Here is a 72,089-nt window from a genome sequence, read left to right on the forward strand (position 1 = left end):
CCTTCCCTGTGCCCCTTGGAAAGCGATGAGGAACGCCTACTCCTTTCTGCTCTGACCCTCTGGGAGGCACTTTGGAGAGATTTTAATTTTCATTCCTAGGAAGCTCAATTGCTAATGCCTTTTTGAATACATATGAGAGAATTACATTACTTCTTTAATATGTCTGTTATTAATAAATGCGTGGTTAGAGCAAGTATAGCAGACAATTGCTTTATTTTGCTAACATCATGTTAGCTTGGTTATTATCATACACACTTATTTTCTTAAAATGATATTAGCTCTTCATAAGGTTTTGTTATTCTTTTCCTGGTGATGTTCAACTTATCCATTGAAGCCCAGGCGCACCCTCACCATCTCTCAGAAATCTCCCCAAGTTTGCTATTCAGGACCAGTTGGCTTCTCTCTGCTCTATAGCACTTTGTTTGGAGCACTACATAGGACTGATATCTATAATGACTTATAATGACTATTCGTTTATATGACTTTTCTCCTAGGAAACTAGGCTGTGAGCCCACTGAACATGGACAGGCTATCTTCAGTCATATAGCCTCAAGATTGCCATGGTAGTCACCCCTGACGATATCCTCATTTCACTAGAATTGATTATATAATCATGTTCTACAACTAGTGAACTGCTGATGTTATCAACAGTGACCACCATACTCAAACCTTGTCCTTTCTTTCAGAGGCTGGCTCAAAAAACCACCAATTCAATCCTTGATTTTTTATTTAAGGTCTTGCACTTACAGGAAAATGAAAAAATTCCAGCTTAAGCAAATGAATGTGGGACCAAGTGTCCAAGAAATAGTTTATATTAACAGCCTGGAAAAGCTGGGCTGGCAAGTCACACCAAGCGCAGTTTTTGGAATGTGCTCCTGCTTCTAAAAGAGAAACTCTAAGCGTGCATGGGTGGTCCTTTCCACATGTAACAACTTAGACTTTAAGATATCATGCAACATTTGGAGCCCTCTTTTAAAAGGACTGTAAAATGAATGCTTGGCCCATACACTTTACGGGCCACTTGGGCAAGAGCCAATTGTCAGCCATAAATGGGTCCTGTTATTCCAGTGCATACCAAGGGTCAACTGTCCCCCTAAGAACCACTCCAGTCCCTGCTAATGATTTCCCACTGAGCTGGTGGTAGGGATAGCTTTCTTTGGGCAGCTCCATCTTCCTACTTCTCAAGAAGGCCTGTGTTCAGGAAGTCGTTGCTTGTCCCTGAAACGTTTGCAGTGGAATGCAATTATGTTCAGCTTGCTTGGCAGTAATTTGATTTTGGCAAGACGAGGGTTTCCATGCAGTTTCATTACTAGTATTAGCGCTATTACTACCATTATAAGCATAGTAATAATAAGAATTACAATTATCAGATTTTTATCACAACTAGGAATAAGATGTTCTTATCATTTGTGGCTTATGAAGAGGGAAACTGAAGTTTAGAGATGTTAAACACTTTACCAGATGTCGTAGAGCTAGCAAGAGTGAGGGCTAATGTTTGGATCAAAGCTATGTACTGTAAACATTACAGCCCTGCCAGCTACATCACACTCCTCCAAGACATGGCGTCTCAGACACAGTCTGAGGGGCCTAGTGCTGCAAAGGTGTGAGTTCTAAGCATCAGGTACTAAAACACCACATTCTGCCCCGTTGTCCCCATCTGTGTAATCTGCACCCACCCAATACACGATACTGTTGGCCGTAAGACAAACCAGACAAGGAAGTACTCAACAAACACACTGTTGGAAAACAAGCTTTCTAACAGGGTGAGAGAATGTCCTCTTTGTAGACAAAGGGTGAAATCATTTGACAGATAATCTGGTAACTTACTGCATTTTTCTATGGCTCTGGTTTATTATATACATTCAGATTTATAGGTACCATGATAGTACCATCCACTGTTTCTAGATTTCTGTAGCAATGATTAGTAGAATATAAAAATAGAGAGACAACACCATGGGCAGTGAAATGAAGTACATCTATGCATAAAAATTTCTTCTAGAAATTGAGCAGATGGGTCTAGATTGAAAAAGGTAGAACCCTGACTCGCAATTTTGCTCTTCTAAAAGAGGACATCAAGGAAGGACCCCTAATATCTCTCATCTCAGAGAAGTAAGTGTTGGCTAGAAAGAAGAGGGGCTGAAAATCTACTTTGTGAGGATTCCTTCCAGAACAAATGGCATTCCTAAGCAGAAATCCAGAAAGCAAAGCTTCCTCCTTTTCAATGAGCAATTTGGGACATATGAACTCAATATATAGTTTGTGGTTGTTCTGTGACTCTTTACGAGATTCAGATCTGGTAGAATAATTAGCGATTGTATTATAAGCACAGAGTGGAGAGATCGCAACATACCATGCATGGTGTTGGAGATTTAAGACATGTGGAAATCCCACTCCTTCTTTCCCTGGAGGGTGTGGGAGGCAGATGAGTTTCAGGGATGCACCATGGGGTAGGATTACCCAAATTGGTGGAAAGGGCAGCTATAAAAACTTAGATAAGTTTGAGGAAACCTAAGAATAATAGAGTATGTGTAGCATGATGGAAGAAACTGCACACGACTGAGAAAAACTCTTCATTTGGCTGGACTCATGGCCAAAATGATGTGGAAGAGACAGTGTAGCTCTAACAGACGGAATTGCCTGGATAAGTAGTCAGCGGTGATGTTTCCAGCTTCCCATAGCCACTATGCAGGAGACAGGGGTCCAGAAGCTCCTGCAATTCCTGGGGAGGGACTGTGTGGAACGGATGGAACTCAAGGACGAGCAGAGTCCTGGAATTAGAAAGAGAAGGATGCCAAGGGATGATGCCAATCTCTATCATTCAACAGAGATAATAACAGGGTTTGAGGTCACTGATATTGAATGTTATTGGAGGCTTGAAGCCCAGGTGGCACTGGTTGCAAAACCAGGGATTTGACAAGGATAGAGGCCAACGTAAACATTGTTCAGACTCTAGTGTGTGGGCACTGAGCCCTCCTCCTCCCAGGGCCACAAGGACACATAGCCACACTCTCACAAAAACCCAAGCATCACGTAGTGGGGAATGGAGGAAATAGGAAAAAGCCAACATTTGCCCCAAATAGACAATTTTGAAAAAGAAGAAATTTAGATGTGGCTAAATGGCAGATATAAGTAACCCTCTCCAACATCCTCCATACTCACCAGGGCAGGGAGTTATGAGAGAGACTAGATTAGAACAGTTATTGAATATAATATAAAATTTCTTTGAAATTTGTGTATGGTTGTATGGGGAAATTTAAGAGAAAAGTCACTAAGCCTGTGAAAGATGCCTGACATCAAAAAATGCACCCCTCCCCAAACTGCCTCTCCAATTGCGGAAAAAGAAATAAATTTCTGAGTCATATTCTCACCAAGATCTGAAAAGATGTTGAATCTACATAACCAGTACCAGTATTCCTGAAGGAGTAATAATCTATATATTTTTAAAATTTGTATGGAAATGAGAAGGATAATCCACTGCCATCACCTCCACAATCACAGAGAACTTACTGAGTCTGAGAGAGAATTAACTTGAGAAATTTATCCAGAAATCAAAGGGATATAAATATATGAAAATTAGAGTAAAGATGAGAGAGTTTTGAGGGAGACAGTGCCTGCCGGTGTGGATGATATGGACTTGCCACTAACCACATCTTTCATTCCACCATGATTATTTCTGTGCAGAGCATGTAATTCAGTGTTAATTGACCAGGGAGATCAGGATTTCTGTTCAGTAACTGTGGGAAATGAGGAGCCTGCATGTGAATGAGGAAGTATATAACTTGAAGGCTGCTGGAAGCCCTCTTGATACCATGCAAGAAGCCAGCCTGGAGATGCAGACAACACAAGGAGGACTCTAGAGCCAAGGAAATTGACAGAAACACTGTCAGGGACTCCTCGTTTCTTGCCTGAAGGATGAACTCCCTCTGGATTTTCAGAAACTTTTTTCTGAAATTTTTATAATTTTCTGTTATATTCAATTGACAAAGAGATGGAAGAAGGATCCAGAAGATTGATTATATATTTAACAGGAAACCCATAAAGAGAAAACAAAACAAATGCAGTTGAAGTGATGATAAAAGAAACAATCAAGGACAACTTAGCTGAACTACAGAAACCTGAGTCCAAAAAAGTTCACTAAGCACCAGCAAAACTAATTCAAATAATCCTGTACCTGAGCATTTCCTTAGGATATATATATTTTTTTAATTTCAAGGATAAAAAAATCCCAAAAGCATCCAAGAAAAACAAAAGAAGCAGCAGAAAGAGAAGGAAAGGGGAGAGAAAGGAAGTGGGAACAGGAGGAGAAGAAGGAGGAGAGAATAAAGAAAAGGCAGAAGAAAATACTAATGGAACAAAAAGCTAGGCTGGCATCAAACTTGGAAATTCTGACAAAAGACATTTGAAAAGAGTCTAGTTTTAAGGGGAAAGATCGTGGTAAAAGAATTAGAAGAATCTATGCCTAGACATGGTGGTCTAGTGGTTAAGATTCGGCATTCTCACTGCCATGGACCAGGTTCATTTCCCGGTCAGGAAACCACACCTCCCTTCTGTCGGTGGTCATACTGTGGCAGCTGCATGTTGCCGTGCTGCTGAAAGCTATGCCACGTGGATTTCAAATACCAGCAGGGTCACCCACGGTGGACAGGTTTCAGCGGAGCTTCCAGACTAGACAGACTGGAAGAAGGACATGGGCACCCACTTCTGAGAAATTGGCCATGAAAATCCTATGAGTAGCAGTGGAGCAGTGTCTGATATAGTGCCAGAAGGTGAGAGGATGGTGCAAAAAGACCAGGCTGGGTTCAGCTCTGCTGTACACAGGGTTACCAGGAGCCAAAATTCACTTGGTGGCACTAATAACAACAAATGCCTAGACGAATTGTCTAATTGTGCAAGAAACTTACATTTTCACTTATGAAAAGTCCCTCAAAATCATGAAAATAATCAAAGCAGAACACACCAGCTGACTGGGAAATGAATCCTTATACTGGAATTTCCGTAGGAACTTCACAATAAGCATTAGTGGAAAAGGATGAAACTCACTTGTTTAACTACAGCTCAGTCTAAATAATTCTTTTTGAAAGTGTATGAAATAATGATTAATTGTGTAAAATAGTAACATTTGAACAGTAATCGCAATCTGGATATAAAGTTCCAACATAGAAAAAAATTGAAAAGAAGAAGAGTTCTGAAACAAATAATCTAGATACTTCATACAGTATTTCAGAGCATAGAAAAATAACTTGGGAAGGGAAGGTGAAAGCATTGCAAATGGTGGCTAGTAACAAAATCTTACAAAGATATCACAAACAGAGAAAATCAACTAGCCAATCTTGTTTTTGAATCCATATGCAATGCTCTAAATGGAATACTAGGAATAGAATCCAGCAGATATTTCAAAGAATAATACATACTATGAAAGTTGTACAAGAGATCATGTCACATGTTAATCAAATCCCGCTTCCTTTTCCACTTGTACACACAGCTACACTGCACTTCCCAGCCTCCCTTGTATCTTAGATGGAACCATGTGACTAGTTCTCACCAATAGAATATGAGTGTGATAAGGAGTGTTACCAACTACAGCAGTGGGTGCCCCATCCTCCATGCTCTCTTTCTTCCCTGTCCAATGGCCAGAGTCAGGGGATCCAGAAAGGACTCTGGGCCCCTGGAAGATGGTGGCACCAATAAAGGAAGAGGCTGGGCTCCTGAGTGAAGCAGAGCCCCTCACCAACCAGCACGGGAGAGCAGAAATAAGACTTTATTGCATTAAGCCACTGAGAATTTGCAGTTTTTGTTACAGAAAATAGTCTACACTAATAAAAGTATTTATCCCAATATTTTAAGGAAGACAATACGGGGGGAAAAGAATATAGTACATCATAGCAGGAAATTAAACAGGAAGAAAAAAACCATGTAATTATTGCAGTAGATGTGAAGAAAGCATTTGATAAGATTTAATATCCATTATTGATTTAACACTATTTTTAAAAATTTAGAGAAACTGAATAAATGGAGACATTCATTAAATTGGTAGCAAATACTCACTTGAGAGCAATATTCAAATCAATTATATAACACAGTGGTATAATTTCAGAGATAGGTCACTTAAAGACAAAATAATAATGGCTAAAAAAGAGTTCTAGCCATTACAAATGACAAGAAGCTTAAAGGTTATGATCTTTGGAAAGAAGGAGACAAATACATCATTCACATATGCTGAAAACCTATAATAATTAGCTGCTGTATTTGAGTTAATAATAAAATTCTGCCTGGTGGCTAAATACAAAACGGATACACAAAATTCCTGAGGTTTTTTAATGCATCAGAAATGATCAATGAGAAAAATCCTGTAATGAAGATCCACCTTAAAATAGAAAAGGAAAAGAATAAAGAAAAGAGAAGGAATTTGGGATGAATATAGAGAGGCAAGTGTAGGATCAATATTTGAACATGTTAAAACGATTCGGTGACACAGAAAAAATACAGACTATACTGAGAAACATGACATGCTAAATTCTAGTTAAGAAAACACAATCGTACTTAATTTCCAAATCTCCTCAAAGAATATCTATAGTATTGCATCTTGAAGTTTTTCTCTGAATATATAGCTGATTCTTCTAACGCTTTTTATATTTTTTGCAAATTTTTCCTTATGGAAGATGTATTTTTTATTAGAAAAATTATACTGGATAATAAAGAAGAGTTTAGAAAGATAACTAATTCCAAGTAGATATAAAGGCTTTGGGGAAAATATCATTTCTGACCTGGCTAAGTTAAGGGCTACTGTTCTGATTCTACCCCATGTCCAAGCAATAGTGCCCCAGTGTCCTCTGAAACCTCTAGGTGTGAGAGGCATTTCCCTTGTGGCTCTGGCCCCTTGACTCTGCTGTTGATATGCAGGCTTCCTGGGTTTTTTACTCCTTTTCCCTGACCAAAGGGGCATCAGTGTTCTGTTCTCTAAGAGCTCTTTGAATTCTGAAATAATCTTAATTCTATGTGCATGAGCTTGTCACACCCAATCCTACTGCATCAGTCTCTGTTTTTCATTAGGAAGCAGAGGGGTTACAAGAAGAGAACAAATGAGCAGCCATGGAACAGTCTCTACTCCCGCCCAGATCTCAGGACGGTTTCACACTTGGCAGCAGAAAAATTCTGACTGTACACTTTGGCCAAATTTAGAGTATTTTTACTCTAAATACCCCAAATTTCTTTCAGAGGAGTGTTCCAAGATGAATTATTTTGATTTCTGGGAAAAATCTTGCACAGTTCTAAGCACACTTACCTTGCCATCAACATCAGCATGTGTTCCCTTCATCCTGGCCCTGGATCCCCAAAATAAGCAATGATTTCATTACGAATTGAACTGAATAGCTTCACGGCATAGATTCTCTAGATCCTCAGCTGCTCTTAGCCATGTGGATTCCCCGGATCACTTTAATGCTCTACTGAGACTTGGTGATCCAAAAAGCAACTGGATTATGCACCCAGAATAAACTCCATGGTGACTTAGTACTATATTTTAATTAAATTTTACTTAAATATATGTTTTGCCGTGCTAATATACTTGAACGTTCCTTTCATAGAATTAGAGTCATTTTAGGGATGCAGAGGGAATACAATTTCTGGCCCACTCTCCTCATTTTCCAAATGAGTTGACTGTGGCTTGGAAGGTTAAGTGACTTTCCCAGAGTCACATGAATGGCAAGCGTGACTCTGTGACATCAAGGGGTCTGTCCTTTTCATGAGGAGGGGGCTTTGTACATTGTGGACAACGGGAAGATCATGGCCTCCACAGTCGTGAGGTTACCAGAGACCCAGGCCTGAAGCAGCTTGTATATTTCTCCATCTTTTCTTGGCTCGAATGTAACTGTTGCCTTTTTGCTCCCACTTTCCCATAGATGTGACCTTTCCAGGAGGGTGTGGTTTCCCTGGCATGTTACCAGTGTCTTGGGCCTTGGTTTCAGTTCCTCTCCTCCCTTTTGGCCTGGTATTTGCTTTAGTCTCTAATCTCTGTTCAGCATGGCTTGGACTCCTCCTCTCCATAGCTCCAGGCTTAGAGCCTGGGCTCTAGATCGCTGTTAAATTTTGGTGCTGAGATTAGACCCGGGCCTCCTAATTTTCAGAGCACAGTTGTCTGCTTACACCACACTCTTGTCTTCGATAAAACTAGTTATAGACTTGAACCTCTGGGTTGAGGCTATCCAAAGGCTGGTGCTTTGTGAGTTAGAAATAATTTAAAAAATAGTCATGCCTAATTGTTAATCTAGGGTTTTCTCTCCTCTTGTAGCTGAAATTACAACTAAAATATAGTGCAGATAATTAGGGCAGGTCACCCTGGTTTCACAAAGAGGAAGACTGACAGTCCTTAGCAAAGCAGCTCCCCAGAGAAGGGTGGAAATTCTGCAATATCTGGTGCTTCCACCTCCAGGGCTGGAAGATGGGCATGGAGTCGTGCTCGATTATCTTGCCGTCACAAGTAGGGTGTGGTTAGGACCAGGACAACAACATCATCACATCAAAAACAGAAATGCACCCAGGGGCAGGTCTCCAGTTGGTGGGGTTGAGGGGTGCTCAAAGACGCCCCTGCCAACCCTACTTTACACACACATAGGAATGGGACCTGTGTGAAGACTTGGGAAGACCACCTCAGCAGGGAGCATCCAGCTGAGCAGAACTAGAAGGGGAGTTGGAGACCATTTAGACCACCTGACTCATCTCATGAACCTGGAAAGCTTGCCCACTGCTCACAGACACATTTCAGCGCCCTGTTGGAACTTGCAACTTTGCACATAAGCTGTCCTGGCTCTGCTCCCAACTGGCTGTACAATCTACCTGACCCAGTCTTCTCGCTGGTCTCGGTGCTTTTCAATTCTCGTGCTTCTGCCTGAAATAACAATATTAGGGCCTCCAGAGCCCTTTATTAAAATGCAAACACCACTGGAAGGGTTATAATTTACAAAGGCATTGGCTGGAATCTTACCTTGGAGCTAGTTAAGAGCCTAAGAGTGGTGTAAAAAGCATGGTGTGGGGAGAGGGTGCTGATGGAAAGCCCGGAAGATAAACCTGGCAACTTCTCAGTGTCTTGGACGAGAATGTTGACACCAGGCTGATCACATTTGCAGACGTGTCAAAGTAGGGAGAGGGAGAGAATGCAGTGGACGACAGAACAGGATACAAAATTGTGTCCGAGGCCTGAATGGAGAAACTGAAGGTAAAATGAGGAAATCAACAAAGTGAAAAGACTCTCCTAAAACAGAAATTGGGTGTCAAATATTATGGACTATCCTGAGACAAAGGAAGACAAAACAACTGCTTTCTACCTGCTCTAGTCAGACCTAGTATAGCCCTCATCACCACACTCCAGGCAGCCACCGCCAGATCAACAGAAACTGAGATGGAACTTATCTGTCATTCCGACATCAGCATGATCTTTGAAAGTAAGATGGAAGAACTAGGATCAGAGGAGAGATGCTATGGGGAGACAGATTTTGCTCAATACAAAGAAGAACTTTTTTTAAAAAAGAACAATTAGCATTGACCTGTAATGAGATGAGTTTACTTTGTGAAGCAAGGAATCTTCTATCACTTTACATTTTCAAGGACAGACTGTTCAATCATTGTCAGAGGGAATCCTGTGTGGGTGGAGCATTAAAATATGACCATTAAGGCTCCTTCCAGACTACAAAACCTGTGATTAAAAAGAAGAAAATGCAATCCGCTGTAATCCTACCCACTCAGAGGTCCAAGACTCTGGAATTCAAATAGGAAGGGTCTCCAGACCCTTGGGGCTTCCAGAAACCAGATGGATGTTCTCATCCAAGAGGACAACACATCGAAAGAAGACCCCTGATGGATCCTGCACACCTTAAAGAAGTGAAAGCCAAATTATAGAAAGGGATGATGAGTCAATGTGTTCTGGATTCTTCTGAGCAGTGAGGAGAACAAGGTCATTTTAATGCAAAGGGCCACTTGATTAAAATTAGCTGGTGTTTGTTTAGTTTTCACTCACACTGGGCTGAGCACTTAATCCTCACCAGAAGCGTAAAGGCAGATGCTAGTGGCACCATGATTTACAGATGAGGAAACTAAGGCGGCAGAGCTAGCTGCTGGATGCAGGCCTGGCTGATGCTAGGGTACCTTCTGGCAGTAGGTCTGGAGAGAGAAATGCAGCAAAGCCCTGGTTCTAGAAGGAACTGAACATAATAGACAGAAGACTCAGCAGACCTCGAATTTGGAAGAGTGGATTTGAAAGGTTACCACAACCATCTTTCTCAGTCCTATGGGCTACACCATTTGTTCAACCACAATGACCTGTAGGAACTTTTGGGGTTCATATCTCTATCCTCAGCATGCCCCACAGGTCTTGGCTCATGGCAGGACCATAGCAAATGTGAGAAGTAGAAAGAGAAAATGTGTGACTCTGGCTTGGTGATTGTCCACAATGGCTGCACATTAACTTCACTGGGGTGAGCTTTTAAAGATATCCATGCCAGGGCTTTGTCTACAGGGTGGCACCCGGGCATGGGTATTGTTTTGTAGCTGGCCAGATACTTCTAAAGCACAGAACCACCACAAACAAGTCCAGCCGGACCATGGAGAGTTTACTGCTTAGTCTCATCCCTGTTTTTCTCACCTGAGCCCATATGAGCTTCTAACTTTGCATACAAAAGAGGAAGGAAGAAAGTACCAATTAAACAAATGAAAAAGGCAAGCAGGATGATTTTAACATGTATTTTTAAGATTAGATATTGCATCTTAAAATTTGGGAAGACCCTTGTGCTTTACCACTGCGGCCATAGTTCACTCACATTCCTCTCATTAACAGAGTTTGCCTTGTTTGGAACCTTGAACTGGTCAGCACTATTTAAATTCTTGTTTGTAAGATAAAAAATTTTATTAAAAAGCAGCAAAAATTAGTGTTGTTTTTAGTAATTCACTGGATCTTCAAGGCCTCTGAATGTCAAATGCTTGTTGCAAACTGATATTCTTATCACTTTGGAGAAACAAAACTTCGCCTAAAGGGATAGACTTTTGGCAGCTTTGACTCCATTTTGTTTTTCCAAAAACTAAAAGTTAAGATGAATATGAGTGGAGATGCCTAAAACGAGTCAGAGGCCTGGACTGTGATTCCTGGGCCTCGTTCTGGTCATTTTTCTGTTGCTGGTTTTCTCTGTGGACTTGCCCAAACCATGGGATCTCCTGCGACTCTAGTCCCCTGTATAAAATGAGGGGCAGCTGGGAAGAGAGGTTGCTGGTGGCTTCCAGCTTTGGCATCACGAGATCGTGAATCTCCACTGATGAGGAAATCATAGCAGTCATCAGGCACAATATAAGGCAGGTTGTAAAGTTGGGGGGAATACCCCACTGGATTTGGAGTCAAAATAACTTGTTTCTGGCCAAGGCTAGATGACCTTGATCAAATGTCTGGGTCTATTTTGCACATCGATTCAATCATGTTCATAAGGGTATGTGAATCCAGGAAACTGACTACAAGACCTTTTGAGACTTTGGTGAGTAGAGACTGGGAATGCCTTTAAGAAGTTGAGGTTGTTTCCTGCTTCCAAAATGCCCATGTGGGAGTTTATTCTTTTGTTTGGGAAAGCCCTGGGTTTGGGGTAAACCTAGACGTGAATGGTGAACCATTAACCTGAATGCAGATGTTGAGACAGTTTCCTGTTCAGGTTCCTGTTTGGCAGAGTAGACCAAGTGCTGCAGTTCTGAAGACCTTGTTACTTTTTGTGGAAAAATATTCTTTTTTCTGTGGATCTCGATGGTGCTGGGTTGTTGCTTATCTTTTTTTGCGAGCAGGCCAGTTGTGTCTGTGTGTATGTGCTTGAGTGATCACATGCTTATGTTCCTGCAGTCAGTCCCAGAAAACCTGGGGAAATGGGCTGCACCATCAGATGTGCAGGCCTGGGCACTGAGTTTGCTCCAGCTGGAGGTCAGACTGAAAACATGCCCCTGGCTTGCTGTACCACATTTCAGACTGGACAGGTACCAGTCTCCAGCTAAGGCTATTTAAAACTGAGTAATTCCAAATATAGTTTTTGGACTATTATGTCCTTAGCACAATGTGTACAAGATCACGTTCCTGTCATCAAGGGAGAAAGTTTCTCTTCCAAAGCATAGATATTCCCATGCAAATCACTTGAGCCAATCTGTGCTCCTTTGTCAAGTGCAGGAGAGTTGCTTATTTAGTGGAAGAGACTTTAGACCATGATACTGAGGGCCCAGGAGGAAAGTGCTTCAGAAGGGGCAGCAGCACCATAAAAGTCAGCTGGTACCAGAGCAACCTAGAACTGAGCTCAGTCTGTGGCTTCATTTCATGTCAACATCAGAGGACTTTCTTGGCAGATAAAGATGCTGCCAGGTAGACTGATAGACAATTTATTTTCTCCTAAGTCTTGCAGATGCATATGGCACCAATAGGCCCAAGTAGTGGCTGGTCCAATGCGGGTTCTTCATAGCCAGACCTGGAAGATCCAGGCCTTGGCAGATTTTTGACTCATGAGAGCAGGGGAAAAATTTGCTCATAGGGGTTTCATTTTAACCTGCTTTTCCCTGAAGCTGTTTATGGCCAAGTCTCCTCATTTTCCCTGTGTGAAAGGAGGTGCCATCCCTCAGGAGACTTTGGCACCAAGTGTGGGACCTGTACCTGCTTCCTCTGTATCAGGAGGTGGTCTGGCTACACTCAGGTTCCTAGAGGCTATTGGATTGGGAGCCGCAGGGATCAGGTTAGGAATTATCTTCTGAAGCCAACTCTCTTCCCAGAGTACACTGCTTGGGAAACAGCACAATTTGAAAAATGTGATCATTTTTAAACCTAGTTGGGTTATCTCAGTCTTAATATAAAGAAGATTTATAAAACATCTGTGCTTCAGATGGGTAAAGCCAGGGAAAATATTCAGCTAGAAGCTACATTCGTTTCACATCTGCAGCTAACATGATCTACTATTCTACTCTCTCTTGGGAAGAATCTATCCACAGGGCCACACGGGAGAGTTGAATAAAATATATTGCACCTTCTTTTTCTATTACTCACTTTATTTTCATTAAGGCTCCATCTACCTTGTTCTCATGATTTATGAATGGCCTCCATATTTCTCAAAAGCAGTCAGCACTGTGGCGTGTTTTGTCTCTTTGTTAGATAAGGAAACTGAGACATACAGACTAACAATTACCCCTCTCAACACGACTCAAGTGGTCTGAGGTAAAACCCCCATGGCTCTCCTGCTCTCAGGATAGTTGCTCCATCCACTTCAATGTCATCACACACACACAGACTCAAAAGGTAGAAAACACAAGTTCATACTATGTAATAAATCTAGAAGTTTCCTGGCAGGGCACTGGCTTGGCAGTTATGAGTGAATAAGCATATTCTCAAACTAGTTCATGCAAAATCAGTTTTATTGTATACATTAACCCCTACCATAAATCTACAGGACGCAAGTATTTTTTTCAAAACAATTACAAAGGGCAGGATCCAGCAGTTTAAAGACATCTCAATTATCTGTTAAATGTCTGGATGACAAAGCTCTGAGGTAGATTCCTCAAATCTTCACACACAATCAACCGCGTATAATCTAAAGAACTTGCTGGATAATATTTCCACAAAATTCACTTACTTTCCTTTCACGGACAGTGCTGAATAAGAAACTATCAATATTCAAACTGGCAATTGGTATTAGAATGGCAGTTGGTATTTATTGAGCACTTGCTGTGTGCTGGATACGGTGCTCAACACTTTACATCCATAACCTCATTTCTTCCTCTTGACAACCATATGGGGGTGGGGAGTAGGGTTGCATTCAAGGAGTAATTTGCATGAGATTCTAGAGCTAGAAGAACCAGGATTTGAATCTAGACCTAGCCAATGTGCCTTAAATTCTAGATCTGCACTCCCCACTACAATAGCTACTAGCCCCATGTAGCTATTTACATTTAAATTTAACTAAAAAATTCAGTTCCTCAGCCAAACTAGGCACACTTTAAGTTCTTTTTTTTTTTTGAGGAAGATTGGCCCTGTGCTAACATCCGTTGCCAATCTTACTTTTTTCTTTTTTCTCCACAAAGCCCCAGTACATAGGTCTATATCATAGTTATAGAGTTGTAGCTCATCTCTATGGGAAGCTGCCTCAGCACGACTTGATGAGCATTGAGTAGGTCTGTGCCCAGGACCTGAACCAGTGAACCCCAGGCCTCCGATGCAGAACGCGTGAACTTAACCGCTACGCCACTGGCCCAGCCCGCATGATTTAAGTTCTCAAAAACCACACATAGTTAATGGTGACTATGTTAATAGCACAGGTATAGAACCTCTCCACTATCATAGGCAATTGTCTCAGACAACATTGAGCTGTAGTGTACTCCCTTTCTTAGAGGCTACTGAAAGTTAAAGAGAGTCACCCTCTGTCTCCAAATTTCCTCACTTCTATGGGGAGGAAGGGAGAGAGGAGAGGACTGTACGGTGTAAACTTTGGAAATAAATCCATTGGCAAATCCCAATCCTCCCTGTCCTCTAAGGCAAAATGCTGTTCAACTGTTATATCCCCTATGATATTTTCCAAAATTCCCTCCACTTCAACCAGAAGAGAGGAGAAGTGGGAAATGGGAACTAATATGCATTGAGTTCCAATATGGGCCCACATGATCTCTTTTAATCTCTTCAGTGGTATATATGAGAGCATAATATTATCCCCAATTTTCCATGAGGAAAAGAACTTGAATTACTTGTACAAATTCCCAAACACAGCCTACCCTTAGAGCATATAGAGTATAGCATTGAAAAGCCAAGGGTTCTTCATCCTTTCTCCCTCCTCAGTGCACACGTGGGTAATGTACAATATATGAGACCCGCTCCTAGGTTGTTACTCTGAAATATAGGGAATAACTTCACTTTTTTTTTCTACCACTCAGGAAAGTATACTGAAACACTTAATGAGTAGAAACAGCATTACTATAGGGCTAACTATTCTAATATATTAAAAAGGTAAATTATTTGTAAACTCTTGCATTTTCTGTATAGTCTGGACTAGAAGCCACAAACTTAAATTCCAGGAGGGATTGGGTAGCAAAGGTAGATAAATGGAACAGACTGCTGCGGGCTGTTGGTTACTTGGAACTTAGAAATGCCAATTCTCAGACTCCCTTCGGGCCTGTTAAATCAAAACTCTGGGGTAGGATCCTGTGATCTATAGTTTAACAAGCCCTACAGGTAATTCTGATTCAAGCTGAAGTTTGAGCACCATGGATTTAAGCAGTTGGAGTTGGTAAAGAGTGTGATGAAGGGAGAATGCACACCCCATCTGAAGGGGCAGACTCTATCCAGCTCCAACCACTTATTACCTTATGGCAATGAAGGTCCAGTGTTGCCAGATCTTCTTATAGCTTGAAGGTCATTAATGGGGCTGGAAGAGTGATGGCTATATGAACCAAGATGCATGTTTTAACTTAGAGGTTCATGATACGTGCTCTTCTATTTCTATACAATATTTTTAGTAAACTGGTGTACAGATTAAACGCTACTTTTTATTTTCTCATTATTTCCAATATTTTGAAACATATGGTCTTAATAGTATCACAACAATTCTTGGTCTCCTTTAAAACCTTTATTATATCTGAATTCTATTCCCAAGTTACTTATTTTTAGTACATTGTTTTCGGGGCTCCAATAGCACCCATCAGTTAATGAAGTCACAAATGATATTGTTACAGGACATAAAAAATAGGGCATATTCTAACAAAACTGAATGTTTAATAAAAACACTAATATCACTAAAATTTCTCACAGAAGTTCTGGGAGGTGATGTCCTGAAAGAGAATGGTAGGAAATTCTGTTTATCAGCATTGCTATTGAAATAATGAAGTAGAAACAATTTGCCATGTGTTTGGTGCCCCCTAGGTTAGAAATTATTTAACTTTTGTCTTTCACTAAAACTTTGGGTTTCTCAATACTTTCAATTTTGTGCATAAACTGAAACTTTATCAATATTTTTAAGTAGCTCTGCTTCAAATTCTAAGGTAATTGGATTACATAGGAGAGGTTTTCTTTTGTAAAATTTTATAGGGTTCCAGGTCTACAAAAGGTGTAAATAATAATAAAATAAACATTTATGTACTTTTTTTGTGTGTGTGTGAGGAAGATCAGCCCTGAGCTAACATCCATGCCAATCCTCCCCTTTTTTGCTGAGGAAGACTGGCCCCGGGCTAACATCCGTGCCTGCCTTCCTCCACTTTATATGGGACGCCGCCACAGCATGGCCTGACAAGCGGTGTGTCGGTTGCCACTTGGGATCCGAACCTGGGCCACCAGCAGCGAGCGTGCGCACTTAACCGCTATGCCACGTCCAGCCCTCTAAACATTTGTGTATTAACTATTCAGATTGATAAATAAAACATTGCTAATATTGTTGCAGCCTTTTGTGTACCCATCCTCGCTATCATTCCATCCCCTCTCCTAGAGGTAACCCCTCTTCTGAATAATTTATTCGTCATTCCTTTTATTCTTTTATGTTTTGTCACATGTGTGTGTATACCTTCAGAATGTATAAACTTGTTTTGCGTATTTTTAAACATTTTGTAAATGGAATCATTCTGTACATACAGTTATGAAACCTGCTTTTTTACTCACTGTTATGTTTATTAGATCTATGGTTGCTGATAATTGTAGGTCTAATTCATTTGTTTTCATTGCTGGGAAAATGTTATATAAAAAGAGTCCGTCAAAATTTAGTTACAATTTCTTTTGCTGATGGGCATTTCCGCTGGCTCCAATATTATGCTCTCAGAAATACTGGTGCCAGTATTTTATGTTTCTTTTGAGTATGTGTACAGGTGTTTTTCCAAGTTATGTAACCAGGAGAGGAACTGCTGGGTCATAGAGAGCTGTAAGTGGGTCTTCTCATTAATTAGATACTGTTGTACCATTTTCCAAGTGGTTATAAAAGTTTACATTCCTACTGTAGAGTACAAGTGCTCCCATTTCAAGATTTATTTGCCAATAGTTGGCACTCTCAGACTTGAAAGTACTTTTATCAATCTCATAGGTGTGAAGTGGTGTTTTTTTAAAGAATAAATTTAATGTTTTTAATTACAATTGAGTGAAACCTCTGAGGTCTAAACACAAATTTGGCCACAGCAAACTTTGTAATAAAGTTAGTTTGGTGTTTCCTTATATAACATAACAGAAAAAATTTTCTCTATGTTTTAAAAACAACATTAAGTTCCCGGTTATAATGCTATTTGCACACTAATTCAAAACCTTCTAAACAAAAAATAAATATTAACTTTTTTATATTGAGTAATGGAACTTGTATATATTTTTAAAATATTTTAATTCTCTGAATATTTTCTTCTCCCCAGGTGATTTAAGAGCTTAAAAAGGCAAGCAGTACAGTAAAACAGACAAGCTACATTCTTATTAGGAAAGAAAGAAAAAAAAAAGGTTTCCTCTCTCCTTATCCAGCCCTTCTCCAACCATGGCCATCTCAAATCTACCTAGGGATGACTTGTAAGATAACTATTTCTGCCCACTCCCTTTTCTTAAGGCACCAGGAAAGGGGAGGAAATGATAAATACCCAACGAAAACCACACTGATGCCTCAGTATTCCTCAATCTTGAAGAACATGGAACAAAGGAAAGGAAATAGAGGTAGGTAGATAATCATTTCAAAAAGATTCCCACAGAATGTTTCTCTAGTATAAAGTTCAATTCTCCAGTTTGTGCTTCACGAGAAAGCACTTAAAAAACCTGCTAAGTTTCACTGGTGTATTCTAGCAAATATTTAAGGAAGAAATTATACCAATTCTGTATAATCTCTTTCAGAGGACAGAAGCAGAGGGAATATTTCCTAACTCATTCTATGAAGCCAGAATTACCCTAATACCAAAACCAGGCAAAGAAATTACAAGAAAAGAAAACTTCGGACCAATATCTCTCATGAACATAGATTCAAAAATACTCAGCAAAATATTAGTAAATCAAATCCAACAATGTATAAAAAGAAATGTATACCACAACCAGGTGGAATTTATCCCAGACACACAAGTCTGGTTCAACATTGGAAAATCAGTTAATGTAATCCATCACATCAACAGGCTATAACAGAAAAATCAGACGATCATACAAATAGATGCAGAAAAAGCATTTGACAAAATTCAAGACTCATTAATGATAAAACCTCTCAGTAAACTCAAAACAGAGTGAAACTTCCTCAACTTCATAAAGAATATCTACAAAAAAACTAAAGCTAATATCGTACTTAATGGTGAGAAACTAGAAGCTTTCCCACTAAGATCAGGAAGAAGGCAAGGATGTCTCCTCTTACCACTCCTTTTCAACATCATACCAGAAGTACTAGCTAAGGCAATAAGATAAGAAAAGGAAATAAAAAGTATACAGATTGGGAAGGATGAAATAAAAACTGTATTTGTTCACAGATGACGTGACTTTCTATGTAGAAAATCCAAAAAGATCAACAAAATCACCTAGAACTGATAAGCTATTACAGCAAGGCTGCAGGATACAAGGTTAATATGCAAAAGTCAGTTACTTTACTATATACCAACAATGAACAAGTGGAATTTGAAATTAAAAACAATACCATTTATGTAAGCCCTCTCCAAAAATGAAATACTTAGGTATAACTCTAACAAAATATGTACTAGATTTATATGAGGAAAACCATAAAACTCTCATGAATGAAATTGAAAAAGAAAAACTAAATAAATTGAGAGATACTCCATGTTCCTAGGTAGGAAGAGTCAATATTGTTAAGATGTCAGTTCTTCCAAACTTGATCTATAGATTCAGTATAATCCCAATCAAAATCTCAGCAAGTTATTTTATGGATATTGACAAACTGATTCTAAAGTTTATATAGAGAGACAAAAGACCCAGAATAGCCAATACAATATTGAAGGAGAAGAACAAAGTTAGAGGACCAACACCACCTGACCTCACGACATACTATAAAACCAAAGTAATAGAGATAGTGTGGTACTGGTGAGAACATAGACAAATAGACCAATGGAATAAAATAGAGAGCACAGAAATAGACTCACATAAACATATTCAACTGATCTTTGACAAAGAAGCAAATGCAATACAATGCAGCAAGTTTAGTCTTTTCAACAAATGGTGCTAAAACAACTGGACATACACAAAAAGGGAAATGAGTCTAAACACAGACCTTGCACTTTCACAAAAATTAACTCAAAATGGATCACAAACATAAATGTAAAATACAGAACTGTACAACTCCTAGAAGATAACATTGGAGAAAACTTAGAGCAAGTGGGGTATGGTGAACACTTTTTAGATAAAACACCAAAGACATGATACATGAAGGAAATAATCGATAAGCTGGACTTCGCTAAATTTAAAAACTTCTGCTCTGTGAAGGACAATGTCAAGAGAATGAGAAGACAAGTCACAGACTGAGAGAAAATATTTGCAAAAACATATCTGATAAAGGACTGTTATCCAAAATATACAAAGAATTCTCAGGGCTGGCCTCCTGGCATAGTGGTTAAGTTCAGCGCACTCTGCATCAGCAGCCCGGGTTCACAGGTTCAGATCCCAGGTGTGGATCTACACCACTTGTCAGCCATGCTGTGGTGGCAACACACATACAAAATACAGGAAGACTGGCACAGATGTTAGCTCAGGGCAAATCTTCCTCCTCAATACATACATACATACATACATACATACATAAAATAAAGTTAAAAATATACAAAGAATTCTTAAATCCCACCAACAAGAAAGCAAACAACACAATTAAAAAATGGACTAAAGATCTTAAAAGACACTTCACCAAAGAAGATATACAGATGTGAAATAAGCATATGAAAGATGCTCTCCATCATATGTCATCAGGGAATCACAAATCAAAACAACAATGACATAGCACTGTACATGTATTAGAATGGCCAAAATCTGGAACCCTGATGACACCAAATGCTAGTGAGATTGTGGAGCAACAGGAACTCCCATTCACTGCTGATGGGAATGCAAAATGGCACAGCTACTCTGGAAGACATTTTGGTAGTTTCTGACAAAACTCAATGTACTCTTACCATATGATCCACCAATCACACTCCTCAGTATTCACCCAAAGGAGTTGAAAACTTATTTCTGTACAAAAACTTGCACAAGAATGTTTATAGCAACTTTATTCATAATTTCCCAAACTTGGAAGAAACTAAAATTACCTTCAGTAGGTGAATGCATAAATAAGCTGTGGTACATCCAGAAAATGCAATATTATTCAGTGCTAAAAAGAAATGATCTATTGAGGTGTGAAAAGACATGGAGGCAACTTAAATGCATATTACTAAATGAAAAAAGTCAATCTGAAAAGACTACATACTGTATGACTCCAAATATATGACATTCTGGGAAATGCAAAACTATGGAGATAGTAAAAACATCAGTGGTTGCCAGGGGTTAGGGAGTGGGGAGGGAAGAACAAGTGAAACACAGAGGGATTTTAGGAAAGTGAAAATACTCTTTATTATACCATAATGATAGATAGACGGCATTATACATTTGTTTAAACCCACAGAATGTACAACACCAAAAGTGAACCATAATGTAAACTATGGACTTTGGATGATTATGATGTGTCAATGTAGGTTCATCAGTTGTAACAAATGCACCACTCTGGAGGGGGATGTTGATAATGGGGAAGGCTATGCATGTGTGGGAGCAAGGGGTGTATGGGAAATCTTTGTACTTTCCTCTCAATTTTGCCATGAACCTAAAACTGCTCTAAAGAATATAAAATCTTAAAAAAAAAAAAAAACAGAGGCAAAGTGAGGCAAAAGCAATGTAAATGTGGTCAGTGGTGAACAGAATGTATCAAGTGACATATGGTGAGACTTTTACATAATAATTATTAAAAAGGAAGAATGAACAAGTAATGCTTGAATAAAATAAGACATTAATTTTTTTAAAATTTTTTTGTAAAAACCCACAAAAAGATGAAGAAATTATAGTAGAAGACATCTGGGAATCACTGGTCATGCTGGATAGGTGACCATTGACATAGGCAGGGAAAGAGTCACCTTTTCCTGAGTGTTGAGAAGGGTCATACGTATGCCCAGATAGAGTGTTTCATGTTGTCCAACAGGCCTCTGGGCCTCCGTCCATTTTTCTGCAATATTTTTCTCTTTATTTTTCAAATCAGATCATTTCTACAACCCAATCATCAAGTTCACTGATTATTCCATTTCAAATATTATTTTGAAATTATTTATGATTTTTTTCACATCAGCTGTTAAAATTTTCATTGCATCATTTTTTATAATTTATATTAATTATAAATTATAATTATAAACGTATCTTATTTGTTACTGTCATTATATTTTCCTTTAATTCTTTAAACACCATTTCCTTTTATCTTTTAACACATAATAGCTGGAAGTCATTGCCTGCCCAAGGCAACATCTGGGACCACTTGGAGTCAGTTTTTATTGACTGCTTTTTTTCCCCCTGAGTATGAGTCACACTTTCCTGTTTCTTTGCATGTCATAATATTTTGTTGTTAGAAAAAAATGGAGCTTTGAGATAATACATTGTAGCAACTGTGGATGCTGAAACATTTTTGTATGAAGAGAGTTTTCTTTGTTTGTTTGTTTGTTAAGTTGCCTAGACTTGTCTATAGACTGCCTCCCAGACAATGCGTGGTCACTGATGGCTTCCTTTGGGCTGCCTCGCTGTCTGAATAGCTTAGTTATCAGCCAACAGTGGAGAAGAGTATGTGCTCACATGTAAGTCTATGCTCAAAATGTAAGGCTTCCACCCTCTGCAATAGATCTGTGTGTGGAAAGGGGGGCACATTCAAAGTTCAGGCAATTCTCAGGTCTGTTCTGGCTTTTACTTTCCCACTACGTGCATGCATAGTTTCCCTGTTTTCCAAAGATGTGTGTAGAGCTTATCTAACCCTTCTATGGCTCCCTAATTTTCAACGTATTCTCCTTAAATTTCTGGCTGATCTGCCACTCATTACAACCAGGACTAACAACCTTAGGTTAGCAGAGCTATGGGTTTTACCCTGTTTTTTTCTTTTTTTCCTACTTCGTTTTTTTCACTTTTTCTGACACCATCAGCCATGGGTTTTTACCTTGCACTCCAAACCAAGTTAGCCACCCCTGGCAGCAAAGCTACTGGTTTTCATGGCCAGTCTTCCCCTCGTAAAACTACTGAAACTGAGCCGGGGGTAAGAAGGATGGAAGAAGACCCAGGCAAATAGCCTCAGGCTCCCACAGTTTTTGCCCAAAGTTTCAGCTGTTCTTCATGAATAAATGTCACTTAATTTGCTGTTTGCCTTTGGTCACTCTCCAGAGGCCTGAAATACTTGTTTTTGATAATTTTGTTTAGTTTTAAACTTTGTTTTGTGGGAGAGAAGGTTCACCATCCTCTTTACTATAGCCACAAGTACCACTTGTTTTCACTTATAATATAGGTAAATTTATTAAATTTTCCTCTATGGTTTGTAATTTTGTGGTTTGTTAAAAGAAATTCTTCCCTCCCTCAGGTGTTAAATGTAACCTCGTATATTTCTTCTAGATTTACACTACTTTGCTTTACTAATTTAAGTTTTAATTCACTTGGAATTGACTATTGGGCACAGCATGGCATAGGTTCCAATTTTACTTTTTTTTCCTTATGGGGGAGTTATTGTCTGTTTGCATATCTCTGGACCAAATCAGCATGGGGTCTATTTTGTGAAAATCTTTAGAAGTCTTGATAGCTGGTAGAATGTATTCTCTATCTTCTTCTCCTTTATTCGGCTATTTTTGGCTATACGCACTTGCACATAAACTTTGGAAGCAGTTTGTCAAATCTGTAATTAATCCTGTTGGGCTTTCTAATGTAATTGCATTATCTATAAATTCATCTTGAGAAAATTTACATTTTCATAATAAATATATTGATTTAAATTTTGATATCAATTTTATAGACTCTCCCTATCTAGCTGGTGCCTCTATAGAAAGATGTCAATAATGATGATCATCAACTCTTAATAACAACAATGTCCCTGTATGGGATTTTGGCTGACACATTTTTTTTTAATTATTTTTATGTTGTTTTCATTTTATTTTTATAATGTGTCAATTTTTAAAAGAAAAAATAGTTATTATTATTTTTTTTAATGTGTTAAAGAGAAAGCAGCTTAGGAAGTAGACTAAATCAGGATCAGTGACTTCTATGATGGGAGTAGAAGATGCACATGTGGTCAAGTCTCTTGCAATGTGGCAGTGTTCCCAGGCCAACAGGGTAGGCAGTTTTGTGGTCCTGATAAGTCAGCATTTTTCTAATTAAAAAGAATTGGATTCAAATGCTGATTCTCCCACTCACTGTTTTTTCCTTTATATTTTTGATCTTCAATTTTCTCATAACATGGTGCCAATAATTTCCAACCCTAGGATTTTTGTCAGTTTTAGTGAAACAAATAATGTAAATCAAAGTCAATTTGGTTTTACTTTAACCTCCAATTCCATGCCCTTGGATGCCAAATCCCTTCCCACAATCTCTACTGGTGCCCTAAATTTAAACTTACATGCTTCTCCTATGTTCAGTTTTTATCATGCTGTCTCTGTTTTGTCCCCACATCAACCCAGAAGTGAAATTGCAATTATTTATGAATTTTTGTGCAATTGAGTCATAATTAATTTTATAAAAATTTAGGACGGTCTCAGAGTGCACTGTCTTCTGCTACTTCTACTGATTCTCTCATCTCTAAACTGTGCTGCAAACTCCATACCACTGGGATTAACCCAAAAACTCAACAGTATTTTGGTGCCAACCAAACAAAATAAACAAAACAAAAGACAAAAACCAAAAAAACAAATGAAAATCACCTTTGAAAGTGGTTGTCGTTATAAAATAGTGTGTGTAAAATCTAGTACAGGGAATGTTTAGACACTAGTTCAGTAAGTGTTCACTTTCTTCTTCGTGTTGGGTCATCATCTTATAGCAGTATGAGAGTCAGTTTTTTGTTTGTTTGTTTGTTTTGCAGAGGAAGACTCGCTCTGAGGTAACATCTGTGCCAATCTTCCTCTATTTTTTATGTCAGTAGCCACCACAGCATGACTGATGAGTGGTGTAGGTCCACACTCAGGATCCAACTCTAGAACCCTGGGCCACCAAAGCGAAACACGCCAAACTTAACCACTATGCCACTGGGCGGCCCTGAGAATCAGTTTTAAGAACCCATCCCCATGTAGATACCTCTTAAATAAGTTTCAAGGGCCTTGTCCTGGCCCCATTTCTCTTTTCGTAAACCTCATTTTCATCCTGCTGGGGACAGCTAGTGGCAATATCTTAGTGTCACAGAAGCATAAACATCTTCTCTGGCTATGCTCCATCTCCTGTCAGCCATCTTCCTGAGTCTCAGGAACTGAAAAGTGAGAACAGGATTCAGCGTTTACAGAACATAACTATGTTATTGGCGACAGCGTTCTATGTTCTTCGCCTTGCCAGCCCATCTATTCACCATTAGCCTCCATTCAAATGAAGTCGTCATGTTTTGTTCATAATGAACCACTGCAAGTGGAACAAAGTTTTTTTGGTTTCATCATTCTAATGGGCTTGCTCACCACAGAGAATGTCCTTCAGCATGTGTCAATCTTAACAGACCTCAGGTTCACTTGAAATCCCTCTCTGTGGGCTGACAGAGACCCAGGGCCCTGCATGTGTCCACAGCCTTTTCTTCTTCGACTGCACTTAATGGCTGAGTTCTGCACTCGTCCAACTGACAGTCAAGAGTTCCACCTCTTTCTGGGACAAAGGAACTCAGAAAATTATTCTTGCTCCTGGCTTCAAGTTGCAAAACAACTACTTTCTGTGAGTGTCTACTGTGTCCCCACTGCTATGAAATCATTGTTTCTAATCTTTACAACAAATTTGTGAGATTGGTCTTATTAGAGACCATTTTACAGATAAGGAAATGGAAGCTTTGTGACTTTGAAAAACTTGCTCAAAAGTACACAGCTAATAAGTGACAGAGTTAAGATTTAACCGCACTGAAACTTGCTCTCTTTCCGCTCGTCCTGTTACCTGCTGTGGACATATTGTGAACAAGTGAGCACTTCACCTCTGATTTCTGCTGGAAGACGGAGGAAGGGATATGAAGGTCCAAGCTCACAGAGCAAATCAGTGGGCATGCTGGGACCTAAGCCCTTAGGAGATTGAGACAGGGCCTGAACTTGGGTTCAAACCTCAGCATTTACAAGCTGTTTGTTTTGGGGCAACTCACTTTGTTTGTCTGAGTGTCAGAATTCTCGCTTGAAAAATGAGAATTCTACATAATTATATGATCGTTGTCAGGGTCCAGTTCCTTCCCATTAAGATGACAGACATTCACAGATTGCAAGGATGCCAACTACATTTAAGATCAAATGAGATAAAACATGTTACAAATTTTGGTAAAATCATGGGAATGGTCTTATGGTTTTATGTTATAAACCACAAGAATTGCTCCCTGACACTTAGACACAAGAAACATCATTATCCTATAATTTTCTTGTAAAATTAAATCTGGGAGAACACTTAGTCTCAGTCATCTGGTTGGGAGGAATATTCTCCCCCTCCTGGCATTATCCGAGAATGGATGTCTAGTGTCCAGTGAATTATTCATTCTTCTGCCATAGAGATACCCATTGTCCAGGCCTCCTGTGTACATCCATATTCACTGGTCACCTGCCAGGCCAAACTCAGCCCCTTCCCTCTTCACTACAGCTCCCAAGGCTGTGGGGCTCAGCATGCTGAGATCTAAGTTCCTGGTTCTGCTATTTTTTAATAGCAGAATGAAGGAACTAATCCACAGTTCCTTTATTCGTCATCTTTTGGAATCCAACTCCCTCCCAGAGCTTGCTGTGTCTATCTATTATCCTTGGGTTACAAAAGCTTCCATTGCTTCCTCTTCTGAGACCACTCAGACACATTCTTCTGGATAAGCAGCCACTGAACCAAATGCTTATACAGACCAAACTGGAAACCACTGGATAGGAGCAATGTGGAGCTCCCTGGTGAACCAAGGAGGAGGTGGCTGTTTGGGGAGGCATCCAACTCTCAGCAGCAGAGTTTTCTTGGGTGAACGTGACCCTGTGTTCCCAAAACTTCCAAATGCAAAAGCTGCTAACATTGACTGGGGAATTGAGCCCAGGTCTTGGAATACAAAGCCCCACTGAACGTCCTATGGGGAGAGGAAGAAAATTAGCTTTCACTGTTTCACTGGTTAAGACTACTGCATCCAAAAAGAAAAAAAGAAAAGAAAACCTTCAAGCCAACAAATAAAAAGGACAATTTATTGATTGTACAAGGATTCACTTTACTACAAGGAATATTTTAGGTAGAAAGAAAAGTATTTTTCTGAACTTTCGCTAGATCGTATATCCAATAATTGCATAGAGGCAAGCTCCTAGGCCCGAAACATCACTGTCACTGCCAATCATTTCTTCTAGGAAAGAGGGCTGTATGGGAGCAGGTGAGCACATGGGCACCAGCTTCCTTCCGCGGCATAGAGAGCCCTGCAGTGGGTCACCCTCACTACGCTATATATGAGGACTACCTTCATGTGCAGGTGGGGGTGTCTTCACTAGTGGCCCCCAGTTTGGCTGCACCTCTGGATCCCCAGAGTGGAACTTTCTAGTATATGACCAAGGTGATATACATGACCAAGTGATGACCAAGGTCTGGGGTAAGGCCATGGCATTTGTTTTGTTTGTTTGTTTGTTTTAAGCTATCTTGGTGATTCTAATGAGCGATTGCTGCAGAACTACTGTTTTACCATAAGGCTTGTCTCATCTGACACGTCTCTCCCACAGGTTCTGCCTCAGGCTTCCCACTGATACTTCGTTGTTTTTTCAACATGCGGGTACACCAGAAGAGGCGCAGAGCTAGGGGCCAGTACAGCTGAGTTTTGTCCTAGCTCTGTCACTAACTAGTTGTGTGATTTAGAAAGATTGCCTGAGTTCTCTGTACCTCAGTTTTCCCCCCTGTAAAATGGAACTGTTCATCCCTGCTCTGCCTCGTTAAAGCTAAGGGCTATTGGAGAGTCCAATGGGATAATGGGTGTAAAAGAAGGGGAGAGGGAGTAAAGCAGAGAGACGAATTCAGAAAGTAGGAAGATGTTGAGAATCTTTTCTCTTTCCTGAACTATCCCACAGGTTTGGGCAAGTCAACCCCCACCCCCTCCCGATTTCTGTTTCTCCACCTGAACAATGAAAGAACTCTACAAGATGAACCGTAAGTAACATCTTACAGCCCACACATTCCATGACTCTGAGATTCCAAGACCAATATCCAGAGCTGCCTAGAAAAAACTGGTCTAGGCAGGGAGGGGGAATGGGTCAGAGGGAAGTGGTGGTGGTGACGCAGGGTAGGGCGAGAGGTGGCAAGGGGGGAGACACCCTGAGTGTACTCATGAAAGGGATGCTTTTTATGTATCCACTCATTTTATCCTCAGAAAGCACAGGGAGGTAAGTAGCATCATTCTTACTCTACAGAAGAGTGGACGGGGGCTTCCCTGGTGAGGGATGCTGAGAGATGTGAATCTGGGATGATCTGACTCTAAAGCCCCCATTGGTCCTCAACTGCTAGCAATCTTGCCCCCTCAGGGACATTTGTTAATGTCTGGAGACATTTTTCGTTGTCACAAATGGAGAGCTCGGATGCTACTGGAAAGCAGTGGGTAAAGGCCAGAGATGCTGCTCAACATCCTAAAATGCCTAGGGCAGCCCTCCCTCAACAAATAATTATGGAGCTCCAAATGTCAGTCCTGCTGAAATTTAGAAACCTTGGTCTAAAGGAAGCTTCTGGATGGCTGGGCTGCCTTTAAGTATGCTCAGTACTTGAGGAGGTCTGGTGGTGTTCCCTCTGTGCACCTTGGGCCAGTTTGTATCGAGTGGCTGTAGAAAAGGTGCATTGTTTCCCAGTGATAACAAAGGATGTAGCCTGACTTGGAAAAAGCCAACAAAGAGACACGCCTGCCTGGAATTAAAGATAGGAAGAGCCCCATTTGAGCTCATGATGGTGTCCTGGAAGAGCCAGGGCCCTCTGCAGGGCCAGCCCATGGGCAGGAGGCAGGAGGGAGTGGCGGGAGGAGCTGGGCTGCCTGGCTGCCACATCCGCAGGGCTAGCTGAGCTCCTGCAGTCCTGTTCTTGCTCCTCTCCTTCCACCACTTCTGTGAGGACAGCTCCCTCCTCAAACCAGGAAAACGCGCATTTGCCCTGGGTAAGCCCCAGGGAGACCCTTTTATGTCCTCTACTGATACATTTGCTTCCTTGGGGTGAGACCTGCTTCCCACCCTCCACTGGGCCCCTAAAAGATTCTTCTTGCTGTACGAGGACATACCAACGTTGTGGTGCCACCTGCCAAGCAGGTGTCAGTGGGAGATGCTCAGCAAGTCCCAGTTCATCCACTGAATTGGATCCCTGGGCCCCTAGATTGGGGAGCACATGTGCCGCCTTCCGAGAGCTTGGGTGAGAGAGACAAGCCAGACACACCTGTGCACAATAGAAAGAAGAGATTGCCCAGTGCTTGGAGTGGAAAGGGACCTGTGTACTGCTCATGATTTCTAAAACACAGGTTCTTTGACAAAGAGAGGACTGTTTCCTCCTCCTGTGTCACAGGAAGCAATAGCAGGTGGAGCCAGACCACAAAGCAGCGCCGTTACTTCAAATTGCACAGATTACAAGATCATCCCAGAAACCAGCGAGCTCAGATGGGGGGCGGGGGCATGGAGTGGGCAGTGGGATGAGAGGCTCAGCTAGGGGACGGGGCCAGTGAGGACTTTCACCAGACACTCACTGAGTGGGTAAGCACTAAGCCCAGATTCATCTATCAGAAATGGGCAGAAATCTCAGGGCCCAGAGGAGGGGTGACAGCTGGCGAGAGCATGGCCTGGCTGTCAGCACCAGGGAAGTCTCATGAAAAGGAGCTTCCCCCAAAGGCAGACGGACCACAGAAAACTGCCTGTTGTCAGCATCAAGGAGGGTCCGGGGTTCAGGGGCATGGAACCACCTTCTGGGGAAATGGGCAAGAACAAGGCAAGATACTAGTCTTAGGTTTTCAAGGGGAGACTCAGGCAGGGGTAGCATGACAAGAGGGACCTATGAGCAGGAGCCACAACAAGCCAGGACTCCAGGAGCCACAACAAGCCAAATCTGACTTACGTGATAGCGTTGGCATCTCCAAATCAGGATTTGTAAGTGTCCTGGGTTAAAACGCAGGATTAGAGGACTAAGAACCCCAGAAATTAGCTAGGCATGGGAGGGGGTAGCATTTATTAAGGACCTAGGACTGTGGAACAAGGATATTTATGTGTTATTCTATAAGACACCTGTGACGTGCTTATTGTTCTTGCAAGAGAGGTAATAGTGCAGTCTCCTCAGCTGTCAGACCTCAGCTAGTAAGTGGAAAATCAGAATTAGCCCTTCTGTCAAGAACAATCTCCCCAGGGGATGACTTTGCATAAAAGTGATCAATTGGCTGTGACTTTCCCAGTTCACCTGGGAGGAGGGACTTTCAGCGCTAAAACTGAGACAGTTCCAAGCAAACTAGGATGTTTAGTCACCCTACATGTGGATCTACATGCTCTGGTCTCTTATTAAGTCACCACTGGTACGATTAACGCTGAGAACAGCAATTTCCAAAGAAAGTGATAGAGCAAAATGAAATCTTTCCTTGCTGACTTAGAAGGCACTGGTGCTCTGAGGATCAGTAATGCGAACATCACTCATAGTTTGTGTCTTTCTAGGAATCCGTCCATTTCATCCAGGTTATCTAATTTGTTGGCATACAATTGCTCTTAGTATTCTCTTATAATCCTTTTTATTTCTGTAAGATGAGTAGAAATGCCTTTCATTCAGTCCTGATTTTACTGATTTGAGTCTTCTCTCTTTTTTCTTGGTCAGTTTGGCTAAAAGTTTGTCAACTTTGCTGATTTTTCAAAGAACCGACTTTCGATCTTGTTGATTTTCTCTCTCTGTTTTTTTTTTTTTTTCCTATTCTCTCTTCGTTTATTTGTGCTCTAATCTTTATTAGTCCCTTCTGCTTGCTTTGGGTTTAACTCGCTTCTATTTTTTTATTTTCTTAAGGTGTAAAGTTAGGTTATTGATTTGAGATCTTTCTTCTTTTTTAATGTAGGCATTCACAGCTACAAATTTCCTTTTAAGCATTGCATTGCAGAAGTTTTGATGCATTGTGTTTTCATTTTCTTTCACCTCAAAATAATTTCTGCTTTCATTTTGACTTCTTTGACCCATTGGTCATTTAGAAGTGTGTTGCTTAATTCCACATATTTGAAAATTTTCAAAATATCCTTCTCTTAATGATTTCTAATTTCATTCCAATGTGGTCTAAGAAAATACTTTGCATGATTTCAGTTTTTTTTTAATTTATTGAGTCTGGTTTTATGGCCTCAAATATAGTCACGTAGAGGAGAATGTTCCATGTGCACTTGAGAAGAAATTGTATTCTGCTCTCGTTGGGTGGAGTCAGTCCCCTCAGGCAGAGATGTGGAGCAATCCATCCTTAAGGCCTGCCTCTCCTGGTGTGCAGAACCCCCGTGCCACTGCACAGGATCTATGGGTAGAAGCAGCGGACTGGTCCTCCCTAAGTGATATCCCTGATCCGCGAGTGGTCAATGGTCAGGGATGGTAGCCCTTGGTCTTCTAGGATTGTCTCTCCCAGTATGGAACCTCCACTCAATGAGTAAGCTGGGGCATGGACAATTGGAGTCCCATTATTTTCAGCTTGGCACATGTAGGGTAGAGCTTCTGCCCTGTGAGTGGGAGCTGGGTGGAGGAGGTGATCGCCAGTCCTCTTAGCCACACCCACCCAGAGCATACTTGAGGAGGATGAGACAGGCTGGCAGTCTGCCCCTCCCTGAGTGAAGCCAAAGCTGTATACTGGAATCTGGAGGGAGAGGGAGCCCCCCTCTTCTTGGCTGAACACATCTGGAATGGAGTGCCCAGAGTGGAACTCCTTTCGCATGTAGCTGGGGGTGGGGCAGAGGTGACAGCAGTTTGTGATTCAACTGTCACAGTCTCTTGCTATTCTTACCATACATTTAGTAGATATTCTTGAATAAATATTTCTCTATTTTTGGTATGCCCTTAGGATAATTTCTAAAGATAAAATTGTTGTTGTTTTGTAATTTTCACCGGTTAAATTGTTATTTCAATGGAGAGGGTCTGCTGAGCTCTTCATACCACTCACCATTCTGGGAGTTTCACCTCTTGATAGATACATTTTAAGGCCAAGATTTTAATTGTTTTCTAAGTCATCATTTCCACACTTGGAGTGTGCAACCTGACTTGACTTTATGTTTCAGGCATAACTGCTGATGCTCAGCAAACAAAAGTGATGAGCCAACAGAAGCTTGTTTGCATTGAGGCAAAGGAGTGTCTTTGAACTATAATGGCGCACATGTGGATCGTGATGGTGCAACACATCTTGCATAGGTTGGGATGTCTGAACAGAAATGCTTTTCTGTTAGGAGAAAGAATCCTAGAAGAGAATTTGTCCCAAGCTTGCCTCAGGAGCACATCAGCAGCAACTCCTCAAGCAGAGGGGAGAGGTGATGCTAACAAATAATCTATCACTGGAGCATCATTGTCCAACACCCACCATACCTGCAAGCTCACACATAAATGCACCTTTTTAGTACAGACAACCACAACTTGATGATTCCTGCAAGAGTCTTAGCATCCCCGAGAGGAAATTATTATACCAGAGAGAGCAGGAGCAGGCTGTGGTAACACCAAGAAGTGGGAGATTTTGACTGCATCTCAGAAAATGTTAAACTCTGAAGAGTCATAGTTCTCTCTCCCTGGCAGAAGCTGCTTGGTGCCAGGAAGAATGGTGACTAAGAACTGAGGAGTCAGAGGAGCAGCAGCCATATGCAGAGGGAGGGAACTTGGTCATAAGCTTATTGGAAACATCTTCTAGACACAAAGAGTGAGGAGGGACAGTTGAAAAGGCTGGCAATCCACATCAGTGGCTCAGATGATGAGTCTTGTAAACCGTTAGTGTTAATAGGAAGTCTCGGGGACATCTAGGTCGGCGGGTCCTTTAGAAATTCTGTTGATACATCGGGTTTCTTAAAGCAAGATGGACCTGTACCCCTTGTGGAAAATGAAGAGTTTGTGAAACACACCCACCCACACAAACACAATTTAAACTCTGTGCCCTATTTCTAAGACTACATGGAAAACATGAGTCCTGATCCGTTTTTTGCCTCTTCTTGACCACAGCACATATCATAATGCTCTGACTGTGGTCCACCTTGGACCTAGCATGGCAGAAATTCACCACTTAGTCACTGCTTATGTAGATTCTCTTCAACCCCCTCAGACTCTGCAGGGATTTTTCCTTGGAAATTAGTGAATAAAAGCATGTCGGATACCACATTAGTGGTGATTCTGGAAATAATAAATTGGGATAGTTAGAGAAGGCCTGCATGTCAGAGAAGTTTTGTCTTGTTTGCCAACTTCACTCAGCTGCTGATGGATGACTGCATTGATGAAGACCCCTAAGGCCTAGTCAGGGCTCAGAAGGAAAAAATAATGCAATGACTGATTAGTGACAACAGCCTCGGATATGACTGAGTTAAGGTGGTATGTGTCATAGTGATTTGCTGGAAAGAAGAAATAAAAAGAAAGAAGAAGAGAGGGAGAACAGGAAGGGGAGGAGAAGAAGGAAGAAGGTGGAGGAAGAAATGATGGTGATGATGATGATGACGATGATGGTGATGATATTAATCACTTCTATTCATTATGCCCAGTCATTGAAATGATCCATCTTCTCATCTGTAAAATGATTAAAGTAATAGTATGTAGCCCTCATTGGGTTGTTGCAAGGACTAAATGAGACAGTGCATTAAAAGCAAAATCATGCATAGCTGACATGTGGTAAGCTCTCAAAAGTATTAGCCATCATATCTTTATAGATATCTATTATTTTTTGTCTATCTTACAGATAAGGAAACTGAGGCACTAACTTGTGAGATATAGGAATCCTGGACCAACAGAGAATGCTTCTCTGTTCCACATGAGGAGCTGTCCCTTCTGTGACCATGATGGAAGAAGATCCTGAGGGAGCCTGAATCCAGATGGGGTCTCCCCTCACTGCATCCCTCCAGGGCTGAGCACTGGTTGGAAGGATGATGAAGCTCTGAGCACTCTTCCTTCTGCCACTCTAAATCCAAAACCACTTTGTGGAAACCAGCCTCTTGGTGCTTCCCGGTCAGATTCTCTGACAAGTGTCCTGACTGGGGAACCACAGCCTCTAGGATAGAGTGGGATGGCATGTAGTATGTGAGGAGAGACTCCTAAGACGGGAGGGCTTGGGTGAGCCGCTGAGGCCCAGGGAATTGGGCAATGCCTTGCAACAAGGGCCTCCAAACTACACGTGAGCCCTCACGGCAAGCAGTGCCTTCTGTCATCTCATCTTCTGAGATTCTGGGTACACTGGCTTGACCTGTGGAGGGGAGGGAAATCAATGGAGGTGGGAGTGAGTGTTGGTGAACCCCAATGTTAGGAATGACGGCAGAGAGTAAAAGTGTGAGGGGAGATCCAGTCTCCTCGGAAGGATGTTAGGATCCTTTGTCCCTTCTCCAGGGCTATTTCTATCTATTAATGTTGTTTAGTAGTAAACAACAGAATGATAGTGTCTATGGCAGTATTTTCAGAAAAGGAATGAAAAGATAGCTCAGCAGCCTGTGTTTCTCTAAACACACACGCGCGCACACACACACATGCACACATACACACCCTCACACACACTCGCAGCTCCCATCCAGATATGTTTATTTTTATCCAGCCTCTTGACTGAATGGACCAGTCTCTGTAACCAAGAAAGTGGCCTTGGTTCCAAGGGCCGAGGAGGAAGGAAGGGAAGCTACTGAGGGTGGAGGAAGTTATCCATTATCTCTTTCCTACCTTGTCTCCTGGCATGTCACCATGCTCCTGTTTTGGTTTGGTGCCGAGCAAAGTTGTGACTACAGCTGCTTTGACATTATAGCTGCCAGACCTGGGTGACACAGCTGACAAGTGACACAGCCAGGACTGAACAAGAGTCTGGAGGAGTCCCTTCCCTTAGGACTTCAGTTAGCTGGAGTGTTTGCTGGGTTGAATCTCAGAGTAACTTGAATGGCAGGTTACATGTGGGTCCATGCAAGGAGAAGAGATCATCATTGGAGCAAAAGAGCCAGTTTGAGCCTAAATGGGACCCTTAGAGCCTGAAAAAGAAATGCTTCTTCATTCTCTGACAAGGACTGACAACGTGTACGGCTGGGGCTATGCTGGGGCTCATAACACGGACTGAGGGTATAGGCAGAGACATCCAAGCTCTGGTCTGCACCTGGGAAAGTCAAGCCCCCCCAGGTTTGTTTCAGGTAGCTCTCCCTCTGTCAGGGAATCCAAGCCACCACACTAGCTTTTATCCAACCTCCTCACTGTTCTGACATTCCTCAGTGGGACCATATCAATAATGCATAGTGGCCAAGTAGAAGGAGATAAACTTTTAAAGAAGATAGAACAGAAGAGGAAATAGAAGTATGAGGACAACTAAGAAAGTTATGGGTGACTCTGCAGGGTAGAAGAGGCCAGAAGTCCTCTCTGGAGGGAAAGGAAAGATGTTGAATTTTATTGGGAAGCTATTATGTGCCTGATATTTTCCATTAAATATCTACTGATGTCTGAGGGGCCAGAGGGCTCACCTGGGGGGAGCGTTCCAAAGGAAAGGAAAGCCTACGTGTAGACCCTAAGGGAGGAAAGCTTTACCGCCCAAATGGGACTTGTAGATCATCCCAACTGGCTGAGATCGATGAAGATGAGACTAGACATGTAGTTAAAACCTTCACTGTCCAAGCAGAAAAGAGGATAACCTTCCATGACATCATCCTCAACACCCTTACACTGGGCTGCCTGGCTTCCACAGGCAACTCTCTCCATCACATATACTGGGCAGCTCCCATCCCAGGGAGCACCTGGACCAAGGTGCAGGGTCTCTGGGAGCCCTCATTTAAGGTTCTCTTTCTAATCCTCAGCCCAGCCGCCAAACTCTGACAGGCATGAGCACAAAGCAAGTTTGAGAAGCACTTATCCTGGGGTCCGGGGGCCGTATTCCCATGGTAGCTCTCAATTCTCTTTTGCCTTATCAGAGAGATTGTGCTTGTATAGCCTGGCCAGTATTTATGGCACCGCTGCAAATTGATTAGGTTCAGCTGGTTCTATTTTACCTTTCAAAAGATACATGGAGACTTTCGTGTGATTTTTTTTTCAATCCTTCAACCAGGAGACAAAGCAAACTGGCGAAAAAATGTGGTCCTGGAAAAAATCAAAGGATGTTCTCCAATGCTGTGAAATGCCTTTCTCTGCTTTCATGATTCAGTGACCCTGGGGATGTCTCTTTACGGCATCTCATTTCCAAAGAGTGAGGAAGGGGCTGTGGGAGGAAATGAGGATGAAGGACTTGACTTGTACCCAAGCCCATAAAAAGGCTGAGGGAAAAAATAGTTTACACTAGAAACATATAGATCTGGCCACTCTGACCCCGCACTGGAGAGCTTGGAAAGTCCTCTATGAGCGTCTGTATCAAAGCCCGGCTCTCCAGTCCCTGACTTATCTAGGGGGATTGGCAGGATCATGGCCTGACCTGGGAAAGTAGTGGAAGACATTTTGAAGGTTATCAAGTCAAGGAATAATAATAATAATGAGAATAATATTGGTATAGTGGTAATTGTAGTAATAACTGTAAGTAATTATTGTGTACTCTGTGCCTGGCACTCTGATAAGCCTTTTACTCATCTTATGTAATCCTCACAACAATATTATGATGTTAGTTAACATTATGTTTAGTGGATGGGAAAGAAAACTGAGAATCTGAGAAATTGGGCACAGGTTTCCCCTGCTATCTGAAAGTTCTCTTTACACCACTTCACCTTTACGAAAGACCTACATTAGTGCCTGTTTTGGCTAACCGAAAGAAATCTGCAGAGGATTTTCACTTTTACAAAAAAAGGCAAAAAGTGGAAATAGCATTCAGTGTTTGTTTTGCAGAGGGCGATTATAGCAGACAATGAACCTGAACCTTTGACATCCAGGCAGGCAGATACAGAAGGAATAGACGTTAGTGACCTGCCTGCCCTGATGGATCCAGATGACAGTGAGATGTTAACAGATGACCCTCTTCCTCTCTCTCCTACTCCCCAGTCTCCCATACCTCCTACCAACCCAATCTCCGACAACTCAGCCTAGCACCCCATCATCACCACCACCTCTCAGCCTTCCAGTATGCTCGCTGTCTTCCCAATTCTGGCTAGTGAAACTACTCTGTACGTACATTATTTCTTCTTTATGTAGGCTGCATATTTATCATAAAATTCCTGGTTTTACTATATGTTAGAGTTATTTTAGGTTTTATGTGTTATTCGATATGATTTGGTTTGGTATGATTTGGTGGGTTATTTTCTGGGTCTGGGAACACTCAAAAATTCTTCTGATATAAATTAACAGTAATTGCTTCTTCGCTTTATGCCATTTCAGCTTACAAAAGGTTTCATAGGAACACTTTACTTTTAGGTAGTAGTGGAAATATGCTGCTTGTTTAAGATGGTCTTTTTTTGTAACTAGTAAAGCCAGAACTGGAAGCCAAGTCACATAAGTTCAGAACAAGAGGCCTCAAGCCCCATACTGTACTGCTGCTAATTAATCAATACCACTAATAAGTGAGATCTGCAAAGCCTGTGGTGAACTGTAAAACTCTCACCAAGCCAGGATGTTGGTGCTGCTGCTGTGACGTATGTTGATGTCTCCTTGCTTGCTGCCCGCTGATCTCCTCTGGCTGTACCCAACCTATGGCTAAACATTCTATGAAAAGCTGCTGTCATTGTCTCTTTCTGGCCCCTGGAACTCTTCCAGGCCATGCTTCTCATCCTTCACTTTGAATTCCCTCTCTTCTCAACTCCCATCCTGCTACATGTGAGGCCAGACTCTCTCTCCAGCCTTCTTCTGATGGGTGACCCTACTTGATTGTCCTTGAACAGCTTCCTTTTGGCTCTGCCTGGAGGGAATATTCTCAGGATGGCCACCTCTGCCCTGGGCTATAGCCCGTCTCTTCCCCAAGGCTTTAGCCTCACCAGCCTCCCTGGCACCATAGTTCCCAAGGACCTCCTCCATGTCCCCTACTGCATCATGGTCCCTTGGTCTGCACCTTTGCGTGTGGTCTCTTCTCCACCTGAAACAGTCTACCTGCTCTTGAATTAATTTCAATTTGTTTTTGGCCTCAGTGTCTGAGCCTGTAAGCTGGGTTGCTGGACCTGCCTGAGATCCCACAGTGCCCTGCATTCACCTCTACTGTCTACTTGTCAAGCTCCATTATGTCACTTCATGACAATAAAGAAGCAATTGGAGCGCTCCTTGCAAGCAGGTCTAGGTTTTAGTCCCCCAAGTCCTAGCACAGGCTTGGCGCACAGTGGGTACTCACTTGATGATTGTTTAATGAATGAACAAACGATAAAAACGTGAGTAAATTCTGCACTCCACACCAAGCCTAAGACTCAATTGTCCCTACTTAACTGCGTTGTCAACCAGCCCTACTCCCCACTCTATCTGGAGTCCCCACCAGAGGATAAGAGGAGACTCAAAGACAGGGCAGATCCTGCTGGCAGGCAGCCTGATGCAGTCTGTGAAACAAGGAGTCTAAGGGCATGATCTGCAACCAGAGGCTTTTTCTTTAACTTTTTATTTTGAAATAATTATAGAGTCACAAGAAGTTGCAAAGAATATATAGGAAAGTCCTGTATTCCCTTCGTCAGTTTCCCCCGGTGGCATCTTGCATAACTACAGTATAATATTAAAATCAGGAAACTGCCATTGAGAGGCCACAACCTTATTTAGATTTCATCAGTTTGCATGCATTCATTTGTGTGTGTGCACGTGTTCCATGCAATTTTACCACGTATGTAGATTAGTGTAACCACTGCCACAGTATTCACAACTGTTCTATCACCACAACAATTTTCTGTGTATCATCTTTTTATAGCCACATTCATCCCTCTCCCTATCCCTAACTCCTGGCAGCCAAAAATTTGTTCTCCTTTTCTATAATTTTATTTTGAGAATGTTATATACATGGAATCATACAATATGCCATCATCTGAGATTAGCTTTATCACTCAGCATCAATCCCTTGAGATCAACCAAGTCATTGTGTGTATCAATAGTTTGTTCCTTTTTATCGCTGAGTAGTATTCCGTGGTGTGGGTGGACCACAGATTGTTTAACCATTCACCCCACAAAAGACATCGGGGTTGTTTCATTTTGGCTAATACAAATAAAGCTGCTATAAACACTCACACACAGATTCTTGTGTGATAATAAGACTTCAATTCTTTGGGATAAATATCCAGGAGTGCACTTGCTGGATCTTAGTGCAATTGCAAAGGGTGCATCATGACCCAGTGTCTCCTCATCCTCAGTGGCATTTGGCATTGTAGCTATTTTTTAATTCAGCCGTTCTGATAGGTGTGTGTCAATATCTTATTATGGTTTTAATTTGCATTTCCCTAATGGCTAATGATGTTGAACATATTTTGACGTACTTATTTGTCATCTGTATATCATCTTCAGTGAAATGTCTATCCATGTCTTTTGTCCACTTTCTAACTAGATTATTGTTTTACTGTTAAATTTTGAGGTTTCTTTATTTAATCTAGAAATTCATTTTTTATCAGACATGTTGTTTGCAAATATTTTCTGCCAGTCTAGAACTTGTCTTTTCTTGGTTTTTTTTTTGTTTTTTTTGTTTTTTTGTGAGGAAGATCAGCCCTGAGCTAACATCCATGCTAATCCTCCTCTTTCTGCTGAGGAAGATCGGCCTTGAGCTAACATCTATTGCCAATCTTCCTCCTTTTTTTTCCCTTTTTCTCCCCAAAGCCCCAGTAGATAGTTGTATGTCATAGTTGCACATCCTTCTAGTTGCTGGATGTGGGATGCCGCCTGAGTGTGGCCTGACAAGCGGTGCATCGGTGCGCACCCGGGATCCGAACCCGGGCCACCAGTAGCAGAGCGCACGCACTTAACCGCTAAGCCACGGGGCCGGCCCCATGTAACTTGTCTTTTCATCCTCTTCACAGGGTCTTTTGTTGAGGAAATTTTAAAGTTTTTGCTGATGTACAGTTTATCAATTTTTCCTTTTATGGGTCATGCTTTTAGTGTCAAGTCTAAAAACTCTTCACCAAGCCCTCGGTCCAGAAGATTTTCTCCTAAGATTTTTTCTAAAAGTTTTATAGTTTTACCTCTCCTATATAAGTCCATAATCCATTTCGAGTTAATTTATTTAAAGGGTGTGAGGTTAAGGTTGAGATTCTTATTTTGTTGATGGGGTCCAATTGCACCAGCACCAATTACGGAGCAGGTGCTTTCCTCCACAGAGTTGCTTTTGCACCTTTGTTAAAAACCACTTGGGCTTATTAGCACGGTTATTTCCAGATTCTCTGTCTCATTGATCTGTCTATTCTTCCACCAATACTACACTCTCTTGATTACTGAATTATTCTTCCACTAAAGTTTGTTTTCAAGAACATCATGGTTATTATAGAGCCTGTACCTTTCCATATAAATTTTAGAATAAGATTCTCTAGGTCTACAAAAAATATTGTTGGGATTTTGTTAGGAATTACATTCAACTTATACGTCAGTTTGGGATAGGGCTTTTATTTTGCTGCATTTCCTTCCAGTTCTTGTTATTTATCATTCAGAGGCTTGATGAATAGGCTCTTGACGAAGAGGCTTGATGTGGGCAGTACACTGTGAGCAGAGGAGAAAAAACTGTTCTCCCTCTGGAGGATGTTCTGCTCCTACTTCATTCTGAGTTGGGAAGGCGTTGACCATGGTAGCCTTGGACCCTAAAGGTGCAACAACACTTTCCTGTAACCTGCCCACAGTGTCTCTCTGGCCCAGTTGCAGGCTGCCTGTGAGTGAACTGCATCTGGAGTGATTTGTCTCAGCTCCGCCCTATCACTCACAATCCCAGGCTTTGTCCTTGCTCTGCTTGGCAAGAGGAAACTTCCGACCCCCAAGTATGGTGTGGAGTCAACAAAGGCACCTGCTTTAAATGGGTCACTATAGGTCAGACAATGAGCAAATCTGTGGCCTCCAGGACAGAGTGGCGTTGAAAGGGCCCTTCTCTCATTTTCCTGTCATAAGGTAAGTCTTTCCCATTCCTCTGTAAGCCTAGAGAACACAATTAGTCAGGTAATACTGGGCTATGCAATGATAACAAATTAACTCCTAAACGTCCCTAGTTTAACTCAATGAAGATTTCTTTGTTGCTTCCAGAAAATCAGATGTGGATCTGGTGGCCTGCCTCTATAGGGAGTGACACCTTCTGGAAAATGTGATTTTGAAGCTTGTTGATCAGGAAGGAGAGAGCTGGAAGGTGTGGCTGAGACTTCATACCACCTCAGCTCAGAAATGGTGCAAGTCACCCTTGCTCCTGGTTGGCCAAATCTAGTCCCATGGCCCAGTCTAACTTCGATTGACAGGGAAACACAATCGCTGGGAACACTGCAGTCTCTACCAAGAAGAGTGAAGATTGAAATTCCTTCCATCTGGAGGTAAAATTGAGTTTGATTTAAAAGACATAAAGTGATCTGACAATTCCTATACACCAGTTTTTGGATGATTTTATACCAGTGCCATATGTTGCAGACTGGGCTGCTTTAAGCTGCAGCATATGAGTGATGCAGCTTGAGTCTGGTTAATGCAGGTATCAGCACAACACTCACTTTGAAGAGTCATGCTAATGCTACTGCTTTGTCTTCCCTAAAATACCCAGAAGACAGAGCAGTGGCCAAAAGAAGCATTAGACCCACATAAAAGTCGGGTTTCAGGTGCTGACTGTTCCCTGGGAGGTGTAACTCTCATGTTCCAAGCCTTCCAGGCTGCTGTCTGCTCGACTTCATGACAAAGTGCAATTGATGTCAGTGGACCAGAATCTGAACTGCTGTCCATTAAATTCAGTCACTGGATTACGACACAATAAATTAATATTTCTTCAGAAGCCCTAACATGTTTATTTAAGGGCATGCCTGTGTCTTTACAGACTGGATATAGTCACAGCCACCCCAGGCAATTATTTAGGCGTTGCTTTTTTCATTATCATCAGAGTTGCTTTTACCTAATTTCCCTGGGGATGATTGTTTGGGCCAAAAGGGAAAGACTGAGGGGAGAAATGAAGCTCATCTACATGCTGCCTCCCTTGGCTTGCACTCAGAGCGTGACAATCTGCCTGCACAACTTAAGAGCCCTTTACCTGGGCTGGTGGGAGGCTTCTGTTCCAGAAAGCAGAGACTGGTGAGCTGGACAAACTCTAAGTTATTTCCAAATGTCGTTTCCAGTTTTTCCCAAATATCATTTGTTAGGAAGATATCTGGGTTTTTTCCTTTCTTTGAACTTACTTTTTAGTATTAATATTCCTCAGCATCCAATGGAAAATGTCTGACTTTGGAACTTGTCATTTTGACAGCTGAGGCAGGAAGGAAACAGGGAGCACTTTCTTGGCAGTCCCACCCCTCCTCGTCATGACAGCCCCTCCTCGGATGTGTTTACTTACAGGGAAAGCATTTGAGTGGCCATGCATCACAGGTCTGAAATAAAAATGTGTATAATAATGAAGTGTGGTTGAGTTTATTTCAGGGTCAGCTCTGCACCAGACACAAGGGGAGCAGAGGTTTGCCTCACTCCATCCACTCAAACCTCCAGGGACCTACGGCAGGAGAGCCGTGCCCTCTGCTAAGGAGCAGTCACTCTCTCTAGGAATATTTTTAATTCAGAATGACAAATGTCCCTACCATAGGCCAGCTCTGAAGTTGTTGGATCTTCAGTGCCCAGCTCTCAAAGCCAAGCAGTCACATCACGAGGAATCAGAGTTAGTGAACTTTTCATCCAGATTTCAACATGAATCAGCATTGCCAGTATGTCTACAGAGGTTCAGAAATAGGTGATGTGTGTACACATACACAGTATGTGTAAATACATTCATATATATATGCCTGTTTATGTTCACGTATATATGCATGCATGTAAGTCTATGTATGTGTGTATGCACATATAAACACATGTGCACATACGTATGTTTGTAAGTATGTATATATATATGGTATATGTGTGTATTTAACAGAAATTAAATGCTTGTTTGGTGTATTTATTTGTTTCCTTTATATTTCAAGGCTGGAAAGAGCATGTCTCCAATCCTGTGTGCAGAAGAGCTTCGTGGAATTTACGAACATACGACTCTGAGGAGAGGAGTCTGACTGAGAAAGCATATTGGCCTCTGTGATCAGTTCCTTTTGACCCCCGAAGGCACTACTTTCCACCAGTGAAATATAAACTCCATGGAGCTCTGTCACATCCCCGTAGACAGTGCCCACATCCCCACTCTGGAGAAGGAGACTGCCCAGTGTAACAGGAACAGGAACGCTTATTTTGGAGATCTGGGAAGCATTACCAAGCTTACATGGATTCTGTTCTCCTCTACAACTAAAACATCAGAAGGAAAACCATACAAGGAAATCTCTGAATGTATTCTCTTTGGAGCTCAAGATCCAGCTAGGTTCCTAGGATGGGATTTAAATAATGACACTCAACTGTGGGATGAGGCGGCCCTAGAGGTAATTGGGAACGCTGGGACTATGTGGGGTGAGGGGCCAGATGAGTCCCAAAACACACTTCCAATCCTAAATTTCCAGAGACAAAATAATGGTTTTCTTTGAATTACCTTGGCATATTCGGTCTTTGCGATTGCAAGGGTGTGAGCCCTGCCATTTGTGCAGTTTGGCCTTGAAATAGAGACCTTAGCACTTCTAGGGTCAGCTGCGTGTGAGGGCCGCTCTGCATACCTCATTTCTTACTGGTCTTCATAAATTCCACTGCTGTCAGCTCAGGTTTTATTTGTGCGCGCTAACACAGGCGGTGGCCAGGAAGGAGCAGAGCAAGCCAAATTGTCCATCCGAATCTATTTAACATCTAGTACTGAGAAATAAAGAAACTGAGAGAACTGAGGGATGGAAGATGAGATGCTCTGGTGGAAACCTGTTAACCATCGAGAGCACTTGGCAGGAGAACCTCAAATAAATCACCAGTGGTCTGCACCTCACAAGGAGACATTCTGGTCCCTGGAAACCTTGGTGGGGGGCGAGATACAGGATAGAGAAGCCAGTCAATTCTCGGGGAATGTGGTGAAAGCATAGGCATCCCCAGCGTCTTTACACAAGCCTCCATTCTCTGCACCACTCAGGTCGGCAATCCACAAATCACTCATCTGTAAACTTGCCCCCACACTGTAAAGTTAGAGATTGCATAGGGAAGCATTGCTGAGGTCCAGGGACCCAGGCAGATGCTCCACAACCCTGCTGCTGGCCATGCTGCCTCCAGGACCAGCCAGTTCTAAAACCATTCTCCCTGAGTGCAGTGCACACTGCTGAGTCCAGAGGCACATCAGCTGTATGAGGAGGTTAGATGATTCCCGCGTCTCCTGAATCACCATGTCATATGGCCTTACATTTAATACTGCAATAGCAACAGTAATAATATTAGCTAATATTTGTTGAATTCTATATGCTTATCCCTGTGTAACCGAATGTAAGTTGCTTCATTAAATACTCATAAAAACTCTATGTATTTCTAGAACCTCTCCTTGAGGTTCTGAACAGATTAGGGGTCTTATCTCCAGAGTGTAGCACAGAGTTGACTCTGTGTTACAAAGTGAACACACTTCCTCTGTGTGAGGAAGTGAACACTAGACTAGTTCCTTCCAGTGAAAACCAATAGGGGGCCATAGGGGTAATTCTAAATATTCTAGTAGCCATATTGAAAAAAAAAGTAAAAATAAACAAGTGAAATTAATTTTAACAACATACTTCATTTAGCCCAATATCTAAACTATTATCATTTCAACACGTAATTAGTGTAGAATTATCAACAGATTCTTTATATTCTTTTTCTGTACTGTATTTTACACTTAATTTAGATGGGTCACATGTCAAGGGCCGGATAGCCAACTTGGCTGCTGGCTACTGTATGCCACACATTAAGCTTCTCTTATATCCACCTTGTATTCTTATATCCACAGCAAACTCCTAGCTCTCTAAAGTTTACTGGTACCAGGATGAAAATCTGAAAGAACTCACAGAAAAGTTTTTCTTATTGCCATTAAGGACAACAATAACAGTAACAAAAACGACAGCAATTTTTAGGGTATATATTATTAAAGACACTGTGCTGAGAGCTTTACATGACAGAGCTCCCTGAGTCTCCACCAATCCTTGGGAGACATCCATTGTTATTATACCCTTTAGAGTGGAACAAGTTGAGGGTTGGAGCAGTTCTGTAGCTTACTCAATGTTATACAGTTACTACATGCCAAAGCCAGCACTGAGTCTAGGCCATCTGATTCCAACCCCCTACAAAACAAAAAAGGACAAAGGAAGGTAGGCCTGGGGTGACCTCAGGTCTTCATGGTGTTAGGTTGGATTCAGGAAAGCAGAATCCCAAGGGGATGAGGAGTGTAGTTTAGGCATGCACTGCAGGGAAAGGAGCTGTTGGCCTAGAAATGATAAAACTAGGAAGAAATTCCAAAATGTTTATGTAATTAAGAGAAGAAGAACCAAAGAGAACCTGGACATTTATTATGAATCTTTTTGTAGCAGAACATGGAGGTGGCACAGAAACTTGACAGGGTTCGAAGTGAAGAAGCGTGGATATAAAACCTCGTTTAAGCCACACGACCACTATAAAATAGAAAATAACACATTTTATCTATTTGAACTTCAGTTTCCATACTTGAAATTTTGGGATAGAAAATTCTTATAATAAAAAGTTGTTTTGAACATAAAGTGAGACAGAATATACAGGAATATTACTTAACGCTTCTATTAAAAGCAGTACACATAGGAAATAGTAAAATTATAGAAATTGTTTCTCCATTTGGCTGTATTGGCTGAAATTATGAACAAGTTCAAAAGAAAGTATATATAATTTACAATTGACTAAATTAGAAGGTTTATTAAGAATGTATAGATTACTTAGGGCCACTCAACCATTTGAAGGTGACATTAGAGAAAATATCTTAGCCATTCACACAGAGATTTGAATTGGATGCAATGAATTTTACCCCTATATTATTTGGCAACTGCACCCTCACACACTCTCACCCCAATCCCCAACACTGTGTATGCACTTTTTAATTAAAGTAATACTGTAGTTATTATATTTTAATGAAACAATGTTTGCCAAAACCTTAGTCATCATTATACTATCTTCATGAATTTTGCTTTATTTATTCACCTATGTATCACAAATTTAGTATTTTTGTTTAAATTGATTTAACAATCTCTACCTCATAATGAGTTTTTAGACCATTTATATCTAATTTCATTACATTAAAACAATAATGTTAGGAACTATTATTATTATAGATCCTATTGGATTAAATATGCTACTTTGTTTCTTCTTTTGTTTGTTCATCATTCCTTTTCTTCTCCTTTCTTGCTTTCTTTTGGATTACTTTTCAATTTTATCTCCATTATTGGCTTATTAACTGTACTACTATTTAGTTTTTTCTAAAGTTGTTCTAGGTTTTGTAATATGCATCTTTAACTAATTTCAGGCTCCTTTCCAAAATTGTATCTCTCATATATAACATAAGAATCTTATAGCAGTATATTTCTATTTCTCCCATCCTTTGTATTATTGTTCTTATACTATTTATGCTCACATAGATTACAGGCCCAATAATACATTTTTATGTTATTATTTTTTGCTTTAAACAGTGAATTTTCAAAAATCTTTAACAATGAAAGAAAATGGCTTTTATATTTAACTACATATTTCTTATTCCCGATGTTCTTTATCTCTTGATATAGATACACGTTTCCATCTGATATCATTTTTCTTTGCCTAATTAACTTTTTTTTTTTTTTTTTGGTGAGGAAGATTGGCCCTGAGCTAACATCTGTTGCCAATCCTCCTCTTTTTGTTCAGAAAGATTGGCCCTGGGCTAACATCTGTGCCCATCTTCCTCTACTTTGTATGTGGGATGCCTGCAAGTATGGCTTGATAAGTGGTGTGTAGGTCTGCGCCCAGGATCCAAACCTGCGAACTCCAGGCCACCGAAGCGGAGCGTGCAAACTTTACCACTATGTCACCAGGCTGGCCCCCTAATTAACTTTTTTTTAACATTTCTTGAAGCACTGATGCTGCTCTGTTGACAACAAATTCTCTCAGCTACTATTCATCTAAAAATGTTTTTATTTCACCTTTTCAAAGATATTTGCACTGGGGATAGTCTTCTAGGTTGACACTTTTATTTTTTTCTTTCACTATACAAAAAATGTTACTTCATTGTATTTTGGCTTGTATAGTTTCTGACAAGAAAACTGCTATTATTTGTATTGTTGGTTCTATGTATGTAATGTTTTGCTCCTCACTCTGGTTGGAATTTCTCTTTTTACCTGGTTATCTGTAATTTGATTGTTATATACCTTGATGTGATTTTCTTTGTGTTTCTTCTGCTTAGTTAGGGTTCACTGATTTCTTCTGGACACCTGCATTTATAGTTTTTTTCAAATCTGTAAAACATTCTGTCATTTATGTTTTCAAATATTTTTCTGTTCCTGCCTCTAAATTCTTCCCTTCTGGGACTCAAATTACACGTATGTTAGATCGTTTGATATTATAACATGGCTTACTGAATATTATTTATTTATCAGTCTTTATATCCTCCGTGCACTTCAGTTTGTATTTTTTATGTTACTTTATCTTTAAATCTCCTGATCTTTTGTTCTGCAGTATCTAATATGCAGCTATTCCCACCCAGTGAATTTCTCATTTTGTATATTGCATTTTCCATGCCTAGAATTTCCAGTTGGCTCTTTTTTATATCTCCCATATCTCACATCATGATCACATTTTCTTTAAACTCGTGAGCATGTTAAGTGTATTTATAATACTTGTTTTAATGCCCTTGCCTGCTAATTCCATAATCTCTGTTATCATTTCTTGATGACTTATATTGATTAACTTTTCTTTTACTTATGAGTCATATGTTTCTGTTTCTATACATGTCTAGTAATTTTTTACTGGGTGTCAAACATTGTGGATTTTGTTTTTTAGTTTTCTGGATTTTATCATATTTCTTTAATGAGTGTCAACTTTTTTTCTGTAAGGCAGTTAAATTACTTATGGAGTAGCTCAATCCCTTCAAGTCTTATCTTTTAAGCTTTTCTAGGCCATATATTTAGGAACTTAGTTTACTCAAGGAATGCTTTAGTCTCAGTAGCAGGGGGTGACACTTCTGGGATCTCTACTAAATGACTCATCTATTCAACAAGATCTTTTCACTTTGGGTAGTAAAAAATAGAGTGATTCCAAGATCCGTGCAAGCTCTAGGAATTATTTAGCTTACAGGTCCCTGATAATTGTTCTTTTCCGACAGTTATCTTTTGCCTGGCCTTATAAAGTTTTGCCATATGCACATTTAGATTGGTATTCAGCCAAAGATTCGATGCAGCCTTCTGGAGCACTTTCACCACATAACCCCTGACTTTATGGTACTTTGGCCCACACATTCCAGCCACCTCAGCCTTCCTGAACTCTAATCTATGACTCACAAATTCAAGAGACCACCAGGCTCTGTTTGAGTTTCTCCTTCATGCGTTGTGGTCTAGCAAGAACTTCCAGGCAGAAGGCCAAGGTGATCATCAAGCTTACCTGCTTTGTTTCCCTTTACTCAGGTATCATAGTCTGGTGCTGCCTACGGCCCAGTGTCTAAAAGCAAATGTTTCCTATATTTTGCCCAGTGTTCTAGTTTTTTGTAGCTTAATTAATACGAGTCACTCCTTTATGAATGAATGTAGAAGTATTTTTCCGTAACTCAAACTCTCTTTAAAACTTATCTTAAGTAATACCAGTTAAACGATCATTTTAATATGCTAGTTAAAATCTTATTATACATATTAAAATAAGTTACATACTAAAGTAATGTCATAATTATTGAAATAAAAGTATGAATGTGAATATCATTTAATATCATCTTGTCCCCCTCACTGGGGACATAAATACTATACTTTGGGAAACTCTGTATGAAAAGCTTTTAGTAAATGAGTATAGTAACGAAGTCAGCATTTTACATAATTGCAGGGTCTAAATCAAACTATGAGATGATCCCTGAATTCATTCACTTGGGAGAAAAAGTGCCTTAAGACTAAGAACCAAGAGAGTTGGGAGATGGGATGTTGTCTCTCTTATTTTCATCAAGGGAAAGGTTAAGTTCTCTCTCAACCCGTTCCCTATTTTTATCATATGAGTTAGGCCAGGTAGTAAGGCATAAGCCAAGACACAGGGCCTGTTATTCTGGTCATTTGAGAATAGAGCGTAGGCTTGTCCTGTGACAGTAGGTCATATGAACATAAATGGTATCTAGTAGAACCCAAATCCTGGAATTTCCAGGGGGAACTTCTGTCTTCCTGTTGTGGTCTGTACGGATCCCTTTGGTTTTCCCTTAGTGTTTTGGAAATACTTTTGAGTGAACCAGTCTGCCTCAGCTATTTTTAGGGGAGCCAAGTTCTGATCTTGCCCCTAAATGAAGAGATAATATTGGGCCAGCTTTAGGAATAAGGAAGGATCCCAATGATCAGATGATGCCAAGAGACATGATTGGGACTATGCAATCACGTATCCCTTCCCGCTGGAGATATTCTTTGTCTAACAAGCCTCCAAGGTTCTGAGTTAAATTATTAAGTAAGGCTTTCCTGTTGTAAACGGTGCATTTGTGTTCTTACAACTGACTTGAATCTCTTGAATACTCAGATATGAGAGTTTGTAAGGATAGCATCAGCCTGTGGGAGTGGAGTGAGGGAAAGTTAGCTTTGGGCATTGGGGTGGAATGTAATGCTTTAGGTATTCATTTATACAAAGGCAAGTTCTCTGTTGAAAGTCAAGGGAAAAATCTATTATCCTAACAAAGAAAGGTCTCAGAGCAAGAAGAAAAACTGGAATTCAATCCTTCACTTAATGCTTTAATTGTCACAAAAAAATTTCTGCCTGAATATTTCAAGCACAGGGAGGTAGAGTGACAGACTAGTCACAGCGTAAACTTTGGAGTCAGGAAGACCTAGGTTTAATGCTGTGTAGTTTGCTAATTTTCCTCTCTGAACCTGTTTACTCATTTATAAAATGGAAATAATGCATAGTTCACTGGGTTATTTTGAGTTTTAAAAGAGAAGATAAAATAATGTATGGATGATAGGGGATGTCCAAAATGTTAATTCCCTTCCTCTTTGCTGTCCAGTGACAGAGAATTCTCTGCTCTCTGAGGAAACATCTTTTCTTTTTGGATATGATATTAGTCTCCTGTTGCCAAAAACTTAGTGGCTTAGACAACATAAATTTATTATTTTACAGTTCTGCAGATCAGATGTTGGTACAGGTCTCACCAGACTATAATCAGTATATCAGCCGGCTGCGTTCCTTTCTGGAGGGAGAGTCCATTTCCTGCTTATTCAGATTGTTAGAAGAGTTCAGTTCCTTGCAGTTACGAGCACTGAGGTCCTATTTTCTTGCTGGCTATAAACTAAGAGCCATTCCTAACTTCTAGATGTTGCTACATTCCTTGGCTTGTGGCCCCTTTCCTCCATCTGCAAAGCCAACAACACCTACCAGCAGGTTGAGTCCTTCTCACGTTCTGTCTCTCTGACACACTCTTCTGCCTCCCTCTTCCACTTTTAAGGACTCATGTAATTAGATTGAACCCAACCTAATAGTGCAGAATAATCTCCCCATCTCAAAGTGCGTAATCTTAATCACATTTTCAAAGTCCTTTTTGCCTTGTAAGGTAACATATACGCAGGTTCCAGATATTAGGTGTGGACATCCTTGGGAGGGCCATTATTCTGCTTATACAGATACCCCTCAAAGAGTTTCATCTCCTGATATTACCCAGATTCCTAGTATTTTGTTGTTGTTGCAAGGCAATGTTTTAAAAGCAAGAATGTGTCCAACACAGTCTATTTTGCAACATGTTGGTTCTTCTCTACATTGTCAATGTCCCTCTTGAAGTAATAAATTTTATTTTCAGAAATGGGCTATGTAATGGTGATGATGATGCTAACAACTGCCACTTATTGTGCTTTTTATTGTGTCATGCATGATGCCAAGCATTGTGTATGTTTGTATGTAACATACATAATCTAATTCAATTCTCATGACAGCCCCATGAAGTAGGGTCTAATTGTCATTTCATGGATGAGGAAATACCTTAAATATTTACTAAATGGTAGTTGTTATTAATATATCAGGTGAAACCTTAGGATACAACTTATTTTAATAGCAGTAAATTCTAGACGGTATCATCATTCACAGTTCTGTCTTCCGAACTGTATAAAACAATAATATTCACATAAAGCCCTCAACATTTCCAATCAATCAGTAAATTTCTCAAAGTTACACCAGCCTGTACTCTTATCTGACAAATGTCAGAGCCTTTAGTCTCTTTCTTGGTCAGGGTTATAACTCATTCTGTCTGATGCCCTGCTTTTGGACCTTCCTCTTTACTTTGAGATTTCCTATTTTGGCTTCATCGCTCAGCTGCCTCTTTTGCTGTAGCAGTCACCTCACCCACGTGCCCTTTTTTGTGCGTTGCACAGGCTTAACTCTCTTTTCCTATAACATGTAGTAATCGTTAGCTTTTTGTTGCTTGAAAATCACTTGAACCCTCTGCTTAGATAATGGTGGACTTTCCTTCAAATATCATACAATAACTCATCCCAGATCTGCCTGCCATTTCATTTTACATCTCACTGTGAGTTTTTTTTGGCTTGTAGATACCTTGGCTTACAGCTCAAGGAGTGGAGGGGTTTTTTTGTTTGTTTAACTTAAATAATGTTTTCCCACAACTTGAGACAGCATTATTCAAAGGAGAGATGTGCTGTAGAAATGAATTTTGATATTGTAATGTGAGAGTAGTTGACATATATCAGACGATCTTCCAAATCCATGGACAATTGGAAAATGCTGGAGCCATTAGAGCAAAAATCTCCACATCTTCCACAGGCCCAGTAGGTCAAGTGAAGGGTGTCAGGAGGTGCAGCCCAGAGCCTGTTTACTCATTTCTCTTTTCCCTGAAGCTTTCCCCAGACACCTCATCTATTACAAACTGAACTCTTCAGGCCAGAAATCGCAGTCACCATGTCCTCCTTAAAAAGGGGCTTATGACTCAATAACAGCCAAACTCAGTTCTTGGGCTGGAAGTATTCTCATAAGAAAACCCTGGGGTAGTGGGTGGGCTGAGAAAGGACAAATACCGGCAGTTTGATGGAAGTTCTCTGAGTTATTTGTGTGGTTCCTAAGATACTACAAATATAGAAGAATAGTTCAGCTTTAACTTTTATAATAAATTTTTTTTTAACAATAGACAGGATATGGTTTGAGTGACCCTGGGCATGGCCACAGTGACCCCCAGACTTGGGGCCTTAATTACTGTGCACGTGGATCTTACCGCTCAGGCTGGACATCTGAGGACCCCACATTCCATTGGGCAGAGAGAATGTTTTTTATCTAATTATTTTTCAGTAACACCTACAGATGACTTCAACTATGGTAACTTTGGGACAGTGATAATGTTCAGGATCTGAGGAGAAGTGCTGCACTGTGTGCAAGATGGAAGATTAGCTTTTCCTTGAATAAGGGCAAATTTTTTAAACAGGGTAAGTGTGGAACGGAAGTAACTTCTATCAAAAAGAAAAAGATCTGCCCTAGGGAACAACTCACAGGAAGTCTACTGCTATAGAAGGAAAGATGTGCAGAACTAGAGTGGATGAGGCTCTGCTGGCCATCCCAGCAGGGGCAAAGAAGGCTGCTGACCATAAAGGAAGAGGCTGGGCCCAAAGAAGCCACATTCACACTTGCAACTGCCTAGTGAGAAGTCTAGGAAAGGGCAGGAGTCCTGAAGCATCAGGCTGATGAAAGCCAGGATCTTACTGTCCTCAGATAGGAAAGCTCTCTGCCCCACCCTAGGCTATGTCGGGCAGTTTCCTCTTGAATTTTTTGCCCAGATCCCTTTGCCTCTTTCTTCTGGTACCTGAACATAAAGATCTATTCCCGATTCTTATTGCCTGGAAGATGGAGAATCAAACAGAGAGAGGTTAAAGGATGCAGAGTCAATGTCAAAACTTGCATAGCTCAGTCCTTTACAAATACGGATACCCTGGAACCTCAAAGATTCTCAGTGAACTATTTTCCCATTGGATATAGCCTGTCTGATTTTGTTCACTGGTATATTTCATTGTTCATTGTATATTTTATTGTTCACTGGTATATTTCCAATTTGGAACATAGTGCCTGGCACATGGTGGGTGCTCAGTAAATATTTATTGGAAGATCTGAGGGCATTATGTGAATATTATTCTTTTATATAATTAATAAGACAGAACTGTGAATTGATGGTGCTATTTAAAATGTACTGTTATTAAAAATAACTTGCATTCCAAGGTTTCATTTAACATATTAATAATTACAGTTTAATAAAAATTTGAAGTCTGTTTTATATTTATACATACATTTCCAAACTTCACAATAATTCAGCAAGGTACTTCTTATTATCCGTATTTACGAATGAGAAGATAGTTGCTCAGGGAGTTAAAAGATTTACCCCAGGCCATATGGGGGTGAAGGTGGGTCTAGAAACCTCTCTGTCTGACTCTAAATGTGGTCACTCTTCCATTATGCAGACATATGGTGCTACCATATGTTTGGGGACTCTCAAGACAAGTCCTCAGCATGAGTTATGAATTAGAGTCATTTCATGAGGGCACTCGGTTCTGATTTGGGAAGCCAATTCACTGTAACCAAGCTCAGATGAGACTGACTTTTCAAGATACTGCTTTATTAATTCAGGAAGGTGGATATTTCTTAGCAGAGGACCTGAAACACAAAAATAAGTGTGGAAGAATTTTGACTACTATTTCATATAGGTCTTAGTGAGGTCCAATCATAATGAGGTCCAGTCATTTCCATCCCAAATGAGCAGGTATATGCCTAGTGACTGAATCTTTTCTACTGAGTGCTTGTTTCCCTTATAGAGTGCAGTAGTTTTAAAACATAGCTATAAAGTATTTAAAAATTGCCCCCATTATGAAATTATGACCATTGTCCTATCTCCTTTAATTTCGTTGAGCTTGTGACTTCACACAACAGAAATCGAAAGGAACACACTATATAGCTTAGGCAGCTAGGCCGTTACCAAAACATTTGGTCTTGTAGCCCTAAACTGACATGTAAGAAGTCTGACTACCCTAAAACTCCATGCTAGGAGGAAGCCCAAGTCACATGGAGAGGACATATGAGGCTCTCTGATCAATAGTCCCAGCTAAGTCCAGCTTTCAAATCATCCCAGCCCAGGAACCAGACATGTCAGTGAAGAAACTTCAAGATGATTATAGCCTTTGACTATTGAAGTCACCTCTAGCCTTTTGAATCTATCCAGCTAAAGCCCTCAACATTCTGGTGCAGAGACAAACTTTTTCCACTATGCCATGTCTGAATTCCTCATTGACAGAATCTGCAAGCTTAATTAGTTAATTACTATGTATATGTCCATAAGTTTGAGGTAGGTTGTCTTTTCACTTGCTTGAACATGTGCTTTAATGAACAGAAGGTTTTAGTTTTGATGAAGTCCACTTCATCTATTTTTTCTTTTGTCTCTGTGTTTTTAATGTACATAAAAGAAACTATTGTCTAACCCAAGGTCATGAAAATTTACTCCTAAGTTTTGTTTTAGGAGTTTTATAATTTTAACTCTTACGTGTAGTTCCATGATCCATTTTTAGTTAATTTGTGTGTATGGTGTGAGGTAAGGGTCAAAATTCAATTTTACATGTGCATACCCAGTTGTTTCAATACCATTTGTTGAAAAGAATATTCTTTTCCCCAGTGATCTGTCTTCACATCTTTGTTCAATATCAATTGACCATAAATGCAAGGACTAATCTCTGGATTCTTAATTATATTAAATTAAACTTCATCTGTATCCTTATGCCAGTAACACATACACACACATAGTAATTTCCTGGTTTTTAAATCAGGAAGTCCTCCCATTTTGTTCTCCAAGATTGTTTTGGCCATTCTTGGTCTTTTGAATTTCCACAGGAATTTAGAATCAGCAAGTCAATTTTTGTAATAAAAAAAGAAACTGGGATTTTAATCTTTATAAAAATGTATTGAGACATTTTGCGGCCTAACATATGATCTATCCTTATCTTAATCCATTTGGACTGCTTTAACAAGATACCACTAACTGCATAGCTTATAAACAACAAATAGATTTCTCACAGTTCTAGAGTCTCAGAAATCCAAGATCAAGGTACCAGCATGGTCACATTCACTGGTGAGGGCTCTTTTCCTGTTTTATAGCTGATACCTACTCGCTGTGTGCTGACATGGTGGAAAGGGCCCGGGAGCTCTCTGTAGCCTCTTTTGTAAAGCACTAATCCCGTTCATAAGGGCTCTACCTTCATGACTTGAGCACCTCCCAAAGATGCCACCCACTAATACTATCATCTTTAGGGGTTAGAATTCCAACATACGAATTTTGAGGGAACAGAAACATTCAGAGCTTAGCAATCCCAGAGAATGCTTCATGTCCACTTGAGAAGAATGTGTATTTTGCTGTTGTTGGGTGTAGTGTTTTATAGATATGTTATGTCCAGTTAATTTATAGTGCTGTTTAATTGTCTTCTATTTTTTTAAGTCTTCTATTTTTGATCTTCTGCCTAATTTTTCCATCCATTATTGAAGTCTCCAACTATCATTAGTGAGTTGTCTATTTTTTCCATTCAATTCTGTTAGTTTTGCTTTGTGTATTTTTGGGGCTCTGTTGTTAGGTACGTATATGTTTATAATTGCTATAGTCCATGGAATGACCCTCTCATCATTATAAAATGTCCTTCTTGTTTCTAGTATAAATTTTGCCTTAAATTCTGTTTTGTAAGATATTAACGTAGCCACTCCATTTCTCTTTTGGTTACCCCTTGCTTGGTTTATCTATTTCTATCCTTTTACTTTCAACCTATTTGTGTTATTCTAAAGTGTGTCTGTTTAAAACAGCACATAGTTGAATCAAGTTATTTATCCATTCAGCCAATCTTTTATTTTTTTATTTGGGTGTTTAAACCATTCATATTGAATGTGATTACTGATAAACTGGGGTTTGTATCTGCCATTTTGTTATTCATTTTCTATATGTCATGACTTTTTTTTGTTCCTCTATTCCTTGATTATGGTCTTCTTTTTGGTGCAATAGAAATTTTTAGTGTACCTTTTCAATTCCTCTGTTGTATCTTTTGCATAAAGTAACAATAAAAATATGCTATTTTTAGTACATTTTTAGTTGCCACCCTGGGCATTACTATTAGCATCTTAATTTATAAAATCTCATTCTGATTAAAACTAACATAACTTTAATAGTATACAAAAATTACTCCAATAAACCTCTGTTCCATTTCCCTCTTTTTTCCTGCTATTGTCATACAAATTACATTTTTATGAATCATAAGCCCACCAACACAGTTTTTTAAATTATTACTTTGTGCAGTTATCTTTTAAAACTTATAGGAGAAGAAAAGTATTACAAACACTTTTATACTATCTTTCATAATACATGTGTAGTTATCATTGCCAGTGTTCTTTACTTCTTTGCATGTTTAAGTGAATGTTTAGCTTACTTTAATTTCAACTGGAAAGACTCCCTTTAGATTTCTTATATAGCAGGTCTGGTAGCAGAATATTCTCTTAGTTTTTCTTTACCTGGAAATGTTTTCAGTGTTCCTTCATTTTTGAAGGAGAGCTTATATGAAAGCAAATTCTTGCCTTATAATCTTTTACTTTTAGCATTTTGAAGATATCATCCCACTCTTTAGCCCTGAATGATTTTTTTGCTGAGAATCAGCTGTTAATCTTATTGAGGTTCTCTTGTACATAATAAGTTGCTTTTCTCTTGCTACTTTTGAGATTTTCTTTTTGTCCTTGACTTTTTTCAGTTTGACTATGATTTGTCTATGTGTGGATCTCTTTGACTTTATTCTACATGGAGTTCACTGAGATTCTTGAATGTGTAGATTATTACTTTTCATTAAATCTGGGAAATTCGGGGAATTATTTTTTCAAATATTTTTCTTTCCCTTTCTTTTTCTCTTTTTCTGAGCCTCCTATTATGCATATATTTTTACTCTTGATGGTGTCGTACAGGCCTCTGAAGTTCTGTTCATTTTTCTTTATTTTTGTCTTTCTCTTCCACAGACTTGATAATCTCTATTGACCTATCTTCAAGCTTATTGATTTTTTTATTTTATCAGCTTAAATTTATTGTAAGTCCTTCTAGTAAATTTTTCATCATACTGTTCAACTCCATAATTTGTATCTAGTTCTTTTTTTATAATTTCTATACCTTTATTTGTATTCCGTATTTGGTGAGACATTGTTGTCATACTTTTCTTTAATTCTTTGGACATGATTTCCTTTAATTCTTTGGAAATATTCATAATACCTGATTTAAAACCTTTTTCAACTAAGTCTATAAGGGGTATTTTCTGTTGACTGCATTTTTTTTCCTTACAGTGTATGTGACATATTTACTTGTTTCTTTGCATGCTTGTAAATTTCTTTGTTGAAAACTGGACATTTTAGCTAATGTGTAGTAAGAATCCTGATACCAGATTCTTCCACCTACCCCCCAACATTTGTTGTTGTGGCTGATTTGTTCCTGGTGTTTTATTCTTGTAGTTCTTTTTCTTGTTGCTTCTTATTTATTTGGTGACTTTCCCAGACTAATTCTATATTTCTTTCAGTGTATAGCCTCTGAGTTTTCAACTAACTTTTTTATTCTAAGTTCTCGTTTTTATTTTTAATACTGGCTTCTTAAAAATCACAACTGGGTCAGTATAACTGAGTGGTAAGCCCATGACTGGTCAGAGGATTTTTTTCAAAAAAGTGCCTTCTGTTTTACCCTTTTCCAAGGCTATCTGTGTAGAACCATGGTCTCTCTCTCATCTCACTGAGCTGAGCTCTAAGTCAAATCATCTAGCCCCCCAACACTGAAAATACAGATTACCTAGGGAACTGCAAGCTTGGGCAAAATTTTAACTGTTCTGTATTGATGGTACATTTAGAAGACCTCCAGATGCTGTCAGATCTTTCCACTGTTGGCAAAGCTACCAGCTTTGACTCTCATATTACTGAGCAGGGTAGGGAGAGAGGATGAAAATAACTCAAGTTAAAATATTACAGTCTCTGCTGTTTTGCCCTGGTTCAGTTGTGACCCCAATGTCTTACCAAGGTACAGTAGTTTCTATTGGAAATACAATTTTGAGCTCCATCTATGATTTTGGTTAACTGCCAGAGTTCTGAAATAGCTGATTTTAGCTGTTTTGCTTGCATTTTTATTATTTTAGAGGGAGAATGAGTTCACCCAGATCCTCACTCCACAATTCAAAAAGCTGAGACTTCAATCTACTTTTTTAAAGAGAGACATTTTTGGCCTATAATAAGAATTCAAGTTTTTACTTATTTAATTAATTAATTGACATCTATAATAAAACTTAAAATTATTTAAATGAAAATTTTAGAAAGTGCAATCCATGCAATAAAAAAGAAGAGTAAAATAACCCTATCAACAAACACAGATTATATTTTGAACTTCAGGATAATTTGCTTTTTGATTAGCAACTAATTGTCATCAATATTTGAAATGATATTTAGTTGGATAGAGTCAGACATCCTGGAGAACAGACTTTGGGGATGACAAAGACTCTCTCTTTGACTAAACTTAAGTCAGTTCCCATGAGTCCTCTTTCTGATGGGGCCGTGCACTTGGACTCTGTTCTTGGCCCACTTATTCCAGTTTTAGCAAGAATCCTGCTGAATCAGTTTAGTGAAAATCCCCCACCCTCGATGTCATATCACGCTGGCCTGCTTAAAATCCTGTGAGGTCGGTTTTGCAAAGAATTACCTTCCCTCCTAGTAATTTTTCATCCACTTCACCCCCCCCCCCCAATCTTTGGCTATAAATCCTCACTTTTCCTTATTGTATTCAGAGTTGAGCCCACTCTCTCTCCTCTACTACAAAACCCAATTGTAGTGGCCCCCCCTTACATAAAGTCCTCTTTGTCGTCTCTAACATGTGTCTTGAATAATTTTTTCTTTAAAAGAAATAGTTTGAAAAATTATATACATAAAGCAATAGCTATACATGACTGCTTTATAGCTGTCTCTGCAAGAAAATTTTGCTCTTTCTCCTGGCCGCCTCTTATTCTGCCAATGCCTCATAAAGTGTGGACATAAAACATAAATATCCCCAACCATTATGTGGTGATTCAGCAGAAAATGGGATATGCTTAAACTGCATTTTGCCATCTCTGTCTTGACTCTATCAATGGCTTACATCTAGGAGACACATCTGCCTGGCAGCACAATCCATTTTCCCTTCTTAAATCCCTTATGGACAACTAATGGCAATGAAAATGTACAGAGCAAAAGATATTTTTCAAAACAGATTGACTTCAAATTAGGCATTGGTGTGCCTGTAGGTGGTATGAAAATGAAATTATCCAGAAAGCAATCTATACCTTTAGTGAACTCCAGAACACATAATACATTTTATACATTGACAAACTTCAATGCAAGGTTTTTGAAAAGAAGATATCAACTGGGCCACTGCCTTAGAGTTCTTGAGGACTACTTCAAAATGACCATTCCAACTTCCTGCCGACAATTTAAACATACAACTCCAATTCTATGCATGAAAATCCTTCCCTTTCCCCCTCCAGCCAAACTCATTTGCAGGAATGTGGAAATAGCCCAGAATATCTCCTTAGGGGCAAAAGAAAAACATTTGTAAATGTTTTTCCATCACCCAAGTCATCTGAGACTCCCACCGGGGCTGCTTGTAGGGAAAAAGAGAAGAGAACAATTATTCTCTCCAAGGATAAGAAAGAGCACGTTGACATGGGTGCCTTCTCTCCATTCCACTCCTGAAAATGTTAACTTTGTGAAAAATGCTGCCAGATATCTGTTCCATTAAGAAAATCTGGATGAGGCTGTGTTTCCATAAATCTCCCCACCAACTTCCTTCCTTAATACACACACACACAGGCATACATACTCATGCACACACACACACACACACACACACACAGATTAAACATGACAGATGTATTGGTTAGTTTTCCACAAAACTGTGATGTGATGTGGGGATTGGGAAACTGAGGTGGCTAGTCTTATTAAATGTTAACATATAAAAGAGAAACTATGCCATGTTCTTAGACAAGAAAATAAAGGATCTTTTTTTATTTGTTGAACATTTATTGAGGGTCCAGTACGTTTCTGGTAATGTGAAATTACAAAGGCACAGTGTCTGACCTCTTAAGAAACTTGTTGTTTTGGGGGCCATAGAAGGAATACGGAAGGAGGATCTGTTAAATGTTCAATTATTTATAACACAAAAGTCAACAATCTCAAGGCCATATGAAAGGTGCAAGACATGAAGAAGTTTGTCATATTCTTTGTTCTTCCTTTTGCCATAATCCATTCCTAGCCTGGCACCTAGCATCCTGATACTGATCACCTTCCCTGACCACCAGGCAGACTTTACTCCTTTCCAAGGGTGGCTTTACCAGTAGAGTAATCCTTTTCACTCTCCTGCTTCATTTATGGGTAAATGAGGACCAATATTTTGCGTTGTCTCTTTGTACTTGGATGAGGCTCTATATCTGGCTAGAGAAGCAAGAATTTCCTATTTATGAATCTCATTCTGTGAGTATCAATCAGACAATTTAGTGAGCATTGCTCTATACAGTAAGTCCCAGCTTAGTGGTTCCAAAATGGTGAGAAAGAGCTGGACTTCAACAACAAGGACTAGAATTTCTCTGGGACGTTATTTCTGGCCTGCCAAGACTCTGTATAAGAAATTTCCTCTGCCTGCTTGAGATAAAGTCAACTCAAGGTCCATCTACTCCAGAAAAGCTCTGTTTACACTCATAGGGAAAATTAACAGTCCCTTCCTCCGAGGCTCCATCATAACCATTATGGGATTCCATCATGACATACTATTACATGCATTTTATATAACTTTTTATCCACTAAATTGTAAGTCCCTCTAAAGTAGGGAGTTGAGTCTTATTCAGATGAACATAATAACAAAAACAATAATAAAAGCTTATTTTTATTAAGTTCTTACTATGTATTTGCAGTGAGTTAAGTAAATTATATGCATTGTCTGTGACATATTGTACTTTCCAAAGATGGCCACTATATTGTCACCCATCCTCCATGCAGTTTTGCAGTGTGCTATAGCCACTAACCCATCAAGAAGTAGGATGTAATTAACCTCTTGTTCAATCTGAACTGGTCTTAGTGACTCACTAGTAACCAATCAATTGAGGCAGAGTGGATGCTACATTTCTTCTGGGGCTGGGTCTGAAGAAGACTTGCAACTTCAGTCTTGGTCTCTTTGAATACTCCCTGTTGGGACGTCCTTCTTGGAATCCAACTCACCTTCAGGGGGAAGCCCAAGCCACATCGAGATGCAAAATGTAGGCACTTAGTAGACAGTTGCATCTGAACCCAACCTTTGAGTGATGCAAGGGTAGGTGCAAGTCCTATAAGCAAAGACACTTTCAGACTTTTCCAAGTCTAGCTATTTGAGTCTCCCTAGCTGAGACTTTGCCTACTGTGTCTTATCTGAATTCTTAACCCACATTTCCTGAGAACATAATAAGTGATACTCATTTTATGCTACTAAGTTTAGTGTGGGTTTGTTATATAGTAACAGATGACCAAAATTCTTCATGGTGCTATGAGGTAGGTACTATTACTATCCCTAATTTAAACATAAGTAAATTGAGGCTCTTAATGGTTGAAGAAAATAATAATGACCAAAAACATTTATTGAGCCCTTCTATGTGTCAGGAACTTTAGGTAGATTATCTCATTTAATGTACATAAAGCTCTATGAAGTAGGTGATTTTTTAGAATCATACTTTAAATATAAGGGAATTGATGCTAAAAGAGATTAAGTAATTGGCCCAAGAATACATAATGAGCCATGAGAAGATTAGGATTTGAATTCAAAGAGTCTTTTCCAGAGATTGAAGTCTTTAACCATTATACTACAAACACATACCGCAATTAATTGGGCAAATAAAATAGTTGATGAGCAGTAGAGTTCGGGCAACAACATAGGCCTATCTGATCCTATCAGCCGTATGTGGTATGATGATTGACACTGAAGAAAAAGGTGTTTATAAATCTGGTCTTGGGCATTGTAAGAAAATAGTGAAAATGGGTATTTTGTTTCTTTGTTTGTTTTCCCCATATTTCTGAATATTGGAGATTATATCCAAGAAAATACCCCTACCCATAGGACCTCATAAATTAGATAATATTGTCAGAATGTGTCCAATAACAGATATCTCTGTAGTATTTTAGGAGGCATTTGGGAATACTTCTTATTTATGTATGCATCTTGAGAAGCTCCATCAACCTGGTACCAAAAGACAATTGTAAATAATAATTATATCCAATAGGTTAAAGTTCCTCTTGCTACAAGTTAAAAGGGTCTTTTTAACTTGAAACTCTATGGAGAAGAGGGAAAAATCATTAAAAGCAAATGCAATCAACAAAATTAACAAAAGACCGACTGAGGAGAAAAGAGAAGATGCAAATAACCAAATCAGAAAAGAAAATGGGAAGATTACTGCTGACCTTATAGAAACAAAAAAAGATTATAAGAGAATACTATGAATAACTGTACATCAACAAATTAGATGAAATGGGAAAATGGTTAAAAATACACAATTACCAAAAATGATTCAAAAAGAAATAGAAAATACAACCAGACCTATAATGAATAAGAGATTGAATCAATAGTCAAAAGCCTCCCAAAAAGAAAAGACTAGGACCAGATGGCTTCACTGATGAATTCTACCAAACATTTAAAGAAGAGCTAACACCAATTCTTCTCAAACCCCTCCAAAAGATTGACGAGGAAAGAACACTTCCTAATTAATTCTATGAGGCCAGCAATACCCTGACACTAAAACTAAACAAAGATATCACAAGAAAGGAAAACTACAGACCAATAAGTCTTATGAATATAGAAGCAAAAATTCTCAACAAAATACTAGCAAACCAAACACAAGTGTATAAAAAGGATTATTCACAACTACCAAATGGGATTTATTCCCTGAATGCAAGGTTATTTGAACATAAAAAATAATATGTAATGTAATACACCTTTATAATAGGTATAAAAATATACCTTTTTAATAGGTATAAAAATAAAGCAAACAAAAAATGATAATCTTAATTGACACAGAAAAAGCATTTGAAAAATTCCAACACCCTTTCATGATAAGAACACTCATAAAACTAGGAATACCAGGAAACTCCCTGGACTAGATAAAAGACATTTATGAAAACACACAGCCAACATCGTATTTAATTATGAAAGACTGAAAGCCTTCCCTCTAAGATTAAGAACAAGGACAAGGATGCCTACCCTCACCACTACTTTTCATCATTATACTGGAAGGTATAGCCAGCACACTTAGGCAAGAAAAAAAAATAAAAGGAATCCAAATTGGAAAGGAAGAAGTAGCACTACCTCTCCCTGAAAATGGCATAATTCTATATACAGAAAATTCCAAATAATCCGCAAAGAATTACTAGAGCTAATTCAGTGAAGTTGCAGGTTATAAGATCAACATACAAAAATAAGCTGTGTTTCTATACATCAAAATGAACAATCCAAAAAGAGATTAAGAAAACAATTCAATTTACAATAGTACCCAAAATAATAAAACAGTTATGAATAAATTTAACAAAATAAGTCCAAAACTTATACCCTGAAAACTACAAAAAATTCCTAAGAGAAATTAAAGAATATATAAATAAATAGAAAGACATCTCATGTTCATGGAATGGAAGACTTAATATTGTTAAGATGACAATACTATCCAAAAGTAATCTACAGATTCGATGTAATCCCTGTCAAAATTCCTATGGCCTTTTTTTTTTCCTGGAGAAATAGAAAAGTCAATCCTCAAATTCATATGGAATTGCAAAGGGCCCTGCATAGTCAAAATAATATTGAAATAGAACAAAGTTAGAGGACTCACATTTCCTGATTTTAAATTTATTACAAAGCTACAGTAATCAAAAAAGTATGGTAATGGCATAAGACATATAGACAGCTAGAATCGAATTGAGAGTCCAGAGATAAATCTACAAATCTATGGTCAATTCAACAAGGGTGTCAATTCCATTCAACGGGAAAAGAATAACCTCTTCAACTAATGGTGCTGGGACAACTGGATATCTAAAATAAAAGAATGAAGTTGGACACCTATTTCACACCATACACAAAAATTAATTCAAAATGTATCAAGGACCTAAATATAAGAGCTAAAACAATAACTCCCAGAGAAAAAATAGGGGTAAATATTTATGACATTGGATTTGGCAATAAATTCCTTGATATGACACCAAAAGCACAAACAACCAAAGAAAAAAGTAGATGAATCAGACTTTATCAAAATTAAAAACATTTATACATCAAAGGACATTATCAAGAAAGACAATCTACAGAATGGGAAAATAAATTTGCAAATCATACATCTGATATGAGCCTAGTATCTAGAATATATAAAAAACTCCTAGAATTCACCAGAAAGGCATCAGAACATCAGAAAGGGGTGGAAAATCCCCAAACTCTTGGAGATTAAACAGACTTCTAAATAACATGTGGGTCAAAGAAATCTCAAGAGAAATTTTAAAATACTTTGAACTAAATGAAAATGAAAAGACTAAACAAAATTTGTGGGATGCAGCAAAACCAGTGTTTAGAGAGAAATTTATAGCATTGAATGTATATATTAGAAAAGAGGAAGATATAAGTTCAATAACCTAAACTTCCACCTGAGGAAACTAGAAAAAGAAGAAGAAATTAAATTCAAAGTAAATAGGAAGAAAAGAAATAATAAAAATTTAAATAGAAATCAATGAAATTGAAAATAGGAAATCAATAGAGAAAATCAATGAAACCAAAGGCTGGTTCTTTGAAGAGATCAACAAAATCAATAAACTTCTTGCCAGGCTAATTAAAAAAATGAGAGAACATCATGTTAAACATGAACTCACAACACAAGAAGGAATCAGATGTAACAACAATAACTTAGAAGGGGAAGAGGAAAAGGATCGAATCAACTTAGTCTAAGGGAATAAGAGTCCATCAGAAAACGGACTATCACATCCATGAGATTTTCTGTACAAACCTCATGGTAACTACTAACCAAATAATCATAACAGAATCACACACGATAAAGAAAGAGAAAACTAAGAGAACCCCCATACAGAACTACCAAACTAAATTGTTAATCTGAAACACGTGGGATGAGAAACAAAAGAAATGCAAAAGAACCAGAAAAAAAGCAATAAAATAACAACAACAAGCCCCCATATATCAATGATTACCCTAAATGTAAATGGACTGAACTCTCCAATCAAAAGACACAGAGTGGTGGGATGGATTAAAAAACAAGACCCAACAATATGCTGCCTCCAGGAAACACATATCAGCTCTAAAGACAAACACAGGCTCAGAGTGAAAGGATGGAAGACAGTACTCCAAGCTAATGGCAAACAAAAGAAAGCAGGTGTTGCCATACTTATATCAGAAAAAGTTGACCTCAAGATAAAACAGGTAATGAGAGACAAAGAGGAGCAATATATAATGATAAAAGTGACACTCCACCAAGAAGGCATATCACTTTTAAATATATATGCAACCAATACAGGAGCCCCAAGGTACATAAAGCAACTATTAACAAACCTAAAAGGAGATATTAACAACAACACAATAGTAGTAGAGGATCTTAACATCCCACTCTCATCAATGGACAGAACATCCAGACAGAAAATAAATAAGGAAATATTGGACCTAAATGAAAATCTAGATGAGATGAACTAAATAAACAGATACAGAGCACTCCGTCCAAACACAGCAGGTTACACATTCTTCTCAAGTGCGCATAGAACATTCTCAAGAATAGACCATATGTTGGGAAACAAGGCATGCTTATATAAATTTAAGAAGATTGAAATCATAACAAGCATCTTTTCAGACCATAATGCCATGAAGTTAGAAATCAACTACAAGGAAAAACTGGGAAAGTGACAAAGCTGTGGAGACTCAACAACATGCTACTAAACAACCAATGGATCATTGATGAAATTAAAGGAGAAATCAAAGCATATCTGGAAACAAATGAAAATGAAAATACACCGTATCGACTCATATGGGATGCAGCAAAAGCGATCCTGAGAGGGAAACTCATAGCAATACAGGCCCACCTTAACAAACAAGAAAAATCCCACATAAGCAACCTCAAACTATGTCTAATAGAATTAGAAAAAGAAGAACAAACAAAGCCTTAAGTCAGCAGAAGGAGGAAAATAATAAAAATCAGAGCAGAAATAAATGCAATTGAAATTTAACATCAGTAGAAAGGATCAATGAAACAAAGAGCTGGTTCTCTGAGAAGATAAAATTGACAAACCCTTAGCCAGCCTCACCAAGAAAAAAAGAGAGAAGGCTCAAATAAATAAAATTAGAAATGAAAAAGGAGAAATTACAACAGATACCACAGAAATACAAAAGATTATAAGAGAATTCTATGAAACACTATGCCAACAAATTGGACAATCTAGAAGAAATGGATAAATGCCTAGACTCATACAACCTCCCAAAACAGAATCAAGAAGAAATAGAGAACCTGAATAGACCAATCACAAGTAAAGACATTGAAACAGTAATAAAAAACATCCCAAAAAATAAAAGTCCAGGACCAGACGGCTTCTCTGGAGAATTTTACCAAACATTCAAAGAAGACATAATACCTATCCTTCTCAAACTATTCAAAAAAATAGAGGAAGATGGAACACTTCCCAACACATACTATGAGGCCAAGATCACTCTGATACCAAAACCAGGCAAAGACAATACTAAGAAGGAAAACTACAGACCAACATAGATGAACATAGATGCAAAAATCCTCAACAAAATATTAGCAAACTGAATACAGCAATACATTAAAAAGATCATATAGCATGATCAAGTGGGATTTATACCAGGAACACAGGGATGGTTCGACATCCGCAAATCAATCAATGTGATACACCACACTAATAAAACGAGGAATAAAAATTATATGATCATCTCAATAGATGCAGAGAAGGCTTTTGACAAGATCCAACATCCATTTATGATAAAAACTCTCAACAAAATGGGTATAGAAGAAAAATACCTTAACATAATAAAGGCCACATATGACAAACCCACAACCAACATCATACTCAATGGGGAAAAACTGAAGGCCATCTGTCTGAAAACAGGGACAAGACAAGTGTGCCCACTCTCGCCACTCTTATTCAACACAGTACTGGAGGTTCTGGCCAGAGCAATTAGACAAGAAAAAGGAATAAAAGGAATCCAAATAGGCAATGAAGAAGTGAAACTCTCGCTGTTTGCAGAAAACCCTAAAGAATCCATTTGAAAACTATTAGAAATAATCAACAACTGCAGCCAAGTGGCAGGATACAAAATCAACTTACAGAAATTAGTTTCATTTGTATATACCAACAACAAACTAACAGAAAGAGAACTCAAGAAGACAATCCTGTTTACAATTGCAACAAAAAGAATAAAATATGTAGGAGTTTACCAAGGAAGTGAAAGACCTATACAATGAAAACTATAAGACATTGCTGAGTGAAATCAATGATGACATAAAGAAATGGAAAAATATTCCATGTACTTGGATTGGAAGAATAAACATTGTTAAAATGTCCATACTACCTAAAGCAATCTACAGATTCAACGCAATCCCAATCAGAATCCCAAGGACATTCTTACAGAAATAGAACAAAGAATACTAGTATTCATATGGAGCAACAAAAGACCCCACATAGCTAAAGCAATCCAGAAAAAGAAGAACAAGGCTGGAGGCATCACAATCCCTGATTTCAGAACATGCTACAAAGCGATAGTAATGAAAACAGCATGGTACTGGTACAAAAACAGACACATAGATCAATGGAACAGAATTGAAAGTCCCAAAATAAAACCTCATGTCTATAGGCAGCTAATCTTTGACAAAGGAGCTAAGGACATACAGTGGAGAAAGGAAAGTCTCTTCAATAAATGGTGCTGGGGAAACTGGACACCCACTTGCAAAAGAATGAAAGTAGACCATCTTATTTCACCATACACAAAAATTAACTCAAAATGGATCGAAGACCTGAAGGTGAGACCTGAAACTATAAAACTCCTGGAGGAAAATATAGGTAGTACACTACTTGTCATCAGCCATAAAGGGATCTTTTTGAATTCCATGTCTACTCAGACAAGGGAAACAAAAGAAAAAATAAACAAGGGGGACTTCATCACATTAAAGAGCTTCTACAAGGCAAATGAAACCAGGATCAAAATGAATAGAGAACCCACCAGCTGGGAAAAAATATTTGTAAACCATGTATCTGACAAGGGATTAGTCTCCATAATATATAAAGAACTCACACAACTGAATAACAAAAATCAAACAACCCAATCAAAAAATGGGCAAAGGAAATGAACAGACACTTCTCCAAAGAAGATATACAGATGGCCCATAAACACATGAAAAGATGCTCAACATCACTAATCATCAGGGAAATGCAAATCAAAACCACACTAAGATATCTCCTCATGTCCATTAGAATGGCTATAATCACGAAGACAAAAAGCAACAAATGCTGGAGAGGCTGTGGAGAAACGGGAACCCTAATCCACTGCTGGTGGGAATGCAAACTGGTGCAGCCTCTATGGAAAACAGTATGGAGATTCTTCAAAAAATTAAAAATAGAAATACCGTATGATCCAGCTATCCCACTGCTGGATATCTACCCAACGAATCTGAAATCAACAATCCAAAGAGGCTTATGCACACTTATGTTCATCACAGCATGATTCACTATAGCCAAGACATGGAAGCAGCACAAGTGTCCTTCAACTGATGATTGGATAAAGAAGACGTGGTACATATATACCATGGAATACTACTCAGTCATTAAAAAAGACAAAATCGTCCCATTTGCAACAACATGGATAGACCTGGAGGGTATTATGTTAAGTGAAATAAGCCAGAAAGAGAAAGACAAACAGTGCATGATTTCATGCATATGTGGAAGATAAACCAACACATGGACAGATAGAACAGTTTGGTGGTTACCAGGGGCTAGGGGAGTGGGGGATGGGCACAAGGGGTAGAGGGATGCACTTCTATGGTGACTGATAAACAATAATGTACAACAAAAATTTCACAATAGAAAAAATATTCAAAGCTCTAAGTTAAATTTTCAATAAAAAAGAAATGAGCGAAGACACAAATTACTGATATCAGAAATGAAAGAGGGGACATCATTACAGATGCCGCAGACATTAAAAGGATAATAAAGAAATACTATGAGCAACTCTATGCCTGCAAAACTGACAACCTAGATGAAATAGACCAATTCCTTCCAAGACACGATCTGCCAAAATTCACTCAAGACACAAGAAATAGACAACATGAATAGACCTATATCTATTAAAGAAATTGAATCAATAATTAATAACCTTCAAAAAGAGAAAACACTACGTTCAGATATACTCACAGGTAAATCTACTAAACATTTAGGAAAAAAATTATACCAATTTTCTGCAATTTCTTCCAGAGGATAGCAGCAGAGAGAATACTTTCTAACTCATTCTATGAGACGAGAATTATCCTAATACTAAAATTAGATGAAGGCATTACGAGAAAGTAACCTATAGATCAATATCTCTCATGAACATAGATGCAAAAATCCTCAACATTTCAGTAACAAAATGACAAACAACTCAATTAAAAAATGGGAAAAGGACTTGAACAGACATTTCTCCAAAGATATGCAAATAGCCAACGAGCACATGAAAAGATGCTGGATATCATTAGTCATCAGGGAAATGCAAATCAAACCACACTGAGATACCACTTTGCATCCACTAGGATGGCTATAATATAAAAAATAAAAATAAGTATTAGTGAAAACGTGGAGAAATTGGGACACTTGTACATTGGTGGTGGTAATGTAAACAGTTCAGCTGCTTTGAAAAATAGTTTGGCAATTCCTTAAAAGGTTAAACATAGAATTACCATAAGACCCAGCAATTCCATTCTTAGTTATACACTCAAAAAAACTGAAAACAAGTACTCAAACAAATACTTATACAAGAATGTTCAGAGCAGCAATATTCACAATAGCCAAGAGATGGAAACAATGTAAATGTCCATCAACAAATGAATTTTTTAAAACTGAGATATATCTCTCACACTTTTTAAATTATATAAAATATATAAATATTATTCAGCCACAAAAAGGAATAAAATACTGATATATGCTATCACATGGATAAATCTCAAAAACTAAGAGAACTAAGTGAAAGAAGTCAGATACAAAGGTCACATATTTTATGATTCCATTTATATGACGTATACAGAATAAGTAATTCCACACTGACAAAAGCAGATTGGTGGTTTCTAGGGGCTGAGAATAGGGGCGAATGTGGAGTAACTGCTTAATGGGTATGGGATTTTATTTTGGGGTGATGAAAATGTTTTGAGACTAGATAGAGGTTGCGGTTCCACAAAACTGTGACTGTATTTAATGTCAGTGAATTGTTCACTTTAAAATAATTAATCTTACATTATGTTAATTTCACTTCAATTTAAAAAAGAGCAAGTGTAGCAATGGCTATGACTTATAATGACATATGAGTTTTAGGTTTTTCAGCTTCATATACCTATCAAGATGCAGGTGGGAAAAAAAAGTAGAAACTCCAAACACCACCAACAAACACTAAAACTGATAGTTTATGGGTAAAATCTTTGCAAAAGCAACTCTAAACATAACAAGGTTAGAGTAATAAAAATTACCTTTAGTCTACCAATAATTTACCACATAAAATAGTGCAGTTCTGCCCCTCCTGGAGAAGGTAAGAAACACTTTGCTGCCCCTTACTCTCTGCCACCTTGACTAGAAACACAAGATCTCTCATGCCGTGTGGCGTTTTAGGGAGAAAAGCACAGAATTTTCACTTAAGAAAATGAACATTTTAAATAAATAAATAAGTTGAGAAGCTTTAGAAGTTTTTCTAAGAATGAAAAATAAAATGGAGAATAAAGAGAAAAAAAGCTGATGACTGACAATGGGATATGGATAACAGATCTCATATAAGAATGATTGGTATTCTTGGGGAAGAAAACAAATGAACAACAACAACAAAGCAACAAAAAAAAGAACAAAAGGACACAATTATGCATACAAAAAAATGTCAGAAACAAAATCACCATTCTTTTTTAATTGAAAAATAAAACTATCTCTTAGGTACAACTGAATTGATAAAAAAGAAAAATTTTGCATATAATATTAAATTTAAAATTCTCACTTGCATCCAGGAATTAAAATAGGTAACTGTAAAGGAACAATGAAAACAACAAAAGCCACAGAATCCTCCGACTGGTCCTCTACAACAGCAAATTGCAGAAAACAATAGAGTTATAGATACTGTACTTTGAGGAAAAAACATTTTGATTCAAGAATGCAAGACACAGTCAGGTTGTTATTCGTATATAGGAAGGACCTAAAGACATTTTCAAATACATAGGATAATGATTCAGAAACATACAACCCACAGATCCTTTTTGAAACTCATTCAAAGATTAGTCAGGTGTCAAAATAATGAAATCAAGCCAATGCAAACCCAGTTAAACAAGAATTTACCTAAACAATTTTCCAAAATCAGTTTTATAAAACTGATTAGTAGCAATTATACTTTCAAAACCATGAATGTAAAAGAGATTATTTAATATACAAACAGTAATTTAATGATAATGACTTGGAGTCAACCAACTAGATGGTAATAACAAATACAAGGAGTGAGACATCGGCATATCACATAGTGATAAGGAAAAAAGGCCCTAGAATCATACTGATTGAGTCCAAGCTGTGGTTCTATTACTAAAATTTATTTAACTCCTCTGAGTCTGTTTCCCAACATATAAAAGAGTAGATAAAGTTAGTACTAGTCTCCAAATATTGATGGAAGAATTCAATGAAAGAATTTATATAAATGTCTTAGAGTACAGTAAGTACTCAGTAAAGACTAGCTATTATAGTTGGGTTTTAATTTCCTATTAAAACTCATATTTGAGAAGGATCTTGAGATTTTATTAATGGATACTAGTTGGCTTCATCCAAATTTGATTTAACTCTCCTTGGGAAGTTGCATTTGAGAAGTGTTTGTGATTCTGAAGTTCTTTAAGCATAAAGTGCATTTTTCTCACCTAGATTTCCTCTAAAGCATCTGTGAAAATTTTTAAGATGAATCTGATTTTTTATTCATGGATACTGTTTGGATGCACCTAGATTTGCTCTAACTCTATAAAAATGACATAGATGAGTAGGTCCATATATTTTATTTACGGATACATCTTGACTACGTTCAGGTTTTCTGTAGCTCTCTATGAAAACTCATATATAGGAAGTATCTCATGCATACTGCTGTGCTCATCTGGGTATACTCCAATTCTCATTGGAAGTTACTTACATTTGAGAATCACACATGAGTTTGCCTTATGTAAACTGCTTTTTTAATCTAGATTTTAACTCAGCAAAAAGTTACATTAGAGAAGAATCTGAGTTTTCCATCTAGATTTGCACAGAGTCAGAGAAATCTAAATTAAAACCTGGAATTTCTGTCCTTATGAAGATATGTTTATCAAAGTAGGAGAATAAAATGTATTTTATTTAGCAGTTTATAGTCTTGATACACAACTTATGAATATTTAGACTTTCAGGAGGTGAGGCTCCATTTGTATTCTTGCCCTGGACTCCACAAACATTAGGG

This window comes from Diceros bicornis, chromosome 6 (genome assembly GCF_020826845.1).
Source record: "Diceros bicornis minor isolate mBicDic1 chromosome 6, mDicBic1.mat.cur, whole genome shotgun sequence".
Classification (NCBI taxonomy): Eukaryota; Metazoa; Chordata; class Mammalia; order Perissodactyla; family Rhinocerotidae; genus Diceros; species Diceros bicornis.